General features: G+C 42.2%; 1 protein-coding gene across 1 annotated transcript; it reads right to left on the bottom strand.

Annotated features, from left to right (window-relative positions):
- Positions 1–35,082: 35,082 nt before the first annotated feature.
- Positions 35,083–52,538, bottom strand: Akr1b1 (aldo-keto reductase family 1 member B). Its single transcript, XM_003467875.5, has 10 exons — positions 52,380–52,538; positions 46,903–47,070; positions 46,092–46,208; positions 45,072–45,149; positions 44,666–44,788; positions 44,052–44,158; positions 43,700–43,781; positions 43,066–43,149; positions 37,887–37,969; positions 35,083–35,486 (listed from the first exon to the last, which is right to left on the bottom strand). The coding sequence occupies exons 1-10, from the start codon at positions 52,443–52,445 to the stop codon at positions 35,444–35,446; spliced, it is 951 nt and encodes a 316-aa protein (XP_003467923.1). The 5' UTR covers positions 52,446–52,538; the 3' UTR covers positions 35,083–35,443.
- Between the last annotated feature and the right edge of the window lie 19,551 nt (positions 52,539–72,089).

Below are 72,089 nucleotides of genomic sequence, written 5' to 3'. Positions count from 1 at the left end.
ACCAAATTTGACAGTTTAATCAAGTCACAGACATAGCCAGCTCTAACGGAAGAGTCGGTGTGACAACTGATCCCCGCAGATGAGCAGCATTCTCTGAAGCAGGTGATGACACAGCAAGGTGACCTCATAGTCTAGCGTTCATCCTGGGCTCACGGCATGCCAGACCCTGGGCTCCAGTGAGGGCCATAGCATTCATTGTGGCTGATACAAGCAGATCAATATTTATCCCATTGTCTGCTCATTACCACCAGTCAGCCGACCAAACACCCAGGCCTATTGGGCTCTTCCACTAGTCTGATTTCTAACCATGTTTTGTGTTTTCAACACTTTGAATTTAATGTAACTGGATTAAAAAAATGTTTGGCTGTAGCTTTCCTTGAAGAGATTCCTCCAGCTGGGATCTCATGGGATCTCTGAGAATATTCAGAAGACGTTGCAAACAGCAGATGCTCCCTATCTGCACTGAGTCAGACGCCCAAACTGCATACAGGTGATGTATAAGCTGTGCCTGAGGGAACCAGCAGGCCTTTGAATGACGCGGTTTTTCTTCAGAGTTGCCTATTTGTCTTGCTTTTGTTGTTGGTTCACCTTTATTCTTGTCCTGGAGGGAATATTCTTAATAGAATTAATAAATGAAAATGTAAACAACATGACACTGAAATATAGATTTTCCAGGAATGCAGTTCACTCTGACTTCATAGAGGCAAAGTCATGTGACACTATCTATTAAATGGCCCCTTCATGTGCTGGTGGAGGAGATTTCTCAGATTCAGAACGAGAGCTTTTCAGCCATTTGCAGTTTCCTTGGGTTGCCCATTCCAGAGGCTACAGATGAAGGAGGAAGCATTGTTCCTGGGGCCAGAGATAAACTCTCACCACGAGGCTGGTGACTTGTCACGCAGGACCCTCTAGCCTGACTGGACCATGCAATTTCCTCCTCAGCCTAGAACTGAGTTTTGAAGCTCTACCTACCACATTATGAAGAACTCACTAAGACAAAAAGAAAAAGATACTGTTTATAAAATTTGGGTTAGCTGGATTTGAAAGCTTGGAAGATTTTGGATTTGAATGGTGCGAGCCATGAAGGAGAGAAGAAGAGGGTAATAATTTAGGGTATATGTAACAAGACCTTAGCAACAATTTTAGGCAAGTGAGATATGTTTGTAGGCCCAATAATTTAGGGAAATTATTTGCAAGATTAAATGAACCCATGTGCATTTTGGGAATTGGATTTGTCAGGGAGTGAGTGGGTCAGCAAACTATACTAGACAACAGTGTAGATTCCACCTCGTAGCTTTACCCCTACCACTTCTATGATCGTGGAAAGTTACTTAGTGTTATTGCTCCTCTCTTTCCTTATTGATCAAATGAGAAAACAGGTGATCTACATTCTAGAGTTGCGTAATATTTAAAGAATAATTCCATTTCAAAACCAAATCTACTACTTTGCTGCATTCATTCAAAGCCATATCTGATACTACCTGAAGAAAAAGAAATTGGATTCTGGTGGTCTTGCCTTTATCAGGGCCCTATTCCTCTTTCATCTAGAAAGGAGAACATGGAGAATGAAAAAGAAGACCTGGAGAGCCAAATGACACCGTCAATGACCTCTGTATAAGACAGAGCTGTATGGTCATTGCTAGGGAGACAAGGAATACCGCCCACCTGACATGACTTCTCCTTGATACTCCCTCTCCTTCTCCTGCTGCCTCATGGCAAGTCTTTTCCTTCTCATTACAAGAAATTTCCATTTAGAACATGTCTCTGTAAGATAGAGAGAAATTTGGGGGAGACCAAACCAAGAAGTCCAAGTGCAGAGCTAAGACTACAAGAGAGGAAGCCAATCTACTTTTTCAGAGTGCTGGGCAGAGATCTGGAGGGGCTTCATCTGGATGGAAGCAAGAAAGTTGGAAAGAAGTATGAACTTACTAGTAGGCACCAGACTCCTCAGGGAGCTCTGAGAGGTTTGCTTTTTCAGGAAGTTCTGAGACCATGAGCACAGGTCTACCACAGAGGGAAGTGTGGCTGGGCTGCCTTACCCACCCACCACTCATTCATTCATTCATCAAGTAGCGACTGAGAATATGCAGGTATTATGCAGTCATGACTCTGTGTACCATCATAGATCCAGCGGATGGCAAAGTATTTGAAAGCTCCTGACTTTAGGGAGCTTATGTTTTAGTGGGAGAGATGGCACTCAATAAATCAGAGAAAATGATAAAACAATTTTGAAGAGTGTGAGGGAGAACACAGAATAGAGTGAACAAACAGAACATGCAAAGGTGGCTGGTTTCATCAGAAACAAAGTTTCTTTGAGGAGTTGACATTTGAACTGAGACCTAAATAAAGTGAGGGGACAAACCCTGAGCCTTTCTGGAGTGTAGCTCTTCAGGGCAAGTATAACAACTGTGTGCTCTGGTAGCGTGAGAAAGAGGAGGAGGAGCAGGAAATGAAATGTTGGGGCAGACAGAGCAGAACTTGGGCTGCACATGGAACCTTGGGTTTTGTTCAAGATGGCCGAGGGCACAGTGTTGTCTACACTTTGTAAGGATGACTTGCCAGAGTATGGGGAATAAACTGTTGGAAGGGAATCACAGGAGCTGGAGATTGGCAGGAGGTCAGTTCGGTCCTCTAGCAAGGCGCAGGGCGATGGCAACAGGGTCACACCTTGGCAACACTCTGAGACTGAAGCCACAAGGACTTAGTAATGAATTAGATTTTGAGTGTGAAAGAGAGGAGTTGAGTATGATTCAAAAGTGGGGCCTGACATTTGGGTTTTTACCCATAGTTACTAGCGCATATTTATTAAATAAATATGCGCTAGTAACTATGTGACATAGTGGGTTTTCTTGGGCCATTTTCATACATGCTATTGTGGTTTAAATCTAAACTGAACACCCAAATCATCTGTGTTTGTCAGGTGATTGAATCATGGAGGTAATATGTTTATCAGTGAAATCATAAACTGAGGAAATCGATATCTGAATGAGGTCTTAGGAGCTGGGTCACTCATACTGTGACCTGGAAAGTTTCTCCAAGGAGTCTCTGACTCCTTTTTTGTCTACATCCTGGCTGCCATGAGATAAACAACTGTGTTCATAACCTTTCATTCTGCCCAGATTTGATGATATTAAACTAAACCATTGCTCGCTGTGAACCAGTTAAGGTGTGAGTGTTGGGTGTTTTCTCCCAGCTACTGGAAAGTGGTTACTATCCATGCATATGACATGCCAAGTTGGTTTAATTATCCTCTTTATTTTATTGAAGGATGGTTGTAGTGCACTATGATTTGTTGAAAGGGATTCAGTGGTCCTAACTGATTTAAAAATTTTGATGATTGTTTTGTTCATCTCCCATTTTTCTGTTTGTTTTACTATGCATCAACCACCTGAGGATACCTGTGCTGGAGAATCAGCTACTTAGCTCACCTATAACTCAGCCTTTGGTGGAGGCTGAAAATCCTCTCTACATGGGGAACATGCTGTCACACGCAGAGCCCTTGCTGTGGCATTTTCAAGACAGAACTGGCCTTCTTCCCCACTCAGTAACTGGCATAAAGGAATAGGGTAGTTAGAATTTATATGCTTTTTCTAATCCTTAATGTTATGGATCCCATATTTCCACAATAGGAACATTGTCTCTGATTCTTAAAAACCTTCATTTCTCGGGCTGGGGATTTAGCTCAGCGGCATAAGGGCCTGCCTTGCAAGCAGGCAGTCGTGAGTTCGATCCCTGGTACCGATAAAAAAGGAAAAAGACCAATAAATAAATAAATAAATAAATAAAAACCTTCATTTCTCTTTGCAGTTAACTTACAAAGCGGCACATTGTAAACCTTGGTAAAAGTTGAGAAGACAATATATATGAGGACAGGGAAAGCGTGGAAAGAACACAAATTTTATGTCTATAAATTAAGGACAAAATATAGAGATAAAGATATAGCCACTGAAAATGCCCCCAAAATATTGCGGTGATGAAAATAAATTGCAACTCTTTATAGATATTTATCTCTTAGAAACCTCCTACTCAGTTTCCTGTAATCAAGCAAAAATCTCACCTCACCTGCAAAGTCTAACAAAATTTCTTCAACCCATCCTCTAACGTCCCTCCAAAATCCCACTACATCCATTCTGGAATTATCTCACTTTATTTTTCTCTGCCTGTGTTTGAGCAAAATTCCTGGACAGCTGTCAAAAAATACAGCATTTTGTTCATTTGTGATTTTTCTGTGTGCAACTGTTTCCTTACACAAATTAAAAACTCAATAAAATCTATAAAACACAAAAAAACAGTGGGGCCTGAGCAACTGGCCAAATGGTAGAGCTGTTCAACGGGGACAGAGAACAATGAGGAAGGAACAGGTAGGAGGGAGGCGGAACTAGTAATTGTGCATGTGTGACCTGGGACAGCATTAGACCTCCATGCAAGGACATAAGGACTGGGTGAAAAGTTCACCTACTTCTTCCTGTTAGGAGGGGAGGGGCCAGAATTTCCCAGAGTGTCATAGTTGATCCAGATTAAGACCTATAGATGACCATCTTGGGGAATAAAAGCACTTTTGGTTTCTGTGCTTTCCAGGCACACACAGTTATGTTTAGAAGTTAATGTAAGTGTCTGTGTCTGGGGATAGCTATGAACCAGAGCACCTCACTCTGTGCCACAGCTCTGGTCTTGAGGATGCTGAGGCATCCTGAGCTAGAACAAATGACTGAAACAAAACCAACTCTATGGATCATGGCTCTACCTGAGTTCCATAACCACCTTCCACTGGATAGACCATGGCTTCCCCTCTTAAGAATTTCCAGTGTGGTTACTGCTGGTGGGGAAGAGCCCAGAAACTGTCTGTGCCCCTCACCCAGGCCATATGTCCTCTTGTCTTTGGACTCTGCCAGCTTGTGGTGCCCCTCCACTCAGTCTACAGCTGCCCCAAAGTGTGACCTCAGAGCTCTTTCAGTAGACAGGTAAACACCCACAGAGGAAGCCGGGCTCCCTGCTGACACCACACTAATCTGTCATGGTCCTTCTCAGGTCTCGAGCTTGACAGCCGCCTAAAGTCTCTAGAATCCTCCCAAGTGCCTAATTTCTTGCCTCCAAGGAGCTTAGCTTATACTCTGTGAAAGTGACCTTCATAGGATAGTTTTCATTTTCACCATGACGAGGAAATGATCACATCCAAAGATGCCCAGAGGTGATCAATTAATTGATAATCAATCACAAAATTCAGTTTTCCCGAGAGTGTTGGGAGCCGCGGCCGACACCGGTCGCCTTACTTGGCGGACGTAGAGCCTGTGGGTGGGAGCGGAGCCTGAGCTAGATTGCCCCTCCCATCGAGTGAGCCAAGTTGGCGCCTGCTTCCTGCCCCCTGATTGCCCTGGCGACTTAAACAACCCGCTCTGTAAGATAGTCTGCCTAGCAACAACTGATGTTAGCCAGTCAGCCCGCATCGCGCGCTTTGAACTGATTGGCTACTGTCACCCTATAAAAGTGAATGCCTCTCCCGCCACGAGGGAAGAAGCACGAGAGAGATAGAGAAAGTCCACCGGCGAGAAAGGACTGGTGGCAGAGAGGAGGCCTCGCGGGGCCCACGCGGAGACAAATAAAGACAAGGTTGCACACCGCCAGACTTTGTCGTGTGTCTTTCCGGCCGGCCGGGAGCGACCCCGACACTAGAGGGCTCTATTGAACTGGTAATGGCCAACAGACAAAGACAGTGACTCTTAGGAGTGGCCTTCAGTCTTTATTTCAGCCCTACTTACAAGACAAGAACATTCTTCCTGCATAAGCCCATACCCTCACTGCCACCCATACCTGAAGCCTCTCCACCGTTCTTCAGTGAACAGGAGGCAGTTTATATTTAGTCAATTGTTCAGAGGCTTTGCAGCCCTATGTGCTCTGCTCAGCTCACTTGTTAGCGTCCTCTTTTTGTAAAGACCTGAATCCATGTTTCCTAATATCATTTTCGGTGATTCAGACCCTAAACCCACCATTCAGTGGAAGCTGCCAGCTCATAAATGTGTAGCAATGGTCTGAGCTGAACTTGAAGGGGCTGAGTAAGGCTGAAGTGAAAAAAATGAAACAAAAACCAAAGCCTTGAAATTAGAATGATCTGTTTTATCATCTGCAAAATGCCAGTCAAGATACCTATGTGAACTCGTTGGCACTGCATTGATATATTTGGTACTCAAATCTGGAAGCCATTACTAAAGCTGAAAACACTCAGTAAATCAATTAAAAATTGTCTTAGACACTTTTTGTCGATGAAACAAAATATCCAATACCCACCACTTTCAGGAGGAGAAAGTTATTTTGGCTCAGGGTTGCAGTCTGTGGTCAGCTCCAAGGCAGAAATGGTACAGTGGAAGGATCTGGGCAATCAATGGCTGCTCACATCACGGTGGTTAGGAAGCAGAGAGAGAAGGGAGGAAGCAGGAGGGAGGTACTGTGCCGTATACCTTTCCAGGTCATACACCTAGAGGCCTCCGCCAACCAGGCCTCACCTCCCAACAGCAAGTCAGCAATAGCATACCCATTAGCCAACAATCTTCTAAAAACCTCACCTCTGAACACATGAGCCTTTGGGGAAAACATTCTAGATCTACACCATAATAAGCAAAGAGGAGCCTCACCTTGGTGCATCCATGGAAAAGTGGACATCAGCATTTTTTCAGATCCAATTAATGTTTCAGGTGCTATGTCAGAGTCCCCTTTTGTACATTTACTATACATTGTTTCAAACAAGCTGAGTGAAAACAACTGGCAGGAGATGTACCTGAGTGAGGACAGCTTTGGGATTCTCCTCCAGGGAGGCCGGATATCCTTAAGGAGATCTTCTCTCCAAAGCTGAAATGAACTGAACACCTAGATCGGTGTCTGGACCTTCATTTCTATCTCTGGCCATTCTTGGAAGTCTGAATTTGCTCCACACAAAACCTCAGGCTAAAATCTTACTTTGGTTAAGTTTTCATAGTCTTTGATGGCTGAAAAATTTTGCATCCACCCCCACTTCTAAGATTTTTCCTCTCATGTGAAGGATCCCTTATGGATCATATTCCACAAGTTACTTTTCCCTTTAGTTCATTAATTTATAATGTCTATTAAAGTCACTATCATTTATGAAGTGAGAGTTGTCATAAGTCCTAATATGAGCATTTATAAACTACATAGCCCTTGCTATATTCATCCACATATTTACTGTGGTTTGTTGTAGGCAAAATGCTTTGTCAAGGTTCACAGGAACACGTGAGAAATGGCTCCTGGAGACATGGTTAATACATTATACAAGTGTGTGTTACGTGACATAGGATAGTGTTATAGGAGGAGTTTCTGGCACTCTAATGAAGCGGCCCTCACATAGAAACACAGTGCCTCTTTCCCAATCTTGGGTGTTGTGCAGTAATTTAGATCTAAAATGTTCCTTAAAGCCTCATGTGCTCACAGATGGGGCTTCTGGGAGGTGACTGGATCAGTGGTGTGTGACACTCATCACAGGATTAGTCTGCTGGTATGTTTATAGCTGGGTGTGGTCTTGCCTGGTGGGAGGAGGTGGGTCACTGTGGCTTGGCCTGGAAGAGTGTATGTATAGATCCTTCCTTGATTCCTCTCTGCTTTCTGCCTACCATTCCTTGAATTGTTTGTCTTCTGCTCTTCCACCCTGCCTTGGAACCAGCCAACTATGGAACCTCTACAAACTGTGAGCCAAACTAAACCTCTTCGTTAATTTGTGAGTGTTGGGAATTTTGCCCCAATAATGATAAAGTAACTAAGGCAGTGCGTGAACAACATTATTGCCACCTTAGCCATTCGCCCCCTACCTGGGCAGCAGGTGACAGCTGCTGATGTATTCCCTCCATTGGACTCATGTTTTAGGATTTTGATATCCCAGGGAGACGACATCAAGGTCATCCTACGGACAGTAGTCATAGCTCAGGGCTACTCAGCGCCAGTACCCAAGTGGATACCTCACAGGAGGCTAGAACAATGGGCCTGACACACCAGCGTGCAAGCAGGCATGGCTTGTCAGTCATGACCAGGACACACTGGCAGAACCGCCTCTGATCCCTGTACCTGATCCTGACCACAGAATGCTGTCAGGAGGCTTTCTCTTCTGGCACAAGATCAAGGAGGTTTTTGATAGGAAGGCCTAGAATTGACATCAGAACAGGGATGTAAGAGACAGTTGCTATTAGACTCGTGGTTAATGTGAGCTTTTTCTCTAGCCTGCCCTGCACTGTGCAGGGTGTATGTCTTCCTCCAGTTTAAATGGCCCACACTCACTCTGTGAGCGCTTCGTTTGCACACACGTCTTTCCCCTATTTCTCTTACCTTGAATAACTTTAATAAATGTAAAACCTCTACATTTTTTGCTTGTCTTGTCCAACTCTTTGAACAGTACAAGAGCCTGGAAGGGACCCTTGGATGCCATCCGAATGAGTGATATAACCTACCTGAATATAAATTTCCTCATAACTGAACCCCCTACTTAAAGGGTGCTTATAAAATATGAGAGGATTCATGCACAGTTCTTTATCACATGATATATCATAGGTAAACGATGACTATCATAATGACAACAGTCCCGTTAGATCTCCCAGGGGATAGATAGCAGTATTCCTGTCCCCTTCCATAGGCTCCATCATTAAAGGCCACCCTCAATGCACCTGATCTTATCTGATCTTGGAAGCTAAACAGGATCACATTCCTTTGAATGGGAGCCATAGATTGCATCTAAATACAGAGTGGAGAGACTTTAGAAATCGTCTGCTCCAATTTGATTCAAGTATAGCCATGTATGGGTGAACCAGAGATTTAGAAAGTCCATAACATTGTCCATTTTTTCCATACACTTTCATTTCTAGAAAATAAGGAGGGTGGGAACAGATGCATGGTGGCAGGAAGATGATGGCAGAGGAGCCCTCTTGCCTGTCCTGCTTCAGGCCTGTCATCAGGAGGCAAGGTTTGGCTCTCATGTTTTGCAGCAGTCTGTGACAATAAGATGACCTCCAGCTCCCAACCCCAGCCTCCTCTGCACACCAGCTACTGCCAGAGTGGTCGGGCCTCAGGACTTGCCTACTATCCACCCCTGAGAAAAGATGAAGACAGTGAAACCTGTTTTCTTTGGGCCTGTCTCTGGGTCTGTAGGAGCCTATGATGAATTGTTAGGGAAAGGATGAGGTCAGGGATACCGTCACGGAAACCTTGGTGTTTAAAGATAACCCCTTCTACTGGAAGCCCTTGGTCATTCATATTTCCTCGCTATTAACTGGACTCTCATTACCACCTGATCTGTTTGTTTATGTGCTTGTTTGTCTCCTCACCGCACCTCCCACAGGAACCTCCGATGCCTAGAAGGCAGCCGAGAATACAGTGGATGCTTGACCGCCATTTGCCTATTGAGCATGTGTGTGGCTGATGCCCGCACACACAGGCTGGGGCCGCAGGAGGCCAGCACAGCAAGAAGGACCAACAGCTGACATGGCGGCAAACAGCAGTTCCCAGGTGACCGTGGAGGGGGACAGCTGCAGCACCCCTTTCTTTATGTTACTTAACACAGCTTAGTATCAAGCAACCACACAACTAGTCCCCAGCCATACGTCACCTGAACATGTTGTTGGTTAGTTGTATTTTCCCCTTTTTGTCTGATTTAGGCAGATTTGAGGTCCTGAGGGGAGGGCTGGGCCATAATGCAGAGAAAACAGACGCTGATAATGCAGATTGGTCTCAGAAAAAGAAATGAGGCTGTTCAACCTATGAGAGGGCTTTGGAAGACGGAAGGCAAAACACTCAGACCGTGACCAACTTGACACTGCGTAATTTCTGAACTTAGCCCTGTTAAGTTCTGTTTGTGCCTTAACTAACCTGGATCCCATCGTACTGCACCCTCATTGAACATAAGGAAGGGATAAGGACAGCAAGGTCACTGCTGGCTCAGTGTATCCCGTGCAGTTTCTGCTGGGTGCCCCTCCATGTCCCTGGAGCCGCAGCAGAAGTCTGTGGGTGTAAGAGGGACTGGAGACGACCATAGGAAACTTGTGGTTCTCTGCCCAGCAGGCCCTCAGCCTGGCTTTCTCAAATGCCATCTATTTTTGCTTCATTGATTTTAACCATGGCGAGGACTGTTTGCCCATTCATTAGAGCCCGTCATTTCCCTTCCTCTCATCTATTTTTTTAAATCTGGTCTGCCCTTGGCAGTAGAAGTGAATCATGCCGTCTCCGTGGCTCAGCAGCTGGGGCTCAGAATTTTCTTTTCTGAGTGCAGGCAAAGACTAGAGTGTCCCACTGGTTTGCCCAAGACAGAATTGCTTATTATCAATATCCAATCTGCAAACAGAGAAATGGTATTACAGGCCCAAAAAGTGTGGGGTTTTAAGACATTGCTCTTGATCTCATTTTTCTCAGGCCTGCAGTTTTCCTTCCCAAGAAAAAAGAAGGTAAAGAATTATGGTGAAAATTAAATGAGATGATGCACAAAATACACAGGACACAAGAGGCGACCAAAAAATACCAAGTATCTTTCCTTAATAATCTTTGCATTGGGCTTAAACGAAAGGAAGAAAAATGACTTTTCCATAGCTAAGTCATGGTCAACCTGCCCAACCTGATTGTTAGTAATCCTACTGTTTATTCAAGCCAGGGACCATCTTTAATCAAATACAAAAATGTATCCCTTAAAACCTGTGAATGAGGGAGTAAATTCGACTTCTATCCCAGGGAACCTTTCTGTGTTGTGTCACTGTCTGTCTGAACCAAAGGTTGTAGCAGAGGGTGAAAAGCAGATCAAAACAAAATTTACCTTAACCATAGTACAAAAGTCAGGATTTTGGAGTTCTCTCGTGAAGCTGACCAGGAAAAGAAAGTGGAGCAATGGTGTCACCCAGTGGCAGAAACTTGAATTACAGTTTTGACTGCAGCTTTTTTTCATGTGGTTTTTTTGTGTGTGTGTGTGTGTGTGTGTCTTTTTTTTCCCCTTTTTATCGGTACCGGGGATCGAACTCACTACTACCTGCTTGCAAGGTAGGCGCTTATGCCGCTGAGCTAAACCCCCAGCCCCCAGCTTTTTTTTTTTTTAAACCTCGTCCTCTTGGAGTTAACTGAGCTTCCGCCGGACCCCAAAGTCAGGTTTCTTGGACCGCAGGGTTAAGGGAGACAGATTGCATAAAGAAAACTGCAAAAATTGGGCTGGAAAAGATGGTAAGCAGTAATGAACCCTCTTTAGAGTGAAAACAGCATTGTATTATTTAATCAGCAATACAGAAAGTTTTGCAAAATGCTATTCTTATACTGCTTGCTTTGGAATTATCTGGAGAATTCAGGGAAGGTGTAAGCTGCTGGTGTCACCTCCGGTCTGGGAATGTAACTAGGAGTCTGCATCCTTGTTGAGTGCCCCAGTCAGTCTCAGACACCTTAAAGTTTGGGACCAAAAGGAAAACAGAAGCCAGTGAATGAGCAACCAAGAGATTTCATTGACATGTTTTTAAAAAGAGAGAAATGTAAAGGATGTAGGAATCCTTAGTAAGATATTGGCACACATATGTACAGTTCTACATGTGTAACTTGAGAAATATGGAATTTTTGTTTGCTAAATCAAGAATTTTAAGCTATTTTTCCTTTGGTGGAATCAAAATTCTCTAAGCTTCAACATTTCCCAACACATTTTAGCACAGAGAAACCCAGTTTGGGGCTTTTAGCTTACCTAGAACCTGAGAGCTATTCATCTTATCCTCTGTAAGTTCCCAAATAAACAGTCTCCCAGGCCAAGTGGGCTATTTCCAAGGAAGGAGAAGACGGTACTGGAGGGAAGATCTGTTTTCTCTGGCATTCGCTTCTGTTAGAGCCAACAAGGTGCCTGATGGTGAGTATCCTAAATAGTTGATGAATGAAATCAATAAACGATGGAAAGAAAGAAGTTGCTGATGTGCCTGTGTCCGTCTGTGCAGCCATCTCCCTTCGGCCCCTTCCCTGTGATCTGATCCACTAAACCTCTATTTCATCACTGCTTGGTTCTTTTGCAGAATGTCAAGATGGGAGCTCAGCAGTTCTTATCTTCAGCACCAATGGAGGTGTCGTGCCTTATGGACCTTTTTGTGGATAATAAATGTAAAAACAAAGTAAACTTTTCATTTATAGCATTTCCTATTGCTGTGGCAAATATTTACCTTGTGATTTATTTCAAGCCACCATGTAACAAGTCCAAATGCAGAAAAAATGAGCGATCATGTAGTGATTCACCATACAGAATATAATCTTAAATAATTCAAAGCACAGATAATAATAATCTATCGCAAATGCAATAAGTTTTGAGTATGATTTAAGCTTTTGTTTAATGGAATTATAAATCTTATATAATTTAACTTTAAAATAATCTTTGCCTTTTGCCAACTCCCTGAGACTGTAATAATCCTGCCTCATGAGCTCAGTATGACCCCATTCCGGCTCAGCACTGCCCTTCCCAGGAATGTTCTGCAGCCAACCTAATGCTGAAGAAGGGCGGCCTGGAGAGGGAGCTGGGGGCAACAAATGACAGCAACTCTGGGCGAGGGCAGGGGAGGCAGCCCCCAGGCAGCAGCAGAGCCTGGCTAAGGGTTCCCTCCGGTGTCCTTCCTTCTCTGGGTTAGGCCTTCCACTGGGCATGGCTCACTCACTAAACCCCAGCCCAGTTCCCTAGAGTTAGCGCGGTACGGCCTGCATGTTGATTTCCAGAACAATCCTGTCCAGTACCCCGTGCCTGGCAGGAGTCAATAGGGCTCGGTTTGAGTGTTGGTTCTACCATTATTGGGTGGCACATCTTTGGAGTCACCGGGCCTCGGTTTCCTCATCTGCAGGAGAATTCTAAAGTTTCTATCAGCATCCCAAAACTCTCTGCTTGCTGTCCAGGGATCTGCTCTGAGCACTAACCTGCCAGTTCACATTAGTTTGACCTTGCTGTAAAGTCAGAGGTGTGTAGGCTGTAACCAGTGTGGAAGGACACCCCTGACCTTGGGAAAGAGGCTCGGATACATGGAAAACTTTAAATGAGCACCCAGCTGGCACATTCATGGCCAAGTCAAGTTTTATGGACTGGATTTCTCCAGAAATTCCAGAGAGAAGAGAAGCTATGCCAGTGAGCTAAGATAGCCATGGTCTCCCTGTAAACATGTAAGGGAAACTTCCAGCTCTGGGCCCCTTCCATCCTCTCCCACATGAAATGCCACAAGACAGGAAGTCACAGAGAATAGCAAATCTACTAAATACCACACAGCAGGATGCTTCAAAATGGTGCATTTATGTTAAGGGAATTAGGTGCATTATATTTCAATTTTTTAAAGCATATGAAACTTAGCAAAGCAAGCAAGAAAAAAAAATGTCACCAGGAAGCTCTTGGGGGTAGAAAGAAGTAAAACAAATGTTCCAAGTGTCCCGTCAAGTCCTCTTGGAGCGTTTTCCTTTTGGAAGGAGCACTGGAACTGAGTGTGTTTATCTTGTTATTTGATTTAATATGTTGGATGATTGGAGCCCAGATGAGTTGCAGGGACAGGTCCAGGGTGAGGGATGGTGGGACAGGAGAGGAGGCCCTTGCTGCTGGTTCACGTCTAGCCCTTTCCAGACACCCCTTTCCACCCATCCCAGCTCCTAGTTCTTTTCAGGTTTCAGACAAATGGCACTTAGGGTCCCCCAGCCACCCAGAGTGCCTGTGGAAAAATTCCTTATCCCTTTTGTTTAGGTGGGGCTAAACTGGAATTTTCCAAAAGGAACTTTTCCTCAGAAACCCAGGGGAAAAATACATACAAAACTCTGCATTCCACCAGAGTGTAGATTTCCATTCTCAGATCTGAACAGAATCCCCACTCATGCAGACCCCTACTTTGTAGTTCCGCTGTCTCTTGTTGGAGGGTATTTGCTCTAAATTCTTAACTGCTAAAACTGTTTGAGACTGGTCTAAGGTAGAGAGATATTAGTGGTAAGAAGGTATCTGACCCTTTGGGGACTATGGAGTGTGGGAATGTCTGTCTGTAAAATCCTTTCCAGAGAGGCTCACCATGGAGGCCTGAGGTAGGCTACCTGGAGCCAGAATAGCAGTGGGAAAGGTGGAAACCATCAACATGGACCCTGACAAGCCACTCTGGAAAGTGAGCAGTGTCAGGGAGACCTGTCCCTCTAGAGGTCAGGGCTCTCCATGGCCACAAACAGTGTGTTGTAGGCCACCCATGATCTGAGAGTTGTATCCTGAACTGAGCAGAATCTGCCTCCAAGATGGCTTAACAGAAATGTGCTTCCTCATCAAGTGAGGCCTACCTCACATCTGGAACAATCCAGTTCTCCTTAGATCCCACAAAGCTTCCTTAGTGAAAGAGTTTTGGCCCAGGCCGGACACTGTAGCTGGAAAAGCCTCAGCTGGAACCAAGGAGCTCCTATCTCCCCCACCCCTAGGAATTTACCTCTGGAGCCAAAAGAATACCAATGGGCTACTTGTGCATCCCTAATGCCCCTCAGGCACTCCCAACCTAAGCTACATCTATGCCTCCACTCCCCGTGTTGGGGAGGGGAATGCGGCGCCCCAGGGGATTGGGGGTGTCTCTCCCCACATTCTCAAAATAAAGGTCATTTATATTTCATACTTCTTATCTTTTCAGCCGCTGCAGGTCCCCCACAGTTCTACTTAGAGCTCAGCTTGCTGAGCCTCTTCAGAGTCCTGATCTTATCCCATCCCATCCCTGCCCTGCCTTCTTTTCAGATTCATCCTTAGCTTTGGCTGTGGACACGATGGTAGTCAGGACCTTGGTTGTCAGGTCACTTACCTTTCTGCATACACTGTTATCTGAATGATAGACACATGAGCAATATAAGCGTAGAAGATGGGGCTTTGTAGTCTGGGCTGTGCAGAAACCTGGTTAGAGAGGGAAAGACCAACCTTTACACAGGAGAGGAGGGACTCCAAACTGGGGCATGTCCAGCATGGTGAGGTGCACTGCTGGTCAGCTCCTCCGCCATGGCCACCTGCAGAAAATCTTGGTCCTGCAGCAGCCTCCTGGCTGATATCTTCTCTATGAGCAGGAAAGCGAAGGACACTGGGCCAGCATGATGAACCGACTGCGTGAATGCAAAGCAGAAGTTCAGAGGAGGAGTCATCATGTCAGTGAAGCTCTAAGAGTCCCATCAAGTCCTCTGGAGCATTTTCCTTTTGGAATGAGTACTGGAACTGAGTGTGTTTATCCTGTTATTTGATTTAATATGTTGGGTGATTAGAGCTCAGATGAGTTGCAAGGACAGGTCACTCAGACCAAGGTAGGCTTAGCATCAGCATGGCACTTGCTACGAGGCAGCATGGCAGGCAGTTTGCAGATTAATTAATTTACTTCTCATGATATTATCAATGTTACTGAAGTTTTCGCAGGAAAGTTCCAGTCTCAGTATATCAGATCTATCCCAAATGCCAAACAAGCAAACCAGCAGGAAGGCAGGAGAGGAACTTAAGTCAATATAGCCAAGCCGGAAGGACAGATAAAAAATTTCACAATGTATCTTTGAAGGGTTGACAGAAACTTTGAGGTTTTACAAAAAATGGAAACAAAGATAAAGGGTGGGAGCTTGCATAGCTGGCAATGTAGGTAATCAGGTCAAGCTCTAATCTGGTTGATCATTATCTCAGGACTGGTTCTGCCAGTGAGTCTGGAGAAGGGGGCAATCTCTAGAGATGATCTCTAGATCTCTAGAGATGAGTAAGCCTTCTTGGAGGGGTGATATCATGGGGAGATACGTTCTGTGAGGTTTTGGAATCTACAGTGCTCACAGATTTAAGGTAGTGACTAGGCATCATGGTGGGGGCAGAGTCGAGTAAGGGACATTGTAAAAGCTGAATACTGAATGTCTCCACAAGCTTATTTCAGTCTTGATAGAGGACAAGTTAAGTAAAATTAGGACTACTGAATCTTGTATAATCCTTAAGTAATTAACATGCCTAGTTGCAAAGCAGACCAATAGTCTGACTCAAAATTTTAATGCCAATAAATGAGATAGATGTACAATGAAAAGCAGAGATGTCAAGCTTTATCCTGTTTTAGTCCCCGCTGGGCATCTGTCTAGCCTCTCAGTCCCTGTTATAATAAAAGTACAGAGACACACACCAACATTCTCATTTCTTTCCTTTTATTGATGGTGAAATGGATACAGAGAAACTAAGTAACTTTCCTCAGGCTCTGTGAGCAAATGCTAGAGCTAGATTTAACAGATCTAGAGTCCAAGCCACACGTAATTACTGCTGGAGCTCAGAAAATGACACTGCCAAGGGAAGGCCTCAGAGACAACTTTGTCTTTGACCCTCTGTCTCTTTACCTTTGATTCTCCCTAAGGCTATCCATGGAGACTGCAATTCCTCTTCTTCAAAATTATTCATCAAGCCTGAAAATAATACTTTTATTTCTCCCAATCTTTGTGTGTAAGAGGAACTGTAAAAAACTTCTCTGACTTGCCTTGTTTGATTGTAGGTCACGCCCTCTTCCCCACTCCAAAAAGGGATCCTGCTCTCCACCCAGAATGCCACAACTGAGGCACCAAGAGGAGTTGAACAGACAGGTCTGGGTGGGATCCTCTGCTCGGTCTGTGACTTCTAGACTTCAGCTTTTCGGAGCAATCTTATGTGTACATGGCTGGCCATGGTTTATTGAATCTAGGCACACAATAGTATTATAGTCTGGATTTGGAATGTTTCCAAACTGCCTAGTTTTTCAAAGGATTGGCTCTCAACTTGGCCCTACTGGGAGATGATGGAAACTTTAGGAAGCAGGGCCTAGTGGTTTGTCTTCAGGTTATTGCCCTTGAAAAGGACAGCTTCTTCTACTCTCCTTGGCTCTCCAGCCACGGGCTGAGTGGCTTTGCTCTGCCATGCACTCCCTGCATGACTTGGAGGGTTAAGTCTCCCAGCCAGACCTAAAGCAACGGGCCCAAAACAATAAGGCTAACTGGTCATGGACTGAAACTTCTAAAATGGTGAGCAACCATAAACCTCTTCTGTTTACAAGGTGATAATCTCTGGCATTTGTTATGATAGTAGAAAACTGATGAACAGGTCACTCTGGGTATTTGGGTGTCTAATTAGAAGATTCCTGTATCATATAAAAATGACAATTAAATAAACAGTTATGCTTTTCTCTTGTAAATCTGTCTTCTTCAAAAACAAACAAAACAAACCCTTTCTTCTGTTATAAGAATATGTGTTGATATCTATCCGGTCTTGATCTAGATCTCTGATCTCCCAAATGAGTATATGGTGGAGGTTTAAATAAAATGAGACAAATTATATTATTTTAGGACTCTAGAAGGGTTAAAACTCTTTAGCTGAGCTCGAGACCCTGAGGGCTAAGACAAAGACTTTTTTAATTAGGTCCAACAACCAGGGGTGGAGAAACTGAGGAAAATGCAGGCAATGAGCAGGACCTTGGGACTCATTTTAAAGATTTTTCTAAGTAGTAAATTATGCCAATTTAGGAGAACCATTTTATCTCCAAGATGACATTTATGTTAGAAGTGTGACTGTAGGAGTGAAATTTTTTTAGCTGTAGTCTCTATTTACTTAATTAGTGTTGGAGCCATGGTGTCTTCAGCTGTGGCCTTATCTTGCCCTTTTGAGGTATCTCTGGCCTTACAGGCCACTATAGGCCTCAGCCAGGACCAGTGACTCATAGAGGTTCACTTACTATGAATCAGCTCCTATTGCCAGGCAAGGGGCCTAGGCCTAGGACAGACTCACAGATAAACATAGAAAGCCAATTAGTAAAATTTAAATCCTGCTCAAAGCCACTTTGTATTGGTCTCCAACAGATATTCTTTATGATGAGGAAGAAAAGGATTATCTAGTTTTCTACCCCTATACCATGAGGCTACTCACCCCTGCAGTTCAGCCTGACTGTAAGGTTCTGACCTGAGGAGCAGAGTGGAGGTATAGTAGAGGGGAAACAATCAACTTGGGTTGTTAGAACAGGTGCCGTTTTTTGCTTTTTTTTTTTTTTTTTTATTTGCGTGGATGCTTGATTCAATTCCATCCAAGGCTTGACCCTAGAGATGAAAAGATGCATAAAACTCCTTGAGGGAACCTATAAACCAGAGAGGAATGCAGCACTCAGGCTTAGCCATGGTATTATCTCCAACGAGATACCTTCAGTTCCAGCAGTATAAACACAGACCCGTGTGAATGACAGGCGGGCAACGCCTAGAGTGGGCAGACAAGGCACTCACCAAAGCTGTGGTTCCCATGCCAGTTCCAGCAGAGTCAGGCCATCAGGCGTGCTCATTAAATATGCAGTTTCCTCAGGTCCACTCAGAGTATCTTGGAACAAAAGGTGGTGCACTGGAATTTGAAAAACACCTAAAGACTCATGCTTGAATCGCATTCTGTTTTCTTCTCTCAACATTTGATACTGGAAAGAACAGATTTTAGAGGGAAGATAATACATTTGGAGTATCTAATAAGAAATGAAAGAGTAAAAGCTAGAGCTCAAAAAAGCTGTACAGATTGGATTGGATAGAAATTCAAAACTATAAATGAAGGAATCATTTGCAATCATACACATTTTTCTCTTTTGTTGTCATGCGTCTTAGGACTTTTACATATAGACTGCCGTAGACGGCCATGTCTGGAAAGAGATTAGAATTTGGTACAGAAGGCTTGTTTAGAAAAAGGCCAAGATGATATTAACTCTTAACATTCAAAACAAGTTTCCATGGTAAAGGACAATCTTCAAGCCAAGATATCATCCTGAAAGAGTACACACCAAATTTCTTTATTTCTTTACTCGTCCTCTGTTGCTCAAGACAAGCAAAGTCTCTGCCCTGTCTTTAGGACTCAAGTGGAAACTACAAGAGGGTAGCTATTACATAGAAAGCAGAAGAAACCTGCCCTGAGATAAGGGAAGTGTGGGGGACATAGGAACTTGCAGGAGACTGAGGATTCTGCTGCCAGTGACAGTTAAAATGGAGCTCAATCATTGAAGGACCTCAATGGGCCCAGAACAGCCCCAAGCTATTTGCAATTTCAAGATCCAAGAACATAAAAGCATACACCGAAGAGGCAGGTAACAATGATTAGCTTGGAAAGGAAGGGAAACCTCTAGAGAACTAGACCAGTATACACAAAGGCCAGGGTCCCTTTTAGCAGAACCAGGACATGTCAGCTGAAAGGTTGAACATTAGAATCTAAGAAGGACTCAGACAAGTCAAGGACTAGTTCATCTGGTAAACCTCAGCATTTATAGGCCTTATTTAAAACCTATGCTTTCAATCTTACACATTCAAGATGCAGTATGAGTTAAAATTTCAGTTTCGTAGAGGAGTCTATGGTGTAGAGCAGAAGCCCGGAAAATAATTACATTTAGCTAAGGCATTCGAGAAGAACGAGAACAGTAGGCTGCAGAAGCAAGTGACAGGAGGAGGGAAATTCAGAGAAGTGGTCAAAGCTGAAGGGGAAGAGACCAGATGGATGGTTCTGGGAATCCTAGAGCAGGTTTAGGAGGGTGATGGTGAACAACAAGGTTTCATGGTGCCAGAGGACGAGAGGATAAAGATGGAGAAAGAGTCATTTGATTCAACAGTTAGGAGATTAAAATGACATTTAAGAAGCCAGATGAGAGTACTGGTGGGGAAGAAATCTGCCAGGGGAATAATAGATATAAAATGTGATGAAATGAGTGTGGAGTAAGCTGGGAAGAATGCAGGAGTTGGGCATGTCTGTAGATAGAAGGAATTTCACCAGAGAGAAGAGTAGAGATGCTGGAAATAAGGGATCATTTTATTGTAACGGTTGAGTAGTATACTTTGAAGATGAGACAGATGATTAAAGACAACAGAGGGAGGGAGAAAGTGATCTTCTGAAGAACAGTGAAGAACACCTTACAGAGATGGAGCTGATGGCACATTAATAGAAAAGACCAGAGCTATAATCCTTCCCCTCTCCTTTTTTTCTTTTTTTTTCAATACAGCAACTAAAAACTGAGATTGTTTGCCGCCCTGGATAAGAGTACAGACTTTACCATGAAGACAGGAGAAGGGCACTGCGCAGGCGTGAACTACGCACGCGTGACGGGAACTACGCAGGCGAGGTAGATGCTGCGTGGCTGACGCTGCGTGGCTGACGCTGCGTGGCTGACGCTGCGTGGCTGACGCTGTGTGGCTGACGCTTGCCCACTGCGGGCAATCATCTTTTCTAAGGGGGCGGGATGTTACTAAAGCAGTAAATTAAACGCTGGCTGTCAGAATAGAGAACAGCAGAAATTTTATAAATGCAGGAATCCAAGGGAAGCTGGAGTTGCCGTAGGAGCACTCCCTGAAGATTTGTCAGCTTAATTCCCTGATGATATAGTTTTATTAATAATTTTTTACTTATTGGTCAAAGCACAAAAGAATAACACATTTTTTTAAAAAATCAAGTGCTCACTTTCCACATTTCTTCCTAGTCTTAGTCTTAATAAGCTTATATTTGTATGTGGTTGTAACCAGATACCAGACTGTTTAGATTTCATTTTCTAAAAATGGCCATAACAATATTCCAGTCCTGTCTACCCTTTCAGAAATCTGTCCCCCTCCATCATAAGGTGACATTGTTTTTCCTTCTTGAAAATTGGGTGGGACTTGATGACTCTTTCAGAACAGAGGTGCAAGTTTCTGACAATTCGTGGTTCTCGAGACTGGTGGTATGTAGTGAATCAGTCTCTGCCTGGCTCTCTCTGGAGACTTTTGCCCCTGGAAGGCAGCCACCATATTCTGAGGAAGCCAGAGCCTCACACACTGTCCTCGTAAGAGAAGCCAGCCAAATTCTCAGCTGACGGCTCACATCAGCTGTCAGACACATCAGAGAATGCGCCACTGATGGTTCCAGCCCTTGCAGAGAGCCCAGCCACCGTGGGCTTGTCTGTGGCCCCAGACAAGGCATACTGCTGTGATTGGTCTGAATTTCTGATTGGTAGTAAATGGTGGCTTCGTGACACTAAATTTCAGGATAATTTCTGATGCAGCCATAGTAGCTGGAACACATGCAGAGTTTTGTTTTACAACTTTGACATTTTTTAGTATGAGGATTTCCTCATGTTGCTTTATAGTCATCAAAATCATTTTATTGGTTGCAAAATATTTTGAGTTGATGTAGTATAGCTTATTTAAATATTGTGCTATTCTTGGCTATTTAGACAGCTTCCCATTTTTTCACTTGTTAAGTAATGATATAAAAAAGTTGTGCATGGAGATTTTTTTTTTTTTCTTCAAACTGCTTCATTGGGACAAATTCCCAGAAGTGGAATTACATTTGGGCATAAACGCTTTTATGGCACCCCAAATTTATTACCAAATTACTTCTAAAATGAAACGGTGCCAGTAGATTCTATTATCAGCTTGTTTGGCAGTTGCAGTACATAAAATCACCTTAAATTTGTTCTGAATTTAAGTAGAGTGTAAATAAATAACTGCATTACAGAAAACTTTTACTATATTGACATTAGCATTAGACATCCTCATTAATTTTAATCTTGCTAATTTAATCATTGAAAATTATATTTTAGCATTGTTTGTGATTTATATATCTTGGGCAAATACTGAGAAAATATTTCCATATTTTAGACATTGTTTTTACCCCGAACTGAATTACATTTGCTTTATTCAGTAACGTATTTATGAAATTGATACTGCTTTTTAAAACTGTAAGGCCCAGTTAATAGAGTAGGAGTCCAATTAAGTGGTTTATGACCAGCAATAAAGAGTATTAGAATAATACAGAATAGAATAGAATAGAACAGAAGAGAAGTAGAAATACCAGAGCATTCATACACATTGTAAGTTTTTTATTTATAAAACTTTTGTTCCAATGTATGTAGGTAATGATATAAAAGGTTTTTAATGGAAATGCAATAAAAATGTTATTTAGAAGATCATCTTAGAAAATATATTTATTAGCCCTTTTTCTTATTAATAAAAAATTTTCCAAGTGATTGTTTCTCTTTTTGCATTAAATGATCTTTGTTTTATACCAGCTTAATTTTTAATGCAGTCAGGCCTAGCATTCCTTTGTAATTTCTTATTTCAGCCGAAAACAGAAATTCATCTTGTTTCTACAAAGGTGATAAATGATCCGTCCTGTGTTTTGTCAACTTGGTTTTTACTGAAGCATTCTCTGGACACCCCTTATAAAAATTCATATCAGCTCAGCAGAATGTAAATGAAGAGCTCGGGCACAAATGCTATTATGGAGTGGGTAAACCGAGGCCGTGTGATGGTCACGAGAGTACATGTCCCTCTTCTCACTTCCAGTTGTCAGTTTACATGGCATCAGCAAAATTAGTTCTGGTGCAAATGCTGGGTTAGCAAATTTTATAATAGCTACCATAGATAGCTGTAAGATGATGAAAGAACTTGAAGAGGAAGTTGAAAATTCCAGGACACAGAAATACTCAGAATAAGCCAAAAGGGATGAGTTTGGGGACAAAACTCTCAGAGACTACAAAATTGATTGTTGCTTATTGTAGGCTCGTTTACTGCTCTTTACCTTCTATGAGGTTTATAATTATTTCCATTTTATGGATGGGAGAACTGCAGGGCAAACAGATTATGTGACTAACTGAGGTCACCCAGCTCTTAGGCACCTAGAATTTTTACATTGAACTTGTGTTCCTCAACACTGGCTACGCTACCTGTCCTATGGGAACTAAGGGTTGCACGTGAAGGAAGAAGGCAAGTACCAGAAGATAGAGTTACTTAGAACTTAACATCTTAAAGGAATATTTCAACTGTTTTTTGTTGTTGCTTTGGTTTGGGTTTTGGGCAGTTACTGGGAATCGAACTCAGGACCTCACACTTGCCAGGCAGGTGCCATGCCATTGAGTTATATCCTCATTTCAACTATATTGTGGGAACATTTTAGATTGCCTTTTACACTCTGGAGACTTTCTTTCAATTAACTGTTTCTAGTCATCTACTATAGAAGCATCTCTCACTGAGCTAAAGACTGCTGTTCTATATTCCTGGGTTCCATTCAGATCATGAAAAACACTAGCATGAGGTGATTTCAAAGAAATAGAAGAGAAGGTGCTCCAGAACACAGATTTGACAGCCCAGGTACATGGATTTATCATTCAGCTCATTCTCAGTGATGGGAGATAGGACAAAGTATCCTCATTTGTAAAAGTAGAATAAGGTTAGTCCCAAACTCAAAGGGTTTGTTGTAAGACAAAATAAGATCCATAGTGTTATAGTAGTATGAGTTATAGTACCATTACAAGTTTATATTCTACGATTAATCTTTTAGAAGTTGATATATTTTATAGTAGCTATATTTCATAATTTTTGGTTAGATTTTAGAAGATAATCTAGTCTTAGCAGCATTTTACAGATAGGGTGTGTTTTTATGTTGATTTTTATCAGTTATATTAATCACCTGGCATCTTGCTATCTACCTCTTTGGATTCTAGGATAGCCAGTTGACTGGGATGGCAGAATGTTCCAGCTTACTCCTATTATCCCAGCATAATTGCTGATGGTTCCCCCATCCAAATCCAGAAATTCCCTGGCTGGAAAGTTAAACTACATGGTCAGTTTATATGAAGAACTGTAGCCCACTCATATGTGGGCACAGCTACATTGTACGAGCTGGAGCAGAGGCACAAAGTTGGCATTGAATCAAGGACAGTGTTTGTTATTTTTCATGCCAAGATCCCTCTGCAAGCTGTAGAATACTTTGGAGCTGTAATGGTTAATCTTTTGTCTATTTGTGTGTGTTACTGAGGGCTGACCTCAGGGCCTTTGCACTGAGCTACACTAAGGCCCAAGTCTCACTAAATTGCCCAAGCTGGACTGGAACTTACAATATTCCTGATTCAGTCTCCAAGCCTGCTAGGATTACAGGCATGTGGCACCATGGTTACCCTTGAGTGTCAACTTGATTGGCTTGAGAGATGCCTAGATTAGTGCACTTCTGAATGTGTCTGGGTGAATGTCTTTCCTCATTGTTGGAACACAATTACCCAACACTCACAGCTTAAAGGAGGAGAGGTTTATTTTGGCTCACAGTTTCTAGCAGCCTTAGACCATAGTTGGCTGGCTCAAATGCAGGATAGCACGGCAGAGGGGCATGGCAGAGAAGTAGCTCATGACATGGCAGCCCAGAAGCAGAGACAGACAGACAGACAGGCAGGCAGACAAACAGACAGACAGAGACCGATCGAAAAGAACTCAGGGAGATGGATCCTTGCAGACCATGAGCCCAGTGACCTGCCTCTTCTGATCAGACCCTACCTTCCAACAGCAAGTCAGCTGCAAGCACCCACACTCCAATCATCATCCAAAAGTCCCATTCATAAGTGCATGAGGCTCTTGGGGGAGCATCTATGTATAAACCAGAGCAGTGGATAATGCACTATGACTCAGTCCCTGGCCCCTTCCTCTCTCTGTCTCTTTCTTGTCTTTCTGTTTCCTGGTGGCCACAAAGTGAACAGCTTTTCTCTGCCATATCTTCAATGCCATGATGTTCTGCCTTGGAACCAGTTGGTTGTGGGTTGAAATCTCTGAACTCATGAGCCCAAACAAACCTTTTCTCCTTTAAATTATACACGTCAGTTATTTTGGTTACAGCTGTGGAGAAAGCTGACTAATACAGAAGTTCTGCTAAGAAAAATGTTTTTAATTGCATTAAAAATGCACAGAATAATGAAGGGATTCCATCATTTTGAGAGATTGCCATCAAAATATTGAAAACAAATTTGATATAGAAATATTTCTATTAATGATCAAATAACAGGTTTAGTGACAGGCTTAGTAATTATTTTGATCTCCAAATAGTGATACTTCAAAGAATTTGTAACCACAGGAATGTGATATAGAAATAGCATGTGACAAATTCACAGGTATTTCTATTGTTTTAGACATTCAGATGTTAAGCTTTTCCCTGTGCAACATCACAGACCTTTTGAATTCTTTGCAGACTTCTCATGGACTCTAGTGCCAGAGCTGCTGCACAAGAGTGAATGTTTGAGGCAAGCAGGAAGGGAAGCAAATTGCAGAGAGATAGAAGAGAAGAGATTTGAATGGCTATGAGCTTGATGAAAGGCACAAGAAGTGAAGGAAAAATATGATGTAGGAGGTTGCCTGGATATGGACTATTGGGTGTAGCAAGGTTCAACTTGACTGTCTGATACCAGCCCACGTGGAATATCCCCTTCAGTATGTATCCTGTCAGGAACATGAGTTTTCACAGTAGCTCAGAACATGGACACTGAGGTCTCAAATAGCTGGGATAGAACTCATTCCTGTAGTTGACCTGCATGTATTTTGTACAAATCATTTATCTGCTCTGTTCTGCAATTTTTATTCTCTTTAGTGGGAGCATAATAACATCCTCCTCCAAAACTCACACCTATAAGGATTAGAAAGAACGTGTGTCAAAGGCTTAATGCCATCTAAGCCTTTCATCAATAGCTCTGGCAGTAGTATTGTTCTTGTTGCTATGAAGTACTTTCATTAAGTCATCATGGATTGTTAAAACATGGGTGTTGAGCCATGTATGACCAGCAGGGGACAGCACATACCATAGTATAAGGTTAGGAGCCCTAGAAGAGGAATAACTGAGGCTGCGATGGACCCTCTGCCCAGAAAGGCTGAGCTAGGTAACAGAGGCTCCTCCTACCCTTTCCTCTAATGGCATCCAGGCCTTGTTCTTGGGTGATGCTCACTCAGACCACTGTGCACTGCCCGGTGTGTTCTGCTGAGGCCCATGCAGGGAACTGTGGATATATACACCACCCTACTGAAGTACCTCTTCTGTCATGTAAATGGAGAGAGCAGGGGCTAGTTCTAAGGAAGAATTCTATTGCACATGGTGGAGGCCATGTAAATCTTCCTCAAATGCTTCCTGGAATCTAACTTTTCACACCTGCCCTCTTACAGGCCTCTTGACTACTTGCTCTCTGGGTAGTCTCAGGAGCTACCAGGGTCTACACAGCCTGTACCTAATTTCAGAACTCCTAATATAAGAATCCTGTTCTGTCCTCCCTACTCCACCAGGAAGCAGTTGTGTTGCCTTGTTTCCCTGGTATGGAGTAATCTGCAAAAGTTTTGAACAACTATGTATGCACACATAGGAAGTGATACTTTGTACCACGTGGCAGAAAAGCAAGGGGCTGCAGGTACTGATTATACAGCCCCTTTTCTGTACTTCTCTGGGAAATCCGGGAAATAAGAAACAATTAGTTTTTTGATAGCAACATTTTGCGTGAAATCAACAACAAAGGATCATTTGTCAAACTGTTTCCAAGGGAAAATGCTTTCCTTGGACTTTAAAATGCTTTCAAGTGACTTCCAGAGGAATCATTCATAGATCTGTGCTTTGAGACTCTCTTTTTATATGACCCCTAGCATGTACCACAGAGCTGCGCAAGATCTCCAAGAATACACATTGAATGATACTTAAAATTTGAAAACTGAACAGAGAGAGTCCCAATACATCCAACTTTGTTTTCCATGCAATGATTTTAATTTTTCTTAAATTTTCTTTAAAGAATCAGAGCCCAAGCCGGGCATGGTAGCTCACACATGTAATCCCAGCACTTGGGAGGCTGAGACAGGAGGATTGTTGCAAGTTCGAGACCAGCCTGGGCTACAAAGTGAGCTCAAGGCCAGCCTGAACTGCATAGTGAGACCCTGTCTCAAAAAGACAAAAAAAAAAAAAAAAAAAAAAAAAAAGAATCAGAGCCCATTTTACAGATGTAATCATACACCCAATTCCAACAAACAAAGCAACTCAGAAGGAATTATTCTAGTTGAGGTTGGAAGGGGAGTATGAAAGAAAGCTCATTATTCCTAGAGGCCCAGGCTTCCTAAGAAACTCAGTTTGAATCTTGAGACTTCTTGTGGAAAGGCAAACCAATTTTGTCCTTAGCCCAAACTCAGCCACAAACTGATGGGTTAGGTGTCATAATGATGTGTCCAGACTAAGAGGACACTGGGTAAATACCTGCCGCCTGAGACCAGCTGACTGGCCTGACAGGGTCACTTAACCCCTCCTGTTCCACAAAGCTGGGACACATGACCTCTGAGAGTTCTGCTGCACTGGGATATTCCAGCCCAGTCTGCTGATTCATGGTGACTGGAAGAAAAGGCCACTTACTTCTCTGTGTTCAGGTCCAGGCCAGGAAGACTCTGCCGCAGGCCCTTGTACTGTGCAGTGTCACTGAGTTCACAGCTACTGTCAGCTCTGCCCACCATCCCTTTCTTGCCCTTGTCCTGTGCTGTGGCCTCCAGCCTGCCCCGCAGCGCCGAATCGTTAAGGCCTGTCCCTTTGACCTGGGTCCCATTCTCTGGTCTCTTTAGAGTTTGCTCCAGTTCTGTCAAAATTTGTCAGAGTTCTGTCCTGTACAGGTGGCTCTCCTTTCCATGGGTCCCAGCTATCTACAAGGTTGGGGTGCCAGTAATTCAAGATCTGCTGCTTCATCTCTAATCATGTCTCTCATGGCATTGAAATCACTTCTATCTTGGAAACGCTTGCTTATCATTAGTGAGTGGATATCTTATTTAGAAAACCAAGAACAGTAGTACAGAAAATTTACCTTAAAAGATAATTCTGTTAAAAAGAATTCCTTTGCCCCTTCTTTTAGTTCAATAACATGCAATTGGCCACCAAGATTTTCCTACATCAGGAATTAAGAAAACAGAAATAGTCATAACAAATAGCTTTGATGTGATTCAGTAGAAAGGTCACAGAATTAGAAAGAGGAACCATTGAATAGCTGTGAGCTATTTGGCATACCAAAGAAACACTTTATTGTAAAATGATTTTGGGTTTTATCATAAACCCCTCTATTTGAATCTATATACAGTATATATTTTTAAATATATACTAACTTGTTAATACAATAGATTGTATTATTTCCTAATAGTAAATCAACAATACATTCCTGAAAATCGTATTTCACAAATATGTTGTCAAATGTCATTTGTTATATTTTGTTTAAAATGTTTGCATCTAAGTTACTTGATGAGATTGGTTTGTAATGTTCCTTTCTTGAATCATTTTAGTCTGACTTTAGTATCAAAGTTGTGCTAAAATGAGTTTTAAAATATTCCTTCTTATCTTGTTTTCCAGAAATTTGTGCAGGGTTGGCACAATCTGTTCCTGGAATGTTATGTACAGTCTTCCCATAAAGTCATCTTAGTGTGATATTTTCTTTGTGGAAAGATTTTTAAGTAGTTATTCAACTTCTTTAATGGTTACAAGACTTTATAAGCTTCCCTCTAACTACTACTTTGGCTATATGCCAGAAGTTTTTATAGGTCATGTCTTTATCATCCGGAGTGTGTTTTCTGCTTTATGTTAAGAGGCAGCCATCAGAATTAGATTATGGACTCCAGTGCCAGATGGCAAAATGGAAATCCCACTTCCGCCATTTCTCGGTTATGTGACCTTGGGCAGGTAAAGTTTATATTGTGCAGTTCCAGTTACTTCCTCTGCAGGTAGGGTAATAAAGGAGCAATGTTACAGGGCTGGAGGAGCCTGAAAATATATAAACCCTCAAAGTATAGTTTGGGACATTAGGTAATTAATAAGTGCCATCTACAATGTTCACTATTATATTTTGTTCTTTAATCTTTTTTTTTTTTTTTTTGCATTTTCCAGCCTTGTTCTTTAACTTCAATTTTATAACTTTCAAAATTTCCAATTGTGGACAGTTTGAAGTTAATTCTTCTGTTACTGTTGTATAATTTGTTTGTAATTGTAGCCAGAAACACATCAATTGGTGGAAATTTATTGAATCCAACTCTTTGGCCTAGTTATCACTGATTGTCATAAATATCCTTCATATGCTTAGAAATAGTCTCCAAGAATAAGTAATTATGCCCATTGTAATGATTTCTTTCAATTCTGTACCCTTGCTAATAATTTTGTCTTCTTAACCTAAAAAATATATGGACATCCTTAAAGCAGAAGAGGAATCTAGTCAGGCTACCTATCTTCTGATTAGAATGAGCACTCTTTCTGAGTGCTTTATAAAATTTTCACTTAATGGGAATTTTATTTTAGAATTTACAGAAAACTTGTAAGGGTGCCATAAAGAGTTCCCATACACTCCACATCTTCTTTCCTGTTATTTACATCTGATATTTCTATGGAACATGTGGCATAGCTTTACATAGAGTTTTACTAACTCAAGTCCATGCTTTACCCAGATTTCCTAAATTTTTACTGGATGCTCTTTCTCATCTATTATGGTTTGGATGGGAAATGTTCTCCAGAAGCGTATGTGTTGGAAGCTTGGTCTCCAGTGCAGCAATGTTCAGAAGGAAGGACTTTTGGAAGGGATTGGAACATGAGAGCTCTGACTTCATCTGTTGATAGAGTTAATTTGATGGCATTATTGGGAGGTCATGGAAACTTAGGAGGTACAGCCTAATTGAAAGGAATGGGTATTGGAGCATGCTCTTAGGGACTATATCTTACCCGTGGCCCCTTCCTCTCTGGTTTCTATCTCTGTCTGCTACCAGCCACCATGAGAGGGCAACTTTGTTTTGTTTAACTCTTCCACCATGATACTCTTCCTTGCCACAGGCCGACAGCAATGGAACCAGTGAGCTCTGAATTGAAAACTTTGAAACTATGAGCCAAGCCTTTTCTCCTTTGACTTACTCAAGTGTTTTGCCACAGTGACAGAGACATGGCTAACATACTGCCCAGGACCCCATCCACATTACATTTACTCATGATATCCCCTTAGGCTCCTCTGGATAGGAAATGTTCTCCAGAAGCGTATGTGTTGGAAGCTTGGTCTCCACTCCTGTGGTTGTGACAGTTTTCAGGCTTTCCTTGTTTTTCAAGACCTTAAAAGTTTTGAGAAGTACCATCATGTATTTTGTAGAATTATGCTTCTGTTGCTATTTGTTTGGCAGTGTTTCCATAATTAGATTAGGGTTTTGGCCTTGGAAAGGAATATCATAGATTACCATTATCATCATATCAGATCAAAAGTTCATATTATTCATTTGACTTGTCATGTGCAATATTAACCTTGATTACCTGGCAATAAAATTTTATACTTCTGTAATTTTTATTTTAATAGAATGTCATTATAATAAAGTTATGATGTGATATACTAAAAGAGTCCAGAAACTTGAATTTTGGGCTTATTTTTTTTAACCATTAAATGGCTAGATGAGCTTTGGTCATTTTCTTTCTCTGATCTTCAGGTTTTGGTTTTCCTAATCTGAGCATATGTTCTTTTGAAACATCATGTTCCTTGTATAATTATTTCTAAAATGCCTTCTGAGCAATATGTGGTTCTTGGGTTGCAAATTGTGGTAGCCAGCCTGCGAGGTGACCTCAGTGAATAAGGATGACCTGTTTTAAGACACTGTGGAAAGGGGATGCTGTGGAGTTAGACAGTGAAAGACATTGTGGCTTCCACTGTGCTGCCTTGGATCATTCACTCAGGGGGAGTCAGCTGTCATGCTGTGCGTGTTCAAGTAGCTTTAGGAAAAAAGAGATGTAGTGTAGCACTGAGGTCTCCAGCCAATAACTAGCACTGACTTGCCTGTGATTAAATGCACTGCCCTGGAGACAGAGAGCCTCTGTCCCCGTCAAGCCTTCAAACAGTTGTCGTCTCACAGTTAATACAAACTATGTTTCATGAGAGACTCTGGTCCAGATCTACCCAAGTAAGTCACCCAGAATTCCTGAACACCAGCAATTGTATGAAAAAATGTTTCTGTTTGTTAAAAATTAAGGGTTGTTTCCAAGGCTGTTATGAGTGGGGGGATATGGGAAGGGGTGTTGAATGACTTTGTTTTCAGATTATTCTCCCATTTAAACCACAGAAGCTCTGCCTTTATTTCAGTTTATATATTGAGGCTCCATATAGGATAGTGATGGTGAATCTTTTAGAAATGTCAGCGATACAAAGTTTGCTGCAACACATGTGCCATAAGCTCGCTACCACTACTATAGAACTTGTGAAGAATGGAGTCCGCTACCAAAAATGTTTAAAAGAAACACTGGCTTAGAGAAACTATATTTGATGACCACTGTAGTCTTTTCTCTTATCTTTATGAAAAAAAAAGAATTCTTATAAAAGCCTGGGAAACATTTTCTTCAGGGTTCACTCCTCATGGCATGAAACAGTTGCAGAGTTGGAGAACAAAAACTTCTAGTGTGCTCTTCACTGATAAGTTTATCAGGAGCTACCCTTCCTGAGACTGGGCAGAGCTCAGACAATGCACAAAGCGCTAGTTCTGCAGAGGAAAGCACTCTGGACATAGCTATACCCACTGGATACCACCCACAATCCGTGACAGGATGAATAGGTTTGCTTCTGTTGTCAGCATTTGATTATAATAATAATATCAATTATGACTAGCATGTTTTGAATGCTGTGTACAAGGCCTTCGGGTAGGAGTTTTATATTCATTACTTCATTTAATACTCATGACCACTGTTATGGATTAAAAACTAATACCAGCTGAATTAACTCAGCATGGTGCTGAGTGTAGGTGACCTACCTGAGGAAGGTTGCCACCATAAAAGGAGACAGCGAGAGGAAGAGTAAGCCATTGTGAGTTCTCCTAAGTGTCATTGTTTGGAGTCATCTGTTCTCCCAGAGTGTCATGGCTAGCTTCCCCAATATGAATTTGGCCATTATTATCAGAGGAGCTTGGGACCTTGTCACTGAGAGTGGCTGTGGTTCACTTTGGGGGTGCTCTGCTCCTTACATAGAGCATTGCTTCCTGGCTCCAAAGGGGAAGATGTGTGCTATTTAATCTCCTGGCTTCCTGACATGTACTCAACTATTCTTATCATTGGAGGTACAGCATCCTCACTGTTGCTGATGATGGCTGTGGTACTTCTCAGGGCAGCCCTAGTCCTTAATTTGAGCATCACTTCTTGGCTCCAGTGTAGAACCCTCAACCTACTAACACAGATCCTTCACCCTGCTGGCATAGATTTTCTGGCTCCCACCACTGACCTTTGGGCCTTTCCAGTGCAGATTCATAAAACTGACTTGCATGAGTCATTGTCAGTGGGCTTTAGGCCTCTAGTTAGACTCTTGGGAGGCACTGTCACGGGCTACACATTACTGTCAGATTCAGGCCCTTGGCTGAATTTTCTAGGTCTTTAGAGTTATGGACAGATTTCCTGCACTTTCTTGTATTTAACTCTGGGTGATCATCATAAGATAGTATTATAAATTATGTGTCCTGTACGTAATTGTTCTTGCAACCCCTGACTACAACAACCACTATGAAGTAGGCTTTATAGACTGAAGAGATCAAAATGATTTGATTAGTCAGATTCCTCAGTGATGCGACCAAATATTCAATATTCAAAATTTAATGGAGGAAATGATTTATTTGGCTCATAGTTTCAGAGAATTCAGTCCATAGTAAGCTGGCTTCAAGGCAGAAACATCATGGTGAAAGAGTGTGGTGTAACAAAGCAGCTTTGTTTAAGGTGGCTGGGAAGCAGAGAAAGGGAAGAGAACGAGAGACAAAGGACTAAGGGTCTAGATACAATACCAAAGGCCAAGCCATGACCCATTCCAACTTCGAAAAGTATGCTTTACTGATCTCTTATACAGTTTCCAAGTCAATCAAACTGACAACTTGGCTTAACTGTCATATCTAAGAGCTATGATTTTAAAAATACAGAACTGCAGTTTGAAGTCTATAGCAAACAGGACCACTGGCCTCCATTTGGGCATTACTATTTATGGGCCAGTGGCAGAACTGAGAAGTTGCTCCTGGGTCTGAAATTTACTGACTTTGCAGTAAGGAGGCTTTAGAGTCACTATAGGAAAAGCTCTTCATTCATTTGCTGACATTATTGAGTTTACTCTAGTCTCAGGCCCTCTTCTTGAAGTGGTGCAGAAGACTGAGGCTATGCTGAGAGATTGGGCTGGAAAAAAATCTGAAAAGCCATCAACTGCTTTTATTGTTCTGTAGCCACCCCCCAGGATAGGAAGAAAAGGCAAGTTCCTTATAAAGCTCAAGGTCTTACCTTAAAGTACAACTAGAAAAGAACCTCAAGGGACAGAAAGTGTGTAAACTAGGGGGCTGGATCCTAGAACATCATGAATCTCTCCCTTTAAAGAGTGTTTGTACAAAAAGCTTCCTTTGTTGGACCCAACACTGATGGTGCATCTCCTGACTGGGCATCATCCTAGAAGCCCACCATGAACAACACAATCGGCTCATATGGGCTGTTCTCATGGAACACGAAACTAAGTTTATTATCAACCTTATCATTTTCCAACACAGCTTTTACATGTCCAGGTAATTTAATAAAATTCGGTTTCATTTTTTCCATTTGGCCTCATTACCTTTTTAACAATTGTACTCTATTGGCTTAGACTCTGGGTAAAACTGTTTCATCAATATATATTGTCCCCGCAACTGGACAAAGACAAAGCTCCTCAAAGATGAGGTGACTGTATCACTGTGCATCATTCACTGATTTAGCCCCCTGGATGGTCACTTGGTTCCTCACAGCACATTCACCAAAGTCCTGAGGCTGAGCTGGAACCTGCCCAGAAGGTGTGATGATTTTAGTTTCACAAAGGAAAGGGATCTCCAGGGAGTAAAGTGGGATCATTTTGACCTATGGAGCCTCTGTCTGCTTTGATGAATTGTTAGTGGAATGGAGCTGGTTCAACTAAGACCCAAAATCAATCTGCTACTCCCTATACCCTATTTTCCAACAATGGGCCACTAACAGCCCGTCACTGGTCATCAATATACTTTTGCTGAGCTTCAGAATGCAGAACCAGCTTTTCTCGTTGTTTTGTGCCAGGCCTCCTCCCAAGAGACAGTCAGACTCTGAAGTTATCCGCTAGAAAATGAGGAAACTTTGCACAAACTTGCCTTTTTTCTCATTTATGTTCTAAATTTACTTTTAAATTTTCTTGCTACAGTTTATTTTAAGCAGGGATCTAGAAAGCAGGTCACTGATTTTAAAACTCTGCCTAGAGCTGGACATATAGCTAAATAGTAGAGCACTGACTAGCTGGGAAGCATCTCAAAACAAACCCATTTAAAAAAAAAAAACCCACAAAAGGTTACTGGTGATTGTTTTCAAGTTTTTCCCAAGTGTTTTAAAGCTGTTGAAAGAGGCTGGGTTTAGTTAGGTGATTCGACACATCCCTTGAAATCTGCTCTGACTTATGGCTTGCAGTTAGGTAGCACCTGTCCACTCCCTCACTGTGATGGGCAGATGCTAAGAGGGGATCAGGCAAAAGGCTGCCAGGTGGCGAGGGGCATTCTGGACGGTGGGCTGAGTCCTTCACCTAGTCTGACCTCAGCTACTTAGGCTGGTCCCCTTCTCTGCATGAGGTTCAGCAACCACTGCTGCCCAATTACCTATACTTGAAGGGTACATCTTAAAACATCAGTAATCCACAAAACAGTTAATATGACTTGGTCAGGATTTGTATAATCATCCAAAGCTAAAGCAACCTGACTTCATGAATTAATACTGTATCTATATATTCCCTCAATTTCTTGGGGGACAATTTAATCCTGAATAAGGAAAAACTGGCAAAAAAAAAAAAATAAGCAACAGAATTAGGGCCTTACAGCCTTTACTCTTGAAACCTTATACAGAGCATTCATCTTTATCCAATTAGATGCTATTTATTTACGCCTTTTTCTCTCGTCTGACAATGGGTTTCCTGAGGTTTCTCTCAGGTACAGCTATAAGTAAATATCTGACTTTGGCTTTTACAGGAGAAAGACCAAACAAATAATCTGTAAAATAAAAAATGGATTTATATCCTGGCTTGGTCCTAAAGCTATGGTTCTCAGCCACAGCTGCACGAGGATCCCCTGGGTCATAATCCAGCCAGATTTATCTCTAGGGTTAAGGTCCAGACAATACCAGCATCCAATGACCCTCCAGGGGACACCGTATGCTGCCAGGATTGGACTCACTGTGTGAAGTTAAATGGTAAAACATGGGTGAAGGGTCCCCAGCACAAGGAAAGGAATGAGCCCTCTTTCCTGCTGCACAGTTCACCAGCTCTGGGGCATCCAGGGAATGAAGGCCGGGAGTGAGTCGGAAGGAGGTTTACTATTCCAAAAAGTAACAAAATGGAATGACACCAGTTCACAAAAACACTTTTTATTTGAGTCAAAGAGAAGTTTGGTTAATAGGGTTACAGTTATAAGGAGTCAAAACTCAGCTGTTAGTAGTAATACTTTGACTTTGTAGAAGCTGCTTCTCTTTGGTCAAAAAAGGGTAATGAGGTTGTACCTTACCCAGCTGGGTAAGATAAAAGGCAAAGAAAAGACACTCATCTACTGGTACTACTCTTCACACCAGTGTCAGGCTAACGGGCCTTTGGTGCTTGGTCTCTAGGCTGCTGTCCACTGCCAAGGGACACGGGCCACACTACACTTTGCAACGACAAATGATGCAGGAAAACTAGGTACGGTACAAGTCACTTGAGGAAGAGCATCCACAGCTTCAAAACTCTGCGTGGAAGGGGTAGTCCTTGTGGGTGGCACAGCTGTCAGGAGAGAAAAGAACACATTTGCTTTTCAAGGAAGAGGCTTTGACTCTTACCGCACAACCAAGACTGAGTAGGTGTCTACAGGCAAAAATAGGTGGCTTGGAGGGAAAATCTCAAGCCAGTTTTGAGTCTTTAGACCAAGTCTGCAGTTGTGACCAACAGTAGCTGTTGTCAAGCAGGACATGTGAGGGACACAGCGCCCCTGTGTACCCAGCACTGGGCCTGGGGCAGGCACCATGGCAAGACTCAATTCCGGCTTCCTGGTAGTGCTAAGTCTTCTCAGGAGGACCACATAGCAACTTACTGTCTGAAACAGCAAGACGGCGAAGAGAATAGAGATAAGCCCAAAAGTTAGTAAAACAGCAACAACTCCCAGGAAAGGACGAGCAGGAGGGATCAGTGGGAGGGTGGAGGCGCAGTGATGGAGTGGCTGAGAGCTACTAAGGAAACATAGAAGATAAAAATCCAGAAGTGCAGGCTCATACTCCCACCTCTAGTGGGGCCAGTGGCTTGTGCTGGAAACAGAATGGCAAATACTTGAAAGACTGCTCACAGTGCGGAGGCCCAGGGTGAACCCATCATGGAAGATGTAACATTCAAACATTGAGAATCACTCAAAAGCTCCCCAAGGCCTGATTGTTTTTGCTTTTTTGTTTTTGTTTTTGGAGGGCGCATTTGAGGAAGGACACTGTCACTAGCAATCAGGCTCACGGTAGCGATACTGACAGTCGGAGGGTTGGATAGTTGGAAAACACTTCCTGAAGACTTGGGAGCATTAGGACCAGTGTCTTCTTCCCCAGCACCAACACTGACCCATACCTACTCTACAAGTCCGGTGTGCAGGATAACTGTACAGTGTTTCTAGAGTGCCCCAGAGGCTGGGAAGGAAGCATCGGCTGTGAGGGACCTATTAGAAAAGCACTATGGCGGGTCAGCCCTGAGGACTTCCTTACTCTGCACCAGCAGTGGGAGGGGAAAGGGAAGATGAATGTGGCAGATCTAAGAGGAGCTCAGTGTTAGGCCAGTCATTGCCTGAATTCTCTCCCCCGCCCCCACCCCGTCCAAACATGACTTTCACATTGAAAGGACATTAAACAGAAAGATGTCAGGAAAGGGCCCTGGTTGGGGCTCTCCAGGATGGGTATGTGTGAGATCACAGCACTCAACGCTTCATTCATGAAAGTTACTATCCAAGATACAAACTGCACACCCGCCTGACACCACCACAGTAGGATCTTTGCACTGCAGAGAGCACATGGTGAGACTCCACCCCAGCTAAAACCCTCCAAATTCCACCTATGAGAGGAAGAACTAAAGTTGGCAGAGGAGCAACAGTTCAGACAGGAAAGAGCACAGTAAGAAGGCAGAAGCTTGTTTCCACTGCTAAATGAAAAGCTGCTTCTTAGAAGCAAAGAGTGACTTTTAAGCTTTGTCATTAAATTTTGTCAGGAAAAGAAAAAAAAAACCCACCCTACTAGCTCCCGCACAGTTCCTAACCTCACGTCAGAGATTATAAGGAACCAGGGCAGTGCAGTGGGAGATAGCTCACATGCTTGAGCAGCTTTCTCAGTCACAGGTCTTCTCAGTGGCAGTGCTGGGACTCTCCTGAGCCCAGCACCTCAGTCTTCCTAATTAATCCCTCTTAAGGGAGTTATCCAGACAAAGGGTTAGATGAAAATTCTTCCAGGAAGGTAAGACAGGCCCATCTGGATACAAAAAGCCACTAACATTTGGAAATTAGTGCAAAAATGTGTTAGTTTGGGCCCTGTTATGGTTTGTGTCTAGATGTCTCTCCAGAGCCTCACACAGACTTAAACGCAGCTTTTTCAGAGTGGCTGAATCTAGAGTGTGTGGTTGATTCGTGATGCAATCCTAGGACTGAGGGTGCTGGGATTAAGGGTGGACAACTGCTGGATCAGTCCTCTGACAGGACTGGCATCACCCTGATCTGGTACACTGGATACAATATAAGGGACAGAAAGAGGCTTCTCTCCCTCTTGTTGCTTTTGCTGTCTTCCGTTGCCAGGAACTATTGGCACTCTGCCATGTGTCACTCCGCCTTGGAGCCAGCCAATTATGGGCTTCTATAAACTATGAGCTAAACAGACCTTTCCCTTCTTAACTTTGGGTATTGGGTATTTTGTTTCAGCAATGAGAGAAAAGTAACAGACAGGCCCACAATGCCCTTGGGTAGGAGATACCTAAAGCAGACTGGGCATTTTCCCAGGCTTTGTGCAGTTAAGGTGATCCAGGTTTACAGTTTCCTGCTATGTGGGGATAGGAAAGCAAGGTAATGTGCAAAGGTAATGTGGGCTGTGAAAAGAAGACTGGTTACCGAGGCTGCAGAGGCTGATTTGGTGATCTGGGAATTGGTCACTCAATTACACCGGGATTTACCTCACCAAGGCGCAGACCCTCCAGTTCCTGTTGTAGCTGAGTAAGGTTGCCATGTCCTCACTGCTCAGCTCAAAGTCAAAGACCTTGAAAGAAGAAACAAAAAAATACAATAAGCTTTGCAATAAAAGTCCAGGACAGGATGTTGCGTGTGAAATACATCAGATGGCTTCTACTGCCTTGAGGGAGGAGGATGGTAAAGTGAAGTGGATTTAGAGAAAGGTCATTATATTACTCTCCAGAGAAAGTGGACACTTTGGCCAGATCTAAGACAGTTCTCCCCTTCCGGAACTTCCAAGCAGAATGACACTGTGCATTCCACTTCACTTCTTTTCACACTACTGACCAGAGCTACTGTGCTAAGCTCAGAGAACAATGTAATGGGCAAAGTGTGTCTTTGGACTTCCGGTGTCATGGCTGCCCTGACCACAACGTAGTGCTGAGAATTTCTGTCCCGGCTAGACTGCTTACTGAGACTTCTACGGCCTACAGGCCTCATGGAAGGACTCTTGCAGACCGGAAAGACACACAATCTTTTAATATATTATGGAGGATGTCAAAGATGTAAGATCTAGCCAATTGCTCAGTACACACAATTAAGTTGCCATTTGACTCTTCCGGGAGAACATGGCGGACAGATAACAGCAACTACCGGCGGCTCTCTGAAAGACTCGGCTCAGAAGCCAGGAATGGTGCGGACTAAGGAGACATAAGCAGGTGGAGATATGCTCTGCTGACTCAGGAACGAACTGGGCTGAGAGAAGCCAACTTGGAATGCAGTCCTGGTGCTAAAACAGGAACAGAAAAGACTCAGTGTGGAGGCTGGAACCGCGCCATTGTAAGCCGCGATTTGGGTTTCCCGCCGCACAGCGGCTGGCTGCCTCTACAGCGGCTCGGCAAGGGGAGAGACGTGCAGAAGCTCTGAGAACTGCAATCTGCGAACGGCAGGGAGGCGTGCACTGACTTATGGTGAGGTGAGTGAGAGAAACTGACACTCTACCACAGTTTGACTCCAGCAGAGGACTTTATGGGCCCGAGCAGTCCTGCGGGAGCAGGGCGCGGTGGCGACTCCAGCTACACATCCCCCTCTCGGGCGGGATTGGTGAAAAGTGCCTGGCCTGCGTGACGCTGCCGGCGGACCTGGTAGACTGTCCCAACCCAGATCCCAGAGCCTGACGGTGGCCGGGAGGGGAGACGCGTAGGCTGCCTGGTCCGTAACTCCCTGGTGCGCAGCGGTGAGCGGGAACACCTAACTGGTGCAATTCGATCAGGCTGTGGCTGACTGGGAGAGAAGCTGGGCCTCTTATATAAGCTTGCATATATAAGGAACAGAGAAAAAGAGGCAGCATGGGAAGAGGCAGCAACAAGAAAGGCTCCTCGGCCCCCAATTCTGAGAAACAGGCAATAGCAGACACCGCACCAATACACATAAGGCACCATATAGAGAGCCTCATAGACCAATTCAGGAATGAAGTTATCAACGACCTGAAGCTAGAAGTATGCAGAATAGTTAGAGAAATGCTAAGTACCACCCAAGAAAAAACAGGTGGTGGAATGGAAGAACAGAAAAAAAGGGGAGAATTGTTTGATGGAGAAAACAGAGAAAGCATAGAATACGTGAAGCAGGTTCAAAGGGACTACCAAGATACTAAGAAGTCTATCGAAGACTGGCATAACAGCTTGAAAGAAACTAAGGACAGACTATCTGAACTGGAGGGCAGACTTGTAATATGGGAGAATGAAATGAAAAACTTCTTAAAAATAACAAAGAAACAAACAGCAATAATACAAAGACAAGAAGATGATAAGAGGATCCATAACTTAAGGATTAAGAACATAAAAGAAGAAGTAGGGACACAAACAAGTGAACTACAAAAGCTACTCACAGAAATAATCCAGGAGAATTTTCCTAATTTAGCAAAAGGTAAAGATACTCAGATGTATGAGGCATACAGGACCCCAGCTACCTACAACCCAAACAGAGCAACACCCAGGCATATAATAATAAAAATTCCAGAAATTCAATACAAGAACAGAATATTAAAAGCTGTAAGAGACAAGAAACAGACCACTTACAAGGGAACACCCATCAGAATTACAGCAGATTTCTCTGCACAAACCATCAAATCACGAAGAGCGTGGGGGGAAATAATTCAAGCATTGAAAGATAATAATCTCCAGCCAAGATTGAGATATCCTGCACAACTGTCCCTGGAAATTGATGGAAAAACAAGGTGCTTCCAGGATAAAGAGGAACTGGGGGAATTTGCAACCACCAATTCAACTCTACAGAAAGTATTGCAGGATATTCTAAAAAAAGAAAAATACAAAGAACCCAGAAATAGTGGCGGGGAGGCCACAACAAATGGAGCAGAGAACAAAATGAAGAAGACAAACTGACAGCTACTGACAGAAAAAGAGCTTAACAGAAATGAGGCAGAGAAGATTGGATGATAGGAACAGCTATTTTGGAGAAAATGACATCTTAATAGGTAATACTGATTTAGTATCATCTTGTTTTGAAGTCTCATCTAGCTTTTGTCCTTCTGTCTCCAATGGTCTAAATAGGCTGTATCTTATTGGATTTTATTATGTACGATAGTATAAGCAAAAACCTCTTAAAGACAAGGAGATTATACAGAAACCATTGTTCATTTTCTGTTAGTCGATTCTAAATACTCTGTAATGCTGTCATTCTCTTGAATGGTTTTACATTGTTTTGATATACTTAATGCTACAGTATACGAAGTTGTACTCAAGGATTTCAAAGAAAGAAACAATATGGTAACTACTTTTAGGTTAGGATTATCTGGTGGTGAAACACTATTCTGCTTAAATGGTTATGTTTTGATCTGTGCTGTTTCGTTGCTATGCCCTCTTTTATCTCAATCTCCACTCCATTATTTACTTTTTTATCTTTATCCTTTTAATTAAAGGAAAAAAATAGCAGGATATATTATAGTAACCCATTTTGACTTTTCATTACCTTGATTTAAAGCCCTGTATTACTCTCACCATCTGGTTTTTAACTGATGTTCCCCTATTCTGTTTTGCTGGATAGTATCAGGTTCGAAAGTTTAGGCATCAGCTGTGAAGATAATGAGATTCATTATGACGCCCATTCTTGCTGACTTTTAGCTACTTTTGAAGACCTACAATGTCTCCAATGTTTTGGTTTTGTCGGTTTTATTCTTTACTGTTTTGTTCAATTGTATTATAACTAATGATATAGGCAATTCTATTAGAGATAGCGGGAGACATTATGGTAACCATTGTTGATCACCTGTATTATGTTTTTACATTATCTATTATGTCCACCCTTTTGACTTGACCGATTCTGTTCTGTTATGTCACATTTGGTTTTACTCTCTTCCAAAAAAGTAATAAGAACCGTGGGAGCAATGAAACCCAAAATGTGTAATAGTCATGGTACAAAAGAGAGGAAAAGAAAGTGCTCTAAACTATATAACTGCATGTATATTTAAGTGTATAAGATAGAAAATGATATCACAGAGTTTTATTGGATCAATGAACAGAACTGTTTGCAGTATCATTGATGGAATGTCCACTTTACAAGCTTTAATTTTGTGACTTGAACAATTATTTCTAAGATGACAATATGTAATCCATTATGTACCCTTTCCCTGCTTTTTTTTTTTCTTTTCTCCTTAAATAAAATTAAAAAAAAACAAAAAAAAAAAAAAAAAAAAAACAAAGTGTGTCTTTGCCTCCATTCACTGTGAAGCAGAGGACAGAGGTGTTTCACTAGCTGTAATACAAGGAATAATTCATTAATCATATACTGCATATGACAAGAAACAAAGCCTTTGAGAATTCACAAGCATGAGATATGGATTCCTATATATATATATATATTGAGAAGGCAGAATCACTTGCATGAAGGCAACGGATTGCATGGAAGAGTCCATGGTGGCGGCAGGTAGGCAGCAAGTGGACAGGCCAGTGGGCCCGCACAGTGCTGGGACACAGAACCAGAGGCCAGGGGAGCCTTAGCTTCAGATGATCACAGAATATGCAGAATGGAGTGTCAGCCACATACTATGTGAATACAGCCATGGGAAAATGTGCAAAGAATACACAGTGAAATAAAACAATTGGGTTATCATTTTGAGATTAGTCATTTTTCTTTTCTATTACCTTAAAAAATGAAATATGAAATTAAGGCTTTGTGTCTAGGAGAGTATGCCTTTCTTGTTTTGATGCTTTCTCTTAAATACTTAAGGAAGAAAACTGTCTCCTGCATGAAACACTAAGGCCCCGTCCCCTGGCCTCTCCTCTCCCCACTCTCCTATGTGACAAATAGCACAGTTTGGCCACAGCATTTTGCCAATCTCAGAAAGCAAAATCAGTTGCCTGCTGTCAACCTGGGCTCATCTGGAACCTGTGCTAAAGTCTGAGTGGCCAAAGAGCCCTCTGGTCAAGGTTGTGCCATGCTCTGGTGAGGAGATTGTCTGAGCAGAGCTACTTTGCTCAGAGAAAACACAGGCTGTCAGGATCAATTCGGAGCAGCTCTTTCCCAGCTGCCTTTTCACTGGTACCAGAGACAGCAGAAGAGACGTAGCCAGAGGCAACCTGAATCCACTCTAAATTCCATTCCTGATGTCCCGATGTAAACCTAGGCTCTGCCTATGACTGCACTGGCTCTTTGTAGAACCTGGAAGGGCCTTTGCAGTCTGGACTTGGCATCAGCGCATTAATGTTTCCTGAGCACTGACTATGGTACCAAGCACAGTGCAAAATACCCTGGGTATCAATCTATTGAATCTTCACATCCACCTTCTGAATATTTAAATAATGTGCCTAAGGTCATAGAGCCAGTAACTAACAGAGCTCCACACAGGGTTGTCCAAGAATGAAATGTTCTCAGCACAAACATTTGGTGTCTTGAGTAACTTCAGCAAGTGAATGTAGGGGTGTTTAGCATGGAGCCACTGAGCCACTAAGCCATGATGCCTGCCTCCAGCACACAGATTCCACCAACAGGAAGTAATTGTTTCAAGTCCATGGTTTGCTCTCTGCAGCTGAGACTGGCTTGCTAGTCAGAGACAGGACAGAATGGTGACAGGAAGTTCCACAGATAAGACTATCCAGCACAGAATGAGGAACTCCACCAAGTCTGTTTCTCCACTGCAGAAAGCCAGGCTACCAGTTGGGATCTTACCTGAAAGTTCTCAGCAATGCGTGCTGGTGTCACAGATTTGGGGATCACTACCAAATCCCTCTGTATGGGGAAACGGATCAGCACCTGTGGAGCCAGAGAGGTGTCAAGTGTGTATATGTGCCAGGCACTTGGCAATACCATCTCACTTAATCATGCACACTCATAACCCAAGAAAAAAAGAGATATGCCAGAACTGCTTGGGTGAGAAAGGAGAGGCTTTGAAATGTCCATGTCACACCCATCGAGACAATCCTCCAGATCTAACCAGAGTCCTGCCCTTAATCACTGTCTCCATGGATATTACAAGTTCACTCACTGCCTAGGGATGCACCCTAACTTTTGAGGAGAAATGGAAGATTTCCTCCATACTTGGTAATAAAAGCTCTTCTGTTTTTACAAAGATAGGCTTCTGCAAAAACTGATAAATACTGAGCTTTGGGCAGTCCATAAGGCAGTGAGAAGGGGTACTATTATTCAGAGTCCCAGGCTGTGCCCGTTCTATTACATACACCAAGACACCAAGCCACAGCTGAAAGGCTTGCCCGGCCCAATCCTCTCTTTCTCCTTGCTAATAAAGACCACAAAGAGTGCAGGAAGTTCTGGCAACAGTTAAAGTGCCTGGAAATGGCCATACCTGGGCAGTAGTTTTATTGTACTTGTCTGCAATTGCTTTAATCCTGGGATCTTCCAGGATAGAAGGGTCTTCTGGCTTGGCCCTGAAGCAGAAAGATGGTTCAGTTCAAGCATCATCATCAGCCCATGCAAGACCAGTAGGGGCCAGTGACCCCAACTCAACCCTCTCATCAACCTCAAGGTGGCTGGCCAGTCTCCTGGTTTGAAGCTAGGTCATGATGGATAACCCTTTGGGCAAAAGCAGGCATCTGCCAATGAAAACTCCAATCTCCCAAGAAACCCAAGAGACCTTGAGGGAAGATGTGTAGACCAGGCCAGCACTTTCCCTTTAGAGAACACAACCCCAGACTCACCAGGGCCTGTCGGGAGAACCAAGGGGGCTGTAAGCAGTCACCACAATGCCTTTGGAGTGGCAGTACTGAATCAGCTTCTCCTGAGTTAGGTATGGGTGGCATTCAATCTGCAAATGCAAACAGAGGGGCTGATGGTGGCACTGTGGGTACAGGTTGATGTGACATAGGCAAAGTTTCTTCATACTAAATCCCTTTCCTCCTCACACAGAAAACATTCTGCTTCTCAGATAAGCCAAAAGAACTTTCCATGTTTCCTAGCTAGTGTCCTCAACACTAAAAGCAATAATCTTGTTACTGATGTCCCATAGCCACATGCCCTAAAGGCTTTCTCTGGCCCTCGCCATTTATCAATTGTCACAAGAGGATCTTGTGGACTGTGCGCTGCTCGTCTGTCAAAGCCCTTATCATCAAAGGCCAGGAGCAAATCTTTGCTGTCCCCTGCAAGCTGCAATTCCCAAACATGCCCATCTGGATAAATCAGAACCCAGTACTCCACCATTGCCCAAGATCTGCCAACTGGCCACTTCCTCAGTGATGCAGACCAGAACTAACTTCTGGGATCAGATAATCAAATAGGATGCCATCAAGCTCAGCTTCCCTGGTGGGAGATTAACCTGGTTAACTGCTGGCTTATATTTTAAGCCAGGTTTGCTCAAGATCCTCTCGATCTGAAGATGGTTGAAGTTGGAGATGCCAATCGCTTTCACCAGCCCTTCATCCACCAGCTCTTCCATGGCCTAAAGAGAACAGAGTGTGTTTAATGCTGACATGAACCTCAAAGAACAAGAATCAGAGCTTTCTTTTGTACCAGCTATTCAGGACCAGCTAACTGGACTTTTTAGAAGCCAAGAGATGACAAGATGAAAGCCAGATTGGCTTTCCTAACACAAGCAGAACAAATCCAGTGAAAGGGTAACAAATGCAGTATAAGAGGGGCAGTATAGAGCACTCACACCCTACTTCCAAGGACAAGAAACCAGCAATAAAGGAGAAGATACTGTGACGGGGAGATCATCTTACCGTCCAAGTATCCACAAAATCAGTGTCACTGGGAATTACATTGCCTGTTGCATCCAATGGGAAATAGTCAGGTCCATGCTGTTATTACAATAGAAGATAGACACCAAAAACAATCAGTAACAGCCTTTCACAGATTTCCTGGGGAGCTCTGTTCAGAAAAATCATCTTAATCTTTCATTGTTGCCTAAGATTGTGGAAGATGTTAACGGGCACATCTGGCAGCCAATATGAAAAAGAAATGGGCAGATAAGCCTTGATGGCCCCTGTTGCTGCTTTAGTCAAGCAGGTTGGAGCCAAGACCCTCTCAGCTAGATTGCCAGACAGACTTTGTCACAGAGACTAACCCAACCATACACTGGAACGTTTGGACAGGGAAAGGACTCAAGGCCAAGACTCATGGGGCTCACCCTGACTACTGGCCTATGAAACTGTCACCATGTCAACCCTTATTGATTTAGCATGAAAACTGATCAATGGAAGTCATATCCCTTCAGGCACCAATATGTCTACCACAGTGCAATCAAATAGCTACAGAATAAAACACATTCTTTCGACTTGGCTAACCAAGCAGAAAACCAAGCCAGTGGTTAGAAAGAGGACAAAAGATTTAATGATCTTAGAATTTAGCGTGTATAAAAATCCAGGTTTTTAATATATATTTGCACAAGATGGGGTATACATGTGGAGTGTAGGTACAAACATACATGTAAGGTATGAATATGTGTGTGTGTGTGCCTAGAAGTGTGGTCTGATTGGACCTTATGATTGTGTGCAACAGGGACAACAGCAACCACGTTTGTTGTCACCAACAAACAGACAACAGCAGCTTGTATATACCATCAAGCAAAAAGAAATGTGTACCCAAGTCACCTGTGTTCAGACTCCGACAGGCTGGGGCCTGAGACTGTGGTTTCCAACACACTGTGATGCCACTGCTGCTGCTCTATAGATGACATCATGAACAACAGGCACAGAGTCTACCACTCATAAGGGAGCTCAAAACTGGCCACAGGTCCCTACCTTGAAGCCTGTTGGCCAATGGATAAGGTAGAGGTCCAGGTAGTCCAGCTGCAGGTCAGTGAGAGTCTTCTGGAAGGCTCCTTTCACCAGGCTCTTGTCATGGAACGTGCACCACAGCTGAAACCAGTGCAAATACATTTTATCACTTCCATGCAAAGGCTGCACCCTGGCTGGGAACCGGACAGCAACAGGAAGTGTCCCTTTCCCCACAACCCAGCCATCTTGCTGTGATGGTATGAGTGATTTGAGGGAGTTTCCAGTGCATACTGTGGATCCCATCTTTCCAAAGGAAAGGAAGATGATCGGGTCAAGGAGACTTCCCCAAGACCAAACAGAAGGTACAAGAATGTGCACTTCAGCAAGGCAGCTCGCTTGACATGACTTCTCAGGGCTATTTTCTTATCAGGCTGGTCTATGTGGAGCCAGCCTCACCCTCCCATCCTGGGTTATCTCGCAAGAACTTCCTGGTCAGAAATGCTGGCCAGCAGTGGACACCCAGTCTGCAGATGGGAGCCAGGTCCTATGTTGGAATGTAACTCCCAGGAAAGGAAAAAAACCAACCCACAACCTGTCTCAGGAACATGGGGTTCTACCCCACAGTCTCCAACCTAATTCCAAGGACAGTGACCTTCTAACAGAGGGATGCAGGAAGACAAGATGTGGGGGATCTGGTGGCTTAAATAACAGGATCTGGAAGAACTGTTTGCCAGTGATAGCTATTTTCATGGTGAAGAGTGTAGTCCTGGTTCCTCAGCCGAGTTCCCCCTGCGTGAGTGTGACTGGGAATCCCAGGCTCCCTACAAAGTGGTACCTTGCTGACGATGAAGAGCTCCTGGCGCTTCACCACTCCCTCCTTGAGCTTCTCCTTCAGGGCCACCCCTACCTCCTTCTCATTCTGGTACACCTGGGCACAGTCGATGTGGCGGTACCCGAGGTCAATTGCTACCTTCACAGCCTCGGTCACCTGGCCTGGAGGTGACTGAAAGGAAAAGTCATGTAAGTCATGGAGTTAAAAATGAAACAGGGCACAGAACTGCACAAAGCCAAGGAAGAAGCACAATGCAAACCACTGGTCCTTGATGGCATTCCTGGTTTTTACGTTCTATTAAAGCAGGACAGGAGTATGTTTCTGAAGCAGCACTCTACACTGTCAACCCAAACATGGGCAACCAAGGTGAGATGACAGTTTACTTCACACCTTGGGACACTCATACTATCAATTACCACCAGCACAGATCAATTTTAAATCACGCAAAGTCATCTTGTTTCCTTGCTTCTTCCCAGGCAATGATTATTTTTAAAAAAAAGTCCCACTATCTGAATCCTGATACCTTATTCCCTACTTGTTTTAAACAGCTCGAAATATTTCAAAATTAACTGCTATCTACACTGGTTCACACTTGCTTCCTCATTTCAAGCAGTGAGGGCTTGCTCTCTGTTTCCTCCTTTCACACAAGGACTGCAAGGTTGAGAATCACTTGTTTTTAAGTAATTCTTGGAGAATCGCCTAAGTCAAGAATTCAACTGGTGTAGAATCAAAGGCCAAAAACTAATTCTCAACAGGATTCTCTACTTGAAGAGTTTGAGATAGTTGACACAGAAATAAGTAGAAAGGAGAAGGGAGATGGGGATCATGGAAGATCATTGTTTTGCTGTGGTCAACACTGCAAAATCTGAGTGGCCAGGACAGGTCTGGGAGGCCTGGCTGCTGAGGAGAGAGATGGGCCTGCAGAGTGGGTGAGCTTCAGCAGCACCCAGCCAGGCTGCACAGACTCTACCCCATCTCCTGCTGATGAGAGTGTTGAACAAGAAAAATGCATGCAATAAACTGTTGAATGAACAAAGCACATTCCTTTGGAGAGCTGGGGTAGAAACAAATGGAAAGGAAAACTCCCCATGGCCATCAGCAGCTGCAGACATCTGCTGTTTTGACAGGAGCTCTTGTGAATAGTCTGGGAGAATGAGCTGAACTAATGGAACAAGTCTATCACCAGAGGCTGATAGCAGCTGAGCTTGCTTCCCACCATGGGGGGAAGGGACCTGTCTCCATGCTGGGGCAGCCCAGTGTAACCTCCGGTAAGAGGTACCAGATGGCCTTCCAATAATCTGACAACTTCCTACTTTCTTGGAGGTTACTCCAACAAGGTTCGTGCAGCCTTCCCCAACCTCTATGATTGAGGGAATAATGCAAGGAGGAGAATCCCAGCATGTCTAGAGGAGAATCCCCTACCACGTTCTCTGTGTCCTTCTGGACCCAGCCATGGCTGATGCAGGCTGCAGAACACTGTACACCCCCTGCCCAAGAACGAGAACAACTGGGGGCCAGGGGGCTGTTGGGTCACTGCCTATCCAGTAAGCAATGATTTTGCATGTTCTGTGGAGGCCTGTGCAGTACCAGGCAGCCCCCAGCCCTGGACAGAGAGTGAACACATGGTCCAGGTCTGTCTTAGCCACACACCATCTACCACAGTGATTAGTGCAGAGGCAGAACACAACCCGGCCAGGCCATGAGACACTATCTTTGGACTGATCTACTAAGACAATGTTCTGTTCTACTAGAGTCCCTTGATGGGCTACAACTGCTATACAAAAGTGGGGCTAAAAAGGGACTAAGGTCTGGTGACATCATTTGTAAACTGGAACCCAATGCTGGAAGTTAGTAACTGTCATTCAGGAGTTCAATGAATCCCCATCCCAAAGATACCTTTTTCTTTGCTTGTATTCTGCTTGATTTTTGTGTTCCACGGAACCAAAGCATACAGACCAGAATGACACAGTCTGCCAGACAACTGGCACAAAACTAAAAAACATCTTGTTTTTACAGAAAGAGAAGAAAAGACTGAGGGAGGTCATGAAGAAGCTACTGCTTCCTGATCCTTCATGAGACAAGATAGTACTGTGGTGGCTTTATATAAACAAGGTTTAAAATTTACTGTCCTCAAGACTGCCAGGGATAATGCAAAGTATGATTATAATGTGCCATCTTTCATGGACTCTCCATGGTCAACAGAAAGTATACTTTCCATTGTTCAACACAGAGAAACCAACCTCATTTGGCTTCTATGTCCAAATGCATTTTATGGTTGAATAATGTAAACAGGAATTCCAAATGGTAAAGGTTGACTATGAAGAATGATCCTTTCCATTGTCTTACCATCTGTAAACAGTCAATCTGGTTAATATTCTATACCAAAGCTCATAGGCAGGTTTGACAACAGCACAAATTAGTAAAACCAAAACTCATTTCCTCAGATTAATAGCAATAATTCAGTGCTGAATTCTAAAGCAAGAGTATCTACCCTGGATTGAAATCTGGATGGATCAAGACTGGCTCAATATGGGAAAAACTCTAACTTGTGATGCTCCTATAGCTAAAAGGCTACAGGACACAAAAACATAAATAAATGTAGAGTATTATGTGTGACATTAAAATTTTCATGGGGGACTGTTAAGAGGAAAATATATTAGTAAGATTCCTGATGAGAAGGGGCAAAGGCAATATTGACAAAAAGATATGAGAATGTAGTTGTAACTCCATTCCTAGGAGGTACAAGGAAGTGTCACCTTCCTAGACAATGTAAGGAAGTTACAATGATGAACCACACACTACCAATAATCATAAACTAGTTAAAAAACATTATCAGTTACAGGACAGGCTTACATTAGAGATCAGCTCTGTCTTAAAGGCTGTCCAGCAGGGAAGACAATAGGGCCAGAAAGATATGCTGCCTAAGACACTGGGGTCTAGGACAGAATGGATCTCTCACTTGCCTGAAAGCCTCATCTGAGCTGAGAAAGAGTATGAGAGCCTCTAATGGACAGCAGATAAGACCACTAATCTGCCGATCTTCAGGGTATAAGGTAACTACTGACACTGAAAGACACATGAAAAAGGAATCTCTAGACTTCTCCAAATGTTATAAAGACCAGCAAATGACATCTTTTATTGAGCATCTGTGAAGGAATACATACACATATGCAGAACAAAGGTATCAAGTCATTAAAATAAAAATTTAATTTAAAAAAAGGAAATCCACTGCAAGCCCATACTTAGTTATTTCACCTCTATGCTCCTTTCTCTCTCCACACAGTTCTACACCAACCTCATTTTACCTCCAGAAATAGAAGCAGGCACTTTCACTACTTAGTTATCTCTAGAGTCATTTTATTTTTCTATATTAACCCAGTCAACTTTTGGATATCTTCTGTCTGCCAAGCACTGTGAGAAGTGATTAAATGGCAACACTATCCCAGTTCTCAGCCAGAATGAATGATCAAAACACACATTTTATAACGCTATTTTAAACGAATACACAACTTCTTTAGGCTACTGCATGATCAAACAATTGAGTGGAACCCTCCGCCCCCCCCCCTTTAAGGCGACAGAGTCTCACTATGTAGGCTAGGTCAGTTTTAGCCTCACACTTTTTAAAAAAATTTTTTTAAAGAGGACATAACAAAGCAGATCAGACAGAACAATTTAAGCAACAGCGTACTGATTTCCCATTACACTGCTTTGGCCTCGCACTTTCAAGTTCTCCTGTCTTAGCCTCCTGACTGCTCTGAAACTGTTTTATAAACTTTAACTCCTTGCTTACCCTTGAGTAATGAGCTTCAAATGATGGATCATGAAATTAATTTCTAACAGTACAATCATAATGTTTGAAAAATGGGACAGAATAAAAATACTAAACCACACACCACATAATAAGGTTAAGTACTCTTTGTGAAACTTTTCCTGAAGTTTCTATGGTCACCATAGACTTTTGGGAAGAAATACAAATTATGTACTCTGATCATTTTGGCCAAGAAACATTTTCCATGCAACCCAGAACTAGGATTCTTACCTTATCCTAAGGTTCAACTGCAAGTTTTTAAGGTAGGGTAACTTCCATTTTTGTCTTATTTCAAACTATCCTTCCTGCTTTTTGTTTTTTCATTTATTTTCATTGTTAAATACTTAATACCCAGGCCATGATTCCTGTTAGAACTCCATTGTAATAAAATGGAGTATTACTCAGCCATAAATAATCTTGAGACATTTTTGGTAAATGGATGCACCCTGAAATCATACTCTTAAATGAAATAAATTGGACGCACGTGTAAATACCACATTGTTTTTCCGGTGTAAGAAACCAAAACTGTAAACAAGGACCAAAATGTATAACAGATACTGTGAAATAGGAAGAAAATGTTCAAATAGGAAGGAGAACTAGGGAGGGGGGAGGAAGAAAGAGAAAATGGAAAAAAAAATGGAAACACAGCTTTTATAAACAAGGGAAGAGGGATTGGAGGGAGGAGGGAGGGTAAAGGATTAGGAAAAAAATGAATCAAGATACAGCACATACAATTACAAATTCCCTATGATGAATATGACCGTTATCTATACCTAAAATGTACAAATAAGCTTAGTTTTAAAAAAAAAAAAAAAAAAAAAGGAAAAAATAATTCCTGTTAGAGAAAAACCCAGCCCAGAGCAGAGGAACATAACATATGATAGCTTGAAGTGAATTTAGGAATGGCCTTAAAAGCCTGGATTTAGTCTCATCTCCCATAACAATACCTTTCCGTGTTTCTCAGTTTTGAGATAATCACGTTATCATTTTTATTTTGTAAATTACCATTTTCATGCCATATTACCATACATTGCAAGTCCCACTGTACTGTATTATCTATTGTCATTTTATCTGGCTACATGGTGTTGAGGTTTTCGGGGTGTGATCCTGGCACCCGCCAGATTATGAATGAATGGCATCCAAAAATGGGGAGCACAGATTTTCACAGCCCCGAGCCACCCTGCGGTGTTGAGCTCTGTGCTTTTGAAGTCAGGATAGTAAACTAGTCCCGAGCAAACTCGTGCCACCTAATCTAATTATCTGCCATTTGCAGGCTTAACTCGCGAGGTTTACTCCTGAGAGTCATAAGGGTAATTATCTACACGTGAGGCTCAGGTGCCACAGGTGTGTGGGCAAAAGCCAGGCGGCTCTGCTTCTGTCTCATTTGCAGTTCAATCTCTCTGCCAGGCGCTCCGGTCGCCTATCCCGGGCCAGCGCCGCGGCTCGGGGAGCACCACGGTCCCGGGTAGTGGCTGGGGACGGCCTCCTGCGTGCTGTTCCCCAGCCTCCCCGCCCCACCTCACCGCATCCGGACGGAAGACCCGGGCCCCAGCGCACTCGCAGCAGGAAGGCAACAGCGCGCTGGCCGGGCCGGGTCACTCTGCTCCCGCCACGCCCCAGGCCGCAAGGGGCCGAGGCAGGCGGCAGGGACCGCGCCCCGCAGAGCACCCACCTTCCATGTGCCCAACCCCACGATGGGCATCTTGGCGCCGGTGCAGAGCTCGACGTGGCTGGCCATGGCTGCCGCACAGTAACACACGCCACAAACGACTCCCAACACAGCAGTGCAGGCGCGTGCCTTTAAATAGCCACCGTGGGCTTGCAGAAAGGCCGCCTGCGATTGGCGCGCTGCTGGGTTAAAGCTCCTTCTGATTGGTCACAGCCGTTTTAGAAAGGCGGGGGGGGGGGTAGAGGGGGTCGGCGAAGACGCTTCTGGCTCCAGGTCCTAGAGTGGCTGCATGCTTTGATTCTCCTACCGCCAGCCTACTCCCCACGTGACAGAAGAGCTCTTCAGCTACGGTGGCAAGAGGAAAAGCAGATACTCAAACAAAAGAAGCAGGCGTCCTATAAAGAATTAGGAAAGAAGTTTTGGTTTCATTTAAGAGACCAGAACAATGTGCTTGTCTGTTGCGCAGTCTCGGCAGGATGTCCTTTGGGAATTTGACAAATGTTGTGTTCTTAGTCTATATAAAACATGTTGGCTTTAAGAGTAGTTCAAAGCACTTATTCTTAGACGAAGGTTCGTATCAGAGAAATGGCTTCCGATTTTTGTATAATACCTTCACAAGAGTTGGAATTGCCCAGTCTGTATATATGAAACTTGGCAGATCTTTGCACCCCACCCAAAGTGTTACTCATACGCTAGTTAAACTTTGCCACAAAAGCCGGCAACTTTTGAGGTTAGGGAGTCTTGCTAAACTTGACCCAGAGCACGGAAGACTTTCAGCAGTAAGACTGATTTCCATTCAGTTTTTCAAAGTGAGGAAATGCCAATACATAACCTAGTCAATCTCTCTAGACCAGTGAACATATAGAAACCTGTGAAGAGTTAACGATAATATTTTCGCTTCGAGTATTCCAAGTTTGGATGTACTTAAAAAAAAAAAAAAATGACAGTTCTATAAGTAGCCAAAGAAAAGTTTCTTTAAGAACCTTGAAGACAGTTTTGGTTTCTTTCCGACAATCTCTCTCCGTGAGGCTTAACCTCACCCCAACCTACTCTTTCTGCTCTGTCACCTTCTAATCTTTCCTGTATGCAAGACTGGGTTCTATATCTGCCCGGTAATGACTCAGGATCCAGATTTCTGTAAATTCCATTCTGGTAATTTTCCATTTGGTGCTTATATAGAAGTACCCCTCCCCCCACCCCCAGGAAAAATTTAGAGAGACCAGAATAAACCAGATATTTTTCCATTTGATTTTGTAAAAACTGTAGTTACTGAGAGAAATTCTGATGCTATTTGTCCCCAAATAATGGAATTTGAATTTAGGCCTATAACTGGGAGCTTGGTTTAAAACAGCAGTCAGCTCACCTCTCTTCCTCCATGAGACTCTCTTGACATAGGGGCTGCTTTGCCATTAGAACCACATGGATCCGAATCTCAAGCACTGACATCTTGGGAAAATGATGGACTTTCAGTGACCAGACTGGTACACCAAGGTAATTGAGTATAAAGGTGGATGAAGACTGGGATATTTTGCCTGGGCTCTAGAAATGTGGAAAGTTAGATCTATGGAATTTTTATAGCAATAATAATACTATTGTTGGAGTACAGCATTGTGGTAGGTCTGGTAGTTCCCTTCTGTTGCCTCTGTGCTCTTTGTAAAATGCCATTGTGCACATATCAGAAATCTTGATTAAAAAAATAAAGAAATCCTTCAATGGAATCCTTCCCAGAAACACTTGTAATTAGAATCTTAACATACTCTGGACCAGTAATCTCCCATGGTAGGAATTATCCTTTGACAAAATGCATACACCTCTACACATACAATTATGAATACAACTACATACACAATACAGGTATAGGGATTGGACTTGGGTGAGACAAATTAAGTACATATGTCCAAAATGTCCTACCAAAAGGTTTAAATTTTTATGTCCTAGGCACTTCACTTGCCTCCCTTTCATTTCAAGTCTGTGTGCGTGGACACATACATGTGAATATATGAGTAAATGAAACTCAGTTCTGTGCACACAAGTCAAACTGTAAAAGTTTAACAATAGCTAGAAGTAAGGTGTAGACTTTTAAAGTGAATCCCGTTTAGACACAGAGAAAAGTGCATTCAAAATGATGCTATGATAAAAAGAGAAAACAAAACCATGTAACTATCACATGATAAGCATGTAACATATTGCACTTGGAAAACATTAGGAAGATGTCAAAGAAGAAATGGAGAGTACAATTTCTCAATTATTTTCTTAATAAACACTTCTTTTTCACAATTAAAAGACAACCTCCTTTTAACTGTCCAATCTTCATAAGATAAAAAATTCTTTAGCAACTGATTGCTCATTTGAAACCCTCTGGTGCTCTTTTGTTTTCCTAGAGCAAAGCATGCAGACTTGGGTTAGACAGTGGTGACAGTGTGGTAGAATTACTGTAGCCTATGTCCTGAGTGACTACATAAAGCTGACCAGGCTCAGCTCACATGGCTGTGTTGAAGATCTAGCCTGTCAGCTTTATTTACAACCGCTTTATTAAGCTGTAACTCTTGGACCATTTATCTAGATGAGGGAGGTACTAGAAATCAAGTTTAGGACCTTATGCTTGCCAGGCAGGCACTGTGTCACTGAGCTATATCTCTGGGCCCTGTAATCCACCTTTTAAAAGTACACAATTCAGTGCTTTTTGTACCAGATTTCAAAGTGCCACGACAGAGGGTTTCAAATGAGCAGTCAGTTGCTCAGGCCTGAAAGTGGAATTTATGGCTGCCACCTAAAATCATTTGGCCAGCCCTAGTCATCAGCCTTGCCTGTCTGCAATGAAATGGGAAAGTGTTGCTTCCTTGTATGCAAGCAAGCAGAGGCAAACAGGACACGGGAAGCAGCAGAAGTCCTTTCCACAGCAATGAACAATACTGAGCGTTTAATCTGGTTCAGTACTGTAGTAAGCAGTCGATGTACATTGTATGAAGGTGCCACCATTGTTAATTATAATACCAGCAATTCTAATGTAATAGTAAATATCTATTGACTTGGTATGTGCCCAGCTCTGTTGTATGTGTATTATGAAGTGTGATCATAAACCAAGGTAAAAGTTTAAATTAAAATATTTGGTATATTAAAAGATATATTGCCATTAATTCATCTCGAAATACTCCCCCTCACTTTGAATACAACTGTCCTATATTTCTTGCCACTTTTTGAAGCAGTCCTAGAAATGCTTTATGGGTGTGTTTGTGTGAATGTCTTTAATTATGCTCTTATGGTTGCCTCAATGACCTGAACTGATTCAAGATGTTTACCTTTCATGGTCATTAACTTTGGAAAAAATCTAGAGTTGCACAGTGCCAGATCCAATGAATAAAGTGGATAAGGCCACACCATAGCTTTGTTTTTTCCCCACAATAATGTTTTTACGAACTTGCCTTTGGGTTAAATGTTACTCAATAGCAGCATTTACTGAATTTTTATCACACCTTGTAAAGGTACAAAATAGGATATTCAGAATTGCTTCAGAAAGTGTTAAAAATTATGAAATAAGTATGTTCAAAGCAAAGGGCAATGGTCTGACACGGATTAATATCAATGTCTTTTACTTTATCACTTAAAATTTAAATATTCATCATATATTTTGATTACAATATAAGTGTGCATTTAGTCATGTGATCTTCATAACATCTACTCTCAGTGGATACTTTTATTAGTCCATCTTCATATGAAGAACCTGAGGCACAAAGAAGTGAAATGACTTGCAAAGGTCCCCCACTGAGTAAGTGTTATGGCCAAGATTTACACCCAATGAATTTGACTGTAGCACCCAGCCTCTTAGCCAGTGACTTAACAACAATTCTCAGTTTTTCTTACTGTTACACTAACAATTATGCTCCCGGGACACAGTATATATAAGTATGTGAATAGCAGAAACCCAAAAATCATAGAAACTCTCATTATTATTATGATTCTTTAATATATTCTGGTGCTTCACATACTATACTTTTTATTGCCAATTCACTTGTAATTCTATGATAAATGATTTAATAACCCCACTAATAAGTTGCCTACAGTTTGAAAAGCTGTCTTTCCTTTATTTAATTGCTTTTCCACCACTCAACCTCAGGCATCAGGAAAACTATGATAATCACAGACAGGAACATGATGATGGCTTCAGAAAAGATCACAAGCTGAGCTTTCCTATTGTTATGTACTAGATCTAGAATCCCCACCAAACTCTCCTGTACTCAGAGGCAGGGCTTTTGGCAGATAATTGGATTATGGCTCTATAGCAGACTTGCTGTTAGGAGGTGAGACTTGGTCAGAAGAGGTGACTGGATATATGACCTGGAAGGGTATATTTTCTTGCCTGGCTCCTACCTTCACTCTTTGCTTCCTGGCCACCATAATATGAGCAGCTTTCCTCTGCCTGGGGCCTGCCACCATGCCATTTTGCCTGTGAACCAACTGACCAGGAACTAAAACTCAAAATAAATCTCTCCTCCTCTAAGTTGGGAGTGTAAGGTATTTTGTTCCAGCCATGATATCTAAGATACCTGTCTTCTCCGAAAATATACCCATCTTTCCACCTCTGCCCATCATCATAATTTTGGCAAAAAAAAAAAAAACACAATTGGTTTTGGGAGAAGAAACCTGGAAGCAGTAGCAAGGGATAAGCACAAAGCATAGAGGCCTTCTATGCTTTTCCTTGAATGAGCTGGGTCTCAAAAATGCACATAACTGTTCTGTCGTGGAGCTGGCTTCCATGTGTAAGTATTCATCTATGTTTGTGAGCATAGAAGACAAACATCCTTGAGACAACTGTTATTATTAGATATGTGGGAACAAAAAGAATATCAAATTAATACACAAAAGTTTTCAGGGCTTGGTGATGCACACCTGTAATCTCAGTGCTCGGGAGGCTGAGGCAGGAGGATTGTTGGAGTTCAAGACCAGCCTGAGCTACAACGTGAGCTCAAGTTCAGCCTGAACTCCATAGCAAGACTCTGTCTGAAAAAGACCCCCACAAAAAAATAAAGAAAGAAAAGAAAAAACGGTCTTGTCCTTTTTATTATAACTGTTCCATAAATTTTTGTCTCTATTAATATCCACTATTTTCTGCATTTCTCTCAGCATCAGAGACCCTCAAGTATATTATAGACTTTGTTCTTAAAACAACCCTCAAATAAAACTATCTATATTCTGTTCTTCCTTTTTATAGATCGAAGAAATGGAGATGTAGTAACTGACAACAGAAAATTAGTAAGGAACCTTTCTTTAAATTTTTGGTATTTTTTGCATTAATTTAGATTTTTAAAAAATTTCATAACAGTTTCTTTAGGTTTTTTGAGACAGCTTCTCACTCTGAAGCTCAGGCTGGCCTCATGGTGATCCTCCTGTTTCAGCTTTCTTAGTGCTGAGATTATAGGCATGCACCATACCCACCATATCATCTGTCTTGATTTTTGATGTTCTTTCACCTTTAAATTTTGCTCTGAGGCACATACCTCACTTGCTTAATACTGCCTAAGATCATCAAAATGAGCAACAATCAGGTCACTGTGGCAGTTATTTACACACAGGAAACATTACCCACTTGGCAATTATTTGAGACTTCTCATCATTACCATTGCAAGTCTGACGCCTTCAGGACTCCCAGATCCTAAAGCAATCATCTCATTTTCACTTCCAGTTGTGAACATCCAAGAGAAGGTGTTCTAGTGAGAGAAGAATTCCAAAAGAGATGATTTTGAGATCACTGAAATCTCTAAGACATGGATGAGTCATTCATGAGTTCTGTATCACTACAAACCAGTGATCGATTCTACTTCTAAGATTTGAGATGCACTTAGGTCTTGGGGTTCCATAGTTAAGAATCTCTGTTGTCTGACATTTGTTCTTCCTGAGTGGGAGACTTAGGATACCGTGTGACAAGAGGAAGGACTTGCTTATACAGTGGTGCGTGGGAATGGCCCTTGGAGCATAAATCAGTTAAGTATCTTGCACACTGATTTAGGAATAGATTGCAGGATTAAATTGACAGGTCTGCCTACTATCTGCAGTTCTGGATTTGGTGGCAGCCAAGAGCTGGAGGTTAGCAAGCCAGTGTCCCAGACCAAAATACTACTGAGTGTAGAATTACTAACCTGTGTCCTAGTATTTTAAGCAGTCCACAGAGAAGCTTCCCTTTCTTTCCCCATCAGCAAGGACTTTAAAGAAATGACAATCACATTTCTGATTACCTACCAGCTCATATTTTCCTCCTGGATGGCCAGATTTGTGCCTTTACTGATACATTATAAAGTTGAGAGCGTCTTTTAGAAACTGCAAGTGCTACAGATACATTTGAGATGGGGAATTTGAGTTGCTTTACTCTGTTAAGCAACTCTGATAAAAGACAGAGTCTCTTTTAAGTGGACAAGTAAAGGATGTGTGGTATCAGTGTGTCGGACTCCTTTGTGGAAGCCATGGACTCCTTTGTGAGTGTATCCACTCAATCAGTTAATGAATTAATTTACTTATCTAACAAGTATTTATTCCTTATATTAGTAGGAATCATCTTAGAGATTATAGAGACAGACAAAAATAAAAGGTTCTGACTATGTGTAGTCTCTTTCTGCCTAGAGGAAGAGATAAATGATAAACATTCTTAAAAGTGTGATAGTTAACTGCTGTGTCAATTTAAGTGAGAAAAACTCAGCTAATTGGCTTAGCATGTGGGACTGAATAATGGATTTACTACAAAGGAATGACTCAACCTGGAGTGTGAGGATTGGCATAGTTAGGAAGATCAGATCAAAGCTGTTAGAGTTGCCTTTACCTGAGAAAATTGTAAACTAAAAACAATATTTTATACCTAGAGAGATTGTGGAGATTAGTGCCACTATTAAGGTTTATCATAATCTACCATCATTCTCAAAAACCCACCCTTCTTCCCTATAGGCCAAATAGACTTGAATGAGAAGGGTGGGTTTTTGAGGATGATGGTAGATTATCATAAACTGAGTCAAGTGGTGACTCCAATTGCAGACACAGATTCCTTGGTTGAACAAATTAACGTATCTCCTAGTACTTGATATGGAGCTACAGGTTTAACAAATGCCTTCTTCTCCATCTTTATCCATAAGTCCCATCAAAAACAATATGCTTTCACTGGCAGGGGCAACAATATACCTTCACTGTTTTACCTCAGGGTTATACTAACTCTCCTGTCCTGTGTCACAACTTAGTTTTCTGGGATCTTGATTCTCTTTCTCTTCCACAAGATATAACACTGGCCTATCATATTGATGATATTGTGTTGACTGAACCAAGTGAGCAGGATGTCACAACCACTCTGGACTTCTTAGTAAAGTATCTGTGTGCCAGAGGATGGTAAATAAATCCAACTAAAACTTAAGGTCTCTCTACTTCAGTGAAATTTCTGAGTCTGGTGGTGTGAGGGTCATGTAGAAATATTCCTTCTAAGGTAAAAAATAATTTATTGCCTCTGGCTCCCACTACAACCAAAAAAGAACCACAATGCATGGTGGATCTCTTTGAATACTTGGAGGCAACACATTCCTCACTTAGGTGTTTTAGTCTTGTCCATTTACCTACCGAGTGACTCAGAGAGCTGCTAGTTTTGAGTGGAGTAAAAAACCAGAGAAGGCTCTGCAACAAGTGCAGGCTGCTGTGCAGGATGTTCTGCCACTGAGGCCATATGACCCAGCAGATCCAATGGGACTTGTAATGTCAGCGGCAGGTAGGGATGCTGTCTGTGTCTCTGGCAGATCCCCATAAGTGATTCACAGTAGAGGCCTTTAGGATTTTGGAGAAAAGCTCTGCCACTGTCTGCAGACAGCTGCTCTCTTTTTGAAAAACAGTTCCTGGCATGCAATTGGATCTTAGTGCAAAGTGAACTCTTCACCAGGTTACCATGTGACCTAAACTGACTACCATGAGCCGGGTATTATCTGATTCATCAAGCCATAAAGTTGAATGTGCTCAGCAACAGTCCAGCACTATATAATTGGTATACATGTTCTTAAACCAGGTAAATGAAAGTTTCATTAAGATGTTATGAAATGCCATAGTCCTTACTCCTGTTATATTGCCTTATGTCTCTCAACATGCACCTATGGCCTCATGGAGGGTGTACCATCTAATCATATGACAGAAGGAAAGAGAACTAGGGTCTGGTATATGGATGATTCTGTATGTTATGCAGGCATCACCCACAAGTGGACGGCTGTAGCCTTATAGCCTTCTTCCAGGCCATCCCTGAAGGACAGTGGTGAAGGGAAATTTTCACAGTGGGCAAAACTTCAAGCAGTACATTTGGTCATACATTTTGCATAGTAGAAAAAAAAGGTCAAGTATGGGACTCAATACAGATTCATGGTGAGTAGCCAATAGTCTGACCAAATGGTCAGGCATTGGGAAGAAACATGATTAGAAAATTAGTGACAAAGATATTTGAGAAGAGGTATACAGATAGACTAATCTATACGGCCAAAGGATGTAAAGGTATTTGTTTCTCATGGAAACACTTACCAAAAAGTAGCCTCAGTATGAGAGAAATTTAATAATCAAGTCAACAAGATGACACAGTCTATAGATTCCAGTCAAACTTTTTTCAGCCACCCCTCTCCATTGCCCAATAGAGTCATGAACAAAGTAGCCATGGTAGCAGGGGTGGAGGTTATGCATGGACTTAACATCAGGGACTCCCACTCACCAATGCTGATTTGCAGCCACTGCTGAATGCCCAATATGTGAACATCAGGAAGCAACACTGAGTTCCCAATACAGAACAATTTCTTAGGGGAATCAGCCTGCAACTTGGTGCCAGATTGATTTTTTTTGTATCACTGCCATCATGAAAAGAACAGTGGTTTGTCCTTTCTGGTACAGACACTTAATTTTGGGTATGGATTTGCTTTTCCTACATGTAATGCTTTTGCCAAAACTACCACCCAATGATTTATGGGATGCCTATTTCACACAGCATTGTCTCTGACCAAGGAACAGATTTTATGGCCAAAGTAGTGAGTCAATGGGCCCACTTCCCTGGAATTCACTGATCTTACCATGTTCCTTATCATACAGAAGCAGCTGAATTGATAGAAAAATAGATTGTCCTTTTCAAGATGCAGCTACAGTGCCAGATAAGTGGCAATATCTTGCATGGCTGGGGCACGAGTCTTCAAAAGGATTCATATGCTTTGAATCAGCATCCACTCTATGGTACTGTATCTCTCATAGCCTGGTTTCATGGGTCTAGGAATCAAGGTTGGAAGCAGGACTGTTGCCACACACCATTACCTCTAGTGATTTTCTAGCAAAGTTTTTACTTCCTGATTCCATGACCATATTCTCTGCTAGCCTAGAAGTCTTAGTTCTGGAGCAGAGGGGAGTGGTTTCTACTAGGAAGCACAACAACGGGATTAAGACTTCCTGTAGTCATTTTGGACTCCTCATGCCTCTGATTAAACAAACTAAAATAGGAATTATGGTGTTGGCAGAGATGATTGATCCAGATTATCATGGGGAAATTGGACTATTACTCCACAATGGAAGAAAGAAGAATGGAGTGCATTCTTCCACTGGGGAACCATTGGGGAGCCGTCAGGGAACCTCCTAGTGTCACCATACTCTGTTACTAAGATCAAAGGCAAACTATAACAACTCCATACAAGCAGGGTGACACACGACCTGGAACCTTTAAAAATGAAAATATTGATCACCTACCAAGAAAACAACCAAACTCTGCTGAGATGCTTACTGAAGGCCAAGGGAATACAAAATAGGTAATAGAAGAAAGTAGTTATAAATATCAGCTATGATCTTGAAATCAGTTACAGAAACAGTGATTGTAATTGTTTTATTCTGTTAATAGGCATTCTTTGTAACTATGTTGATAGACAATATGTTGGTTCTTATATATTATTAAACCTGTGTTATAATACTTAAGTTATGAAATGTTAGGAATTAGCATCACCCTAGGAAAAACTTCCCTTCTGTATTGGAGAGGGAGTTAATGTATTTCTGTTTGTATACAGGATAGGTGTGCCATGCCACGTGTAATTATGAACTTGCCTTTGTGTCTGGAGACTAAGTATGGTTTAAGGAAATGTGTCTTGTTGTCAACCTAACAAGGGGTGGTTTGTGATATTTAACTGTTGAATCAACAAGTGACAAATGTCCACCTTAGCATAGTACTGGATATGACTGTATGGGAAATTTACTGAAAAGGAAAGATGCACCCTGGGGGTCAATGGCACCAGCCTATAGGTTTGTAGCCTGAATTAAATAAAAGAGAAAGAAGGAAGTCTTGCTTCTGTTTCTTCAGAAGCACTTCAGTTTTCACCATTGCCTTCTGCTTCTTGGCTTCCAGTGGAGACTGTCCTAGCTTCCAGCAGAGACTCTTCTGCCTTGCAGCAAGACTCTTCAGCTTCCTAGCACAAACCTTTTTGCTTACTGATATAGACACACACCAGACTTTACAGTGAGCTCCAGGCCTTTGACTTTTGATTGGCTCCTTCAGATCTCCAGCACGCAGACAGTCCTTTGTTCACTCTTCCACACCTGACTCTGCAGGCAGCCACTGTAAAATGTTTCCCTAGTGAGCACTGACTATTATAAACAAATGGTATAGTATGCCAAATAATGGTAAGCTATATGAACAAAAATAATGGATATTAGGAGAAGATAAATGAAGGCAAGGTTGGCTGCTTTGAAACGATGATCTCTGAACAGAAATCTTGATGGAGCAGCATAAACCACGTGCATTCCTAATTTAGGGGTGCATGTCAGTGCAAAAGAGTCCTAAAAGTGGGTGAGGAGAATGGGTTGGAGGCACACCATTGTAGAAGACTTCTAAAAAGATCTTGAGGGTAGAAGGAAGTGGTTTGATTTTAGTATGGGAGTTTGAGAAAGGGACAGGAAGAAGCCTGTGTGGGTAAAGCAGAAAAAGTGAATTGGAAGTTTATAGGAAATATAGATGGAGCTAAAACAGTAGTGCCAGGCTTGGGATGTGCATCCTTGTAGAGCCATAACAAAAAGGGTGGGCTTTATTTGGAATGTGTCTTGAAATCATTGGAAGGTTTTCCACAGAGAAATATCATATTTTAATATGCACTATAGAGTGGCCATTATGGCTGTTGCTTGTAGACAAGACTCAGAAGTGCAAGGATGCAGAGAGACCAGTTAGTGTCCTGCTGCAGTATCTAGGAGACAGAGAAGATGGGACAGTTACTGTGGAGTGCGCAGATGTAGTCTAAGCTCTTGTGTATAAGAAAATAATTGCCGACTACACACCTGACAGCAGGTGGCAAGCAGTACATCCATTGAAGATCATGGGAAGTTGTACTCAGGGAAAGTTCCAGGTCAATAGAGGGTAAAGAACAGATAGAAAAATGATACTGGGCTGCCTGGAAAATAAAAGCACCACACACAGATCAAAGTACACAGAAGTAGCAACAGCAGTAGCCCTTGATCAATCATTCTTTTGGAATTTAAAACAGATGCACATCAACTTAAGTGCCTCCCCCTGCATCTCTAGGAGTGATTGATAGAAAGATTGACAGGGTGCTGAGTCATCTCAGGGCCTCTCAACACAGATGCTTATCCCAGAATTTACTCTATCTTAATTATATGCCTGGCATGTAGTACATATTTACGAATTCTTACTGGGATGGGAGTAGCATGCATGTGACTAAAGTCAGGCTAGGAGATACAACATGCATGTGCTCTCACCTAGAGCATCAGAGATCTCCTGAGTTTTATTTTATTTTCTACCTCTTTTAGTATAATAGAAGGAGGAATGGTTGTAAGATGCATTGAAGTGGCCAGGTACTCAAACCAAACCATGAAATTCATCAGGTATTTGATGTGGGCTCCCCAGAAGAGGTACGACATTAGACAAATTGGCTGTCTGTAGCTGTGGCAGCTGTTGAAGGGCTGAGACCTGAAGGCTGTATGCTTGTAGAATTTCCAGGAATTGTGTGACAAGTCCTTTACTGAGTGGCACCTCCAGTTAGTTACTGGGATGAGCTACATCCCCTGCTGCATTTGGGCTTGGGGCTACAACTAGTACTCACTCTATTTTCCAAATTCCTCTCACCTCCACCAGTGACTTCAGCAGGTCTGAAAGATTTAGATGGTATGACCCATCCCTTGATAATTATATCTGTTATAGTCTAAGTTTGCTGCATATGTGTACTCACAGTTACAACAGAACAAGAGAGTTCCCTATCTCCTCTTTCTGATCAGATTAGTTCCATGTGTTGATGACTCCCTGCCTTGCTTGCTGATATTTTGGTATGAGGATCTCTGTTATGGTTTGTGTCTAGATGGTCCCCAAAAGCCTCATGTGGCCATTAGCAGGGCTTTTCAGAGGTGGCTGTATCTAGAGTATGTAATGCTGAGATTGACTTATGGTGCAATGTTAGGATTAAGGGTGTTAGAATTATGGATATGAGTGCCACTCACCCTAAGGGCCGGTAACCTGGATAAAATATAAGGGCAGAAAGAAGCTTATTGTTTGTCACTTGTTGCTTTCTTGCTTTTATTCTCTTCTCCCTGCCATGAATTACTTTTCCTCTGTGATGCCTCTCTACCACACCACCCTTCCCTGGACCCAGCCAACTATGAACTGAAAACTCTACAAACCGAACTAAATAAACCTTTTCTCCATTAATTTGTGTGTACTGGTTATTTTATCTCATCAATGAGAAAAGTAAGAAAAGCCCCCAATACTTAGGTAGTTATCAGAGCTTATCATTAAATTGGACTCTTGTATTAGGTGCCTGTTTCCTTTTAGGAAAACAGAATTAAGCTTGCAGAGTCCAGAGTACAAAGAGGGGAGACATAAGCTTCCCAAAGGTGTCACTGAAAGCAGTGATAAGCGAGGTCACTTCTGCTTCTATCCCCCATTTCTGGACTCATGTACTTCTTACTGGAGATGGAGCACCATAAAAAGTTATTAATTCAATGTGCATTCTCCAACTGCATGGTGACCCCTTCTTGTAAATACCACCTCTAATATATTATCTCTTTATCTGGCTCCTCTGGCACTTCCCCAGCAACTCCTGGGTCATTCGGCATGTAATGCAACTATGGACCTCATGATCCTGTGTCTTACACCTCTTTTGTTGTACAATAAGTCCCCTGATATGATGCATATTATTAGAATGCAATAGTAGTGACTCAAACAAACACACAGGAAGTTTCTGCTAATCTTGTTGGCTGAGGTTCTGTGGGCAGAAAAATAAAATCTATATCCAAAATATGTGCCTGTTTCTTTCTGAGTAAATTCCAAGCTGTTCTAGCTTGTATCTAGCTTCCCTAAATTTCATGCCATTGTAGCTAGAAATTTTTGGAGGTGACTGAATCTATGATGTGTGAATGTGGATTAAGAGTGTGATACTGGGATTAAAGGTATGTGGTACTTGATTAGTCCACCAATTGATTTACCACAGCTCTGGGTGTGGGTACTGGAAAGCCCTACCCTGGGTGCAGGTGGTACCACCCAAGAGGCTTATAGACTGCATGGGATAAAAGAGAGTGGGAGGCTGGCTGCTGTTGTTTGCTGACTGCTGCATTCTGCCTGACCTGCCATGGACTGTTTTCCTGCAATGCTGTTCTTCCATGCCACTCTGTCTTGGAGACAGCTGACTACGTCCTAAAACCTCTTACAAACTGTGGGATGAAATAAACCTTTCCTTAAACTGTGAGCTAAAATAAAACTCTCTTTCTTTAACTTTGGATTAGCAATGAGAAAAGTAACTGAACCACAGACTTTTCTAGTGATTGTTAGCTAGATTATTTATACAATAAAGTGCAGACTTTGGTACTTCCTTTATGGGGTGGATCATCCATGCCATGTGAGTATTCACTGTCAATCTCTTCTTGGCAGAATGGACATGTGGTGGCAGCAGTTATACCAGTTTTGGTAAACAGCATTCCCTGCCACCTGTATAACCTCCATCACTTCCACCTTGGTTACTTTGCTTACATTCCCACATGACAGTGCTAACTAGGGTGGCTAATGACAGAGCCCGGATCATTGATTAAGTGAGTCTCCTTGTCTACTTAGTCATATAACTCACCTTCTAAGATAGATGATCTCTTTTAGACATTGATATGATGATCTTTCTTTGTTTAAAAAAAAACACCTAGATTTATATAGATAAGAAGTATCCAGCCACATACCCTCCTTTCTAAGGAGAACAAAGGTTAACCACTGAAGACAGCTTTAGAGCTTCGTCAGCCTTGAGATAATAGCAAGGGAGTTTATATTAACAAATCCTACTAACTGGCCTTCTATCTCTCATTTCTTTGGTTCCCCCAAGTGGCTGCCAGTAGAGGATAAAGAGCCTTTTCCGTTCTTTCATCCCTTCTCTACAAAGTCACTGCTCTTTGCTGAAAATGCTACATAAGCCAACATTGTTCTCTTGAGAAGAGTTTAATTAAAACAACAGGGTGGAGTCCGCTTGGAGACAGGGGTGGGGCTATCTCAGCCTCCCAGGAAGCCCTACTTTTCATTATAAATTTTCAAGTAGTCTGCGAAAATCTAAAATCATGAAAGAAGTCTTGTTTATTGTTATGAGAGTCATCAGTTTCATAAGAATGAGGGCTTTGAATCACAATTTTTTTTTCAAGAACTTTTTGTCAAAAAATGACAGCAAATGGCCAAGAAACTCACTGACTGAGCAGAGCCTTCTGCAAGCATAGGACTGGAGTTAGGACAATGTTTTGTCGGGAAGAAAGAAAAATTCATTGTCAAAATAATTTGGCAAATTTTGTAAGAGTGAGTCATAAAACATGGTAAGTATTACTTACATTATTTTTGTGGACAGACATTTCCAACAGGAAAAAGAAGGCCCATAAAGCCATTCCACACAGACACAGTTTGGTGTGTATTGTTATGTACATTTATCCAGAGAAGAGTTCCAAACTTTATCTCAGGTTCCCAAATGGGTTTCTGACCCCCAAAAGAAATGAAAGTTGCCAGAGAACAAGAATAGCCTATGTTGGATGGTTTATAAACAGCAGAAATTTATTTATCACTTTTCTGGAGGCTGTAAAGTCCAAGATCAAGGTGCCAGTACATTCAGTGTCCCTGAAATCTGACCTCCTCACAGACAGTATTTTGTCACTGTGACTTCACTTGAAAAAGGGGCAAGGGACCTGTCTGGAGTCTTTTCTAAAAATGTTAATTCCATTCATGAAAGCAGAACCCTCATGATTTAACCACATCTTTGGGGTTCTGCTTTCTAGTAGGACTACACAGCGGGTTAAGATTTTAACACACAAATTTGGAGAGGCATGTTCAGTTTGTTGCACTGTCCATTGTGAAAAACAAATAAACAAATAAAAATTGCAGAGAGTTACCATTGAAGCAAGCCTTAGAAAAACATTTACCTAAATCATAAATCATTATAAAGCGCTCACATACTATAGGATTACTTCTACACTATCAGAGCTTGCTTGACAAAAGGACAAACACATGCTTCCTATTCAGAAAAAAAATATCGTAGTGTACATCCATAAAACCATGAAAGTTCAGAGAATTTTCATGGAAGTCTCTGGGGTGCCCAAAGAAAAAATCAACACATATTTATCATGATCTATTGGAGGTTGAAGAAGCCTGGTCTTCCTCTTGAGTCAAGAATAAACTGAGCAACAGACAGAACAAATGGAGCTCAAATGGAGATCAGGCATATGGGAATCAAAATATCAGTCTTGTTTCTGACATAGACAAATTGGAGAATGTGGTTTGCTCTTTGTCCATGGGCTCCACAACACCCTTACTCACGGACTGAATGTATCTACCAGTGTCAGGCGAAGCTGGCTCTTTGTGTCTCTTCGGGTAGCTCATTTACCTGATGTAAAATGTATGCTATCTGAATTCAGAGAGAATTCTTTCTCCAAGATAAAGCATGCAGACACTGAAGAGGCTGTGCCCAAACTGTATAATTCTTTTTCCTGAATTCACCAGAGAAGTCACTCCTCCACTGAAGAGAAGAGCAGGTGAGAGGGTATGTGAAAGGGAAGAATGTTTTCCTCTGAGGGCAGAATAGCCTACTTTATTAGAGAAAAGTAAATGCTAAAGAAATTTAACAAAGGGATATGACTAGAACGACTCATGTGAAAGTCAACACTAAGTGTTCTACTTGGCTAGATGACAGGTAGGAGGTCATCTAACACCAGAGATTCCATATGGAGCCCACAGGAGGCAAAGGTGTGGCTATGTCTAGGCTCAAGGAGGGCAGTCTGAAAGGCCGTCTTAAAATGGGAATTTATTTCAGTGCAGCGGAGTCCCACACACAGAATTTTTCATTGTGCATATTATTTTCTCCACTCTCAAAGGGAGTATCTGGATAAAGATGTTCAAAAATGAACAAGGGAATATATGGAATCACTTTCTTGTGCAGTCTACTTATATACGGCATGGATTAGTCTCAATATTGCACAAGGTGAGCATCACTACTCTCTTTTAAGTGAGACATGTAAGATTCAGAGGGGTTCATTTGCCCAATGCATACAGAGCTACTAAGGCTTAAGCCAAGATTGAATAGCTTTCAAAGCCCTTTCACTTTTCACCTCATATCACCCATCTAAGAATTAGCTCCCAGAGTTTGAGGGCAAGGCAACACTAAAGAATCTACACCTTAAGTCTTCTCAGGAGGAGAAGTTATAAGACCTAAGCAAGAAAAACTTGGCAAAGGGGCTTGTGTAGATGCCAAGTTTAGAATTTTTTTTCTTGGTTCATTTAGGTGTTCAAGCAGAAATGTTTCTCTCCTTTGGTGAAATCTTCAAAAAGAAAATTTGTAAATATGTTGTAGTTCTGAGTACCAGAGAACAGTGAGAATTTGTATCTGTCATAACTGCCATAAAGTTTCCATGACAGTAGTTTGAGATCTTGTATTTCACAGCAACAGTCTTAATGACCCAGGAAAAATTCAAGGAGGGGACTTTGTAGAGATGGAAGAGGAGTTGCTAATGCCAAAGGGAACATGAATGTAAACATCACTCAAAAAATTTGGGTGTGGGCAGCTCTTTGATTTATTTCTTTGTTTAAAAATAATATATGTAGAGTAATATTCAAACAACTAATTATTAATTTGATAGTTATAGTAAATTAATATAAGAAGGAAGCACATGCATTGATGAGAGTTTTGTCAGATACTCTTCACACATAATCCACTTTAATCTTCACAATAACCTGTAAGAACAAGCTATCATTCTTTTTCTCTCTCTATCTGTCTCTGATCTTTAGCATAAAAGATTTTGGCTCAAAAATGATTAAATAACTCAAGTAAATAAGTTTAAAAGCCCAGTTCTTTCAATATATAACAATACAGTCTAATAACTAATACAGTTTTCTTAAAACACTAGAGTAACAATGAGTGGTCCACATACATTGTCTTCTTAAGTGGTCACCAGATTCCCGTGATTTCGTTTTTATTGTGGTACCTGTAAGTTTTTATTACTCTGCCTTTCAGATAAGAGACCTGAAGCTCAAAAAGATTAGTTTTAAAGGTGGAAATGGTATAAGGGAATTCATTGTAGTCTACTGACATCCAACTGACACTCTCTGGTTTAGTCCTGCCTCTACTGAAATCTGAGGCGCATTCATTTCCACCCACAGGAAACCTTACTGTTAGAATTATGACACAGACAGAAGGAACTTGGTGGCCAAATGACAGGAAAGTGGGTTCATGTGCTTAGATTTTGAAAATCTAAATCTACAAAATCAGAACCAACATCATGATCTTTTAAAAATCCTCTAGGTCATCAGCCCGCCCCTCGGCCTAGGACCTCGTACACCACTGTGCCCCGCCTGGACCTATGCCACTGGCTTGCCCAGGAACGCCTATGCCACCGCACCACACTTCCTGCATGCCCAGCGGACACCCGGACCCAGGACACGTACTGGCCCCTCGGGGGCACTCCCTACTCCCTGGACTTAATACTGCTGTTGATCTTAAGCTCCCACAGTTTCTCCCAGAATCTTGGACTACAGCAGATGGGAGATTCAGTAACTGCCTCACAACAACAGAGGATCTCAGCAGGCTCCAGTCAGTGTGGTGAGTGTGCCCCTAAAATAGAGATGTGCGGTTGTAAATAGGGCCAATAGTAAAAGTCCTTCCAACTAACTGTAAGCCCTTGGTGAGTCTGGCAAGAGTATGGATGACTCCTTCCTGCACACAGAGAACATCAGGCACAGTGAGAAGTGTGCCAAAAAGGACTCCCCCAACTTGGAGAATATCAAAAGGGTTTATGAGACACACAGGCACACAATAAGGACATAGTAGGGCCTCAGCTGACATGAACACTTTAGACAGGGAGATTTGGTGACCTGGAATAACCTGAAGATAAAGTAACAGCAGGAACTAAAAGCTGACCTACGTCAATACTCCTAGGTTTGTCAGCCCAGGAAGAATATAGGATTCACCCAACAGGCCCTGCAGGAGGAATTCAGGTGACTGGCCCTTTTCTGCACTTTAGTACTCAGCAATCAGACAAACATTAGTCCCACAGTGGAACCCTGAGATCCATGCTATGAACAGTTGAGACTATTGGGATTGAAGGACCAAATAATTGCTCTAAGGGTGAAAATAACAACACAAAAAAGCAAAATGCAATCTCAAACATCTAGCCCATCAGGAGCAAGTAGAGGTGACACTGAAACAGAGGACTTTAAAAGTCATACCCCAGAAATCTCCAAAAAGATGTCAAGTGAAATAAAGAAACAAATCCATGAGGCTATACAGGAAATCAAATTAGAAATAGTTTCTTACATAAAGACAGAAATAACAACCTTAGTAAAGGAGCTGATCAGCATAGACAGAGAAGAAATAGATAAAAATACAGGAATATGGGAAATTGATTGAAACCTTGAATGAACAATACAGAAAACAAGCAGAATCTATGAAACAAATTCAAAGAGATATCCTGGAAACAAAAACTTCTATTGAAAGCTGGCAAAACCATTTAAATAAAGCTGAGGATAGAATTTCGGACCTTGAGGACAGGCTCACAGTCAGTGACCATGAAAGAGAAGGACTTTTAAAAACAACAAAGCAACATCAAATTACAATACAGTACTTTCAAGATGATATCAAGAGAAGTAATCTAAGACTAGTAGGCATTTGCATAGGTCAATGCAAATGACACAGGTAAACTATTCAGAGACGTAATAGAAGAAAATTTCCCAAACATGGGGAAAAAAATCTGATATGCAGATAAGTGAGGCATACAGAATGCCAAACACTCACAACCAACATAAATCTACACCCAAAAATATAATAATCAGAATCCCAGACATACAACATAAAAACAGAATACTAAAAGCTGTTAGAGAAAAGACACAACCCACTTATCAAGGAAAGCCCATTAGAATCACAGCAGACTTTCAACACAAACCCTCAAGTCAAGACGAACTTGGAGTGAGGAACAAGTCCTAAAAGAAAACAACTTTCAAACCAGACTGATGTACTCAGCCAACCTTTTATTCAAACTTAATAGAGAAACAAGATACATCCATGACAAAGAACACTGAAGAAATTCATGTCCACCAAACCAACCCTAGGAAGAGTATTGAAAGGCATGCTAGACAGAGATAAAAATGACCACAATCTCCAGAACAACAACAGGAAGAAACCACCAGGTAAGGCAAGCAATTAAACAAGGGGGAAAAACAGAAAGCAGACAATGGGAACATAACATGGCGAA

Source organism: Cavia porcellus, unplaced genomic scaffold (assembly GCF_034190915.1).
Source record: "Cavia porcellus strain 051 isolate PalLab524CR breed Dunkin Hartley unplaced genomic scaffold, mCavPor4.1 scaffold_2, whole genome shotgun sequence".
Lineage (NCBI taxonomy): Eukaryota > Metazoa > Chordata > Mammalia > Rodentia > Caviidae > Cavia > Cavia porcellus.
This window is presented reverse-complemented; position numbering and strand designations above follow the sequence as displayed.

Coding starts and splice junctions, on each gene's coding strand:
- Akr1b1 (XM_003467875.5), bottom strand. CDS start 52,445: ATGGCCAGCCACGTCGAGCTCTGCACCGGCGCCAAGATGCCCATCGTG. Junction 45,150..46,091: donor ATTGGCCAACAGGCTTCAAG/GTAGGGACCTGT, acceptor TTGTAATAACAG/CATGGACCTGACTATTTCCC. Junction 37,970..43,065: donor GCATTGCTGAGAACTTTCAG/GTAAGATCCCAA, acceptor TCTTCTTTCAAG/GTCTTTGACTTTGAGCTGAG.